The sequence below is a fragment of the Vicia villosa genome, unplaced genomic scaffold, assembly GCF_029867415.1.
Source record: "Vicia villosa cultivar HV-30 ecotype Madison, WI unplaced genomic scaffold, Vvil1.0 ctg.001352F_1_1, whole genome shotgun sequence".
NCBI classification, from domain to species: domain Eukaryota; kingdom Viridiplantae; phylum Streptophyta; class Magnoliopsida; order Fabales; family Fabaceae; genus Vicia; species Vicia villosa.
Genome location: NW_026705587.1, coordinates 368503 through 440591, shown reverse-complemented (window position 1 = coordinate 440591; position 72089 = coordinate 368503). Strand labels below are relative to the sequence as shown.

General features: G+C 36.5%; 1 protein-coding gene across 1 annotated transcript; it reads left to right on the top strand.

The window, feature by feature from the left end:
• Positions 1-55664: 55664 nt before the first annotated feature.
• On the top strand, positions 55665-64847 carry LOC131634791 (chaperone protein dnaJ GFA2, mitochondrial-like). Its single transcript, XM_058905414.1, has 18 exons — positions 55665-55881; positions 55994-56084; positions 56500-56586; positions 56763-56845; positions 57514-57597; positions 57711-57749; positions 58129-58224; positions 58682-58732; positions 59703-59790; positions 59885-59949; positions 60044-60118; positions 61552-61624; positions 62580-62671; positions 62770-62841; positions 63628-63684; positions 63762-63810; positions 63956-64022; positions 64453-64847. The coding sequence occupies exons 1-18, from the start codon at positions 55810-55812 to the stop codon at positions 64541-64543; spliced, it is 1332 nt and encodes a 443-aa protein (XP_058761397.1). The 5' UTR covers positions 55665-55809; the 3' UTR covers positions 64544-64847.
• The last annotated feature ends 7242 nt before the right edge of the window (positions 64848-72089 follow it).

The following is a 72089-nucleotide window of genomic DNA, read 5'->3' as shown; positions in this document are numbered from 1 at the left end:
TATCTGCCTTGTACAATGCCCAAGGTTGAGGCTGACTATTAACAAGGAGTTTTATTGTTTTGGTGCCTTGTATGAAGCCCAAGGTTGAGGCTAACTGTTTTTGTTGGATTTTTGACTCTATTGAAGGATTTATTTATTAAAAGACTGATTCTTTGGAAGCTAACCCTTTCCAGGGATTTTGACTCAGCTGGAGAAATTGTCTGTTAAAAGACTGATTTTTGTCATGTTTTTGGAGGCTGGCCCTTTCCAGAGGTTTTGACTCTTTTTGGGGAAATTATCTCCTAAGAGAATGAATCTTTGGTTTTTTGAAGATGTGATTTTGGAGGCTAACCCTTTCCAGGGGTTTTTATTAAGATGAAAGAAATGATTTTTAACTATTTATTGACTGAATTTGGAGGCTAACCCTTTCCAGGGGTTTTTGTTAAAATGAAAGAATGTGTTGTGGAGGCTAACCCTTTCCAGGGGTTTTTATTAAAATGAAAGAATGATTGGAGGCTAACCCTTTCCAGGGGTTTTTGTTAAGATGATGGCAGAAAGATTATCTAATGAGACTTGTTGTTTAAAGCCCAAGATGAAGGCTGACACTGACTGAGGATAAGCAAACATGGATCCTAGACTCTGCTAAGGAAGATTGATGAGGATAAGGGTGACAGAGACTGTCCATGTCTCTCATTCCAAAAGGTGTACTCAATGTAAAATTGAGACAAACTTAGCTTGTTTAAAGTCTGGTTTAAATTGGAAGAAACTCACCAGGATATGTTAAAAGGTGACTAAAGACCTGTTCCTATGTTTATAAGAAACCTGATGGGTCCTTGTATACAAGCTCAAGAGGAAGCTGGAAATGCTTTTAAGAAGCCTGTGGGTCCTTGTACAAAGCCCAAGAGGAGGCTAATCGAGGGTCATCGAGGGTCCTTGTTATAGCACAAGAGAAAGCTATGTAGTTTTGAACTTATTTTGGCTCTAAGCAAATGGGTAAGAGGTTTCACCGGGAATAATTCCTCTTTGGGTGGATGTGTCCTATTTTTGGATTCTAAGGTTTTTGCCAAGATGTTTCACCGGGAATAATTCATCTTGGGGGTTTGAACTACAGATCTCTAATTAGGAAAGAGCCTTCACCGGGAAGACATTCTCAATCCTAGGTCATATTCCTATAATATATATATATAGTTTAACTGTCCTAGGGTTTATACTCAAACGTCGTTCTAAACTAATATATATGCACAGTTTTATATTTGACAGTAATTTAAATAAAAGACTGTAAATTGAAAACTTGTAAAGCCTAACCTGGATGAAGTGGAGGCCTTTGAAGAAGTATGTACAAAGCCTTACCAGTAATTGATGGATAACAGTTGAATATATAGGATAAACAGTTAATGGTTTTTGAAAACAGAAGAAGTGAAGATGGACAAAGGTCACATAGGTATCTGAAGAGTTTCACCGGGAATAATGCCCTTCAAATACCAGAAGAATGTTTTGAAAACAGAAAGAAGATTTTGAAAATACAGTTTTGAAAACAAGCTAAGAAGAGAAGGTGTTGGGACTTACACTCTATTAGAGGCCCACTTGAAAAATGATTTACTGTTTATGAGAAACAGTTGAAAATGATTGAAATGATATAAGGTTTTGTTGTTTGAAAACCTTAATCATCTGTTTGATCGGAGATTGAAAACAGTTTTGTAAATTGACAAAAGTCAACTTAATTAAGGCAAAGATGAAATCTATACCTAATTAAGACCTAAATAAATAGGGTTTTATCATAAAATTATTCACAAAGTAATTAGGTTAAAATAAAATGAAAATATATATTTTAAAGTGTTTAAGAAAACATTTAAAACATACTATTTTAAACCTAATTAAAATACATGAAATAAATAATATTTCTATGATTTTTTTGGTTATTCATAAAATAGGTATATTAAATAACAAGTGTGTGAAAAATGAAGTGAAAATGAATTAATTTGATAAGTGAATTAATTGTGTGAAGTTTGTGAGAAAAATGAAAGAAAATGGGTGTTAAAAAAATAGTTTGGCCCTTGGAGGATTGGAACCCACGCCCTCTAGGTCACACACTCAAAACAAACACCACTGAGCCAACGCGCGTATGGTGATAGCAAACTGGCTTCAAGGCAATTCATATATTGCTTAAGTGTATAGGAGCAAAAAGAAAATAAAATCAAAAGGTCTGAGGCGAGGGGGATTCGAACCCCAGACCTTGGGCATGAGGAGACTAAGAGCGCATGTGAGGCCACTAGGGCAAACGATGAATTCGTTTGTAAAACACAAACCATTCAAAATAAAATAAACTTGGCCCTCAGATTTGAAATTTGCGCGCCACCACCATTGTCATCTTCTTCCTCAAGCTCCAACAATTTGAATTTCTGAACTCTCTCAATCCTCAACCATTTGCAACGATATAAAGACCAAACTTGCTCTAAATTCACTCACGATTCTAGATATGTAACTATTATGAATTTATATTAACTATATCTACTGAATTATCTAAAATACGTGAAGAACCCTAAAATTTGGAATTCAAATTAAATGACTATACTGAAGCATAAATGACTGATGATAGAGGGTTTTTAATCCTCTTATGATGCTAAATAGAATGGTGTTGAGTTTTAGCCAGAAAGATACACGAATCAAAGAGATGGAGTTGAGAAACTTACCTCTGAAAATGAAGGTCGTGAGGATGTTAGAGAGCACCTGGGCTTGTATGAATGATCCCAAAAGCTTCCTTGTGACTCAGTGATGCTAACTGGATGTTTATTGTAACTTCAATTCTCCTGAATTGCTCTATGGACCTCCCTCGATTTGAGCTTCAAGTGAACATGGAGAGTGATGATTCTTGAGTTACAGACGAGCTGCAGCCATCTAGATAGCTCCACTACCTTCTATGGAACGTGCCTGGATGCTTGGCTTTGTTGGAAACCTTCTGAATTGCTCTATGGACCTCCAACTACAACAGCTCCAAAGTGAGAGCAACAATGGCGTTCCTCCACTTACAGAAGTGATCCAGGTGCTTGGATCACCTTAAATGAACCTCCTTGAGATGTTAGAATGCTTACTTTCCAAAGATAAGCTCTGGTTTGAAGAAAACGATTCTTCTTGCCAAAGAACTTTGAAAAACAATAAGCATGAGAAGAGAAAGAGAAATCAAGGAATATGGTTGCTTTGGTGTGCCTTTCTACTGAGGTATGCTCTTCTATTTATAGGCAAATGATTCAGTACTGATTGAGAGAGTGAGCTTGCTTAGTGAAGTGAATTTGGTTTCTTAGCCATGAAGAAATTTCAAAGAATATCCAAGTGTGATCATTGCATTTTCGAGCCAGCTCCCTATCCATTGATTCTATCTGATCTTAGGGAACATTTCAGATACAAAGTGAGCTCTAATTGGTTGGTGAGAAGATTCCTTGGGTGATTCATCAATTTGCCATAAATTCTCAAATGTAATCATTACATAATCACATGTTCTTGTTTTAGGAATCTTCCTCAATTATCATGGAATGGTGAAAATGAATGCATGGCATGTTTTCAGATGTGTTATGGGTCGTGTAGCATCCATAATTGAGGTCATGTGCACAAAATTGCAAAGTTCAAAAATGATGCATGACCTATAATTTCACTTCATGAGGCCAACTTTGAACAAGCATAACTCCTAGCTCAAAATGAATTTGGAGAAGGTTGAACACAATTTGGAAAGCCCTAAACATCTACTTCAAATCATTAGTTTGGAGTTTCTTCAGAATCCTTTGGCAAATTTGTGAAAAATGAGGCCAAAGTTGGAAGAAAACTAGGTTAAAACACTTAGAAAATTTTCTAAGTGTTTATGACCTAAAACTTCAAAATTTCCAAAACTCTTAAATGATTGATCTTTTGAAAAAAGTTCTATTGTAAGATGTTGTTTTATTTTGCAAGATCTACAACTTTCATGTTGGAAGTTTTTTGAGTTGTGTAGGTGAAATTTTGAGTTCCCACAATGCCCTCAAAAACCCTAATTCCCGACTTTTTGCTCCTTGAAGATTCTTCTTGAATTTCTTTGGTCAAATGACTTTAATATCCATATATTGATGATATTGATCCTTGAAAGTCATGGTTTGACCAAAAATCTTAAAAGTCAAAGGTGATCCCATACAGTTGACTTTTTCCAAATAAGGTGAGATTTGGACTTTTTTGTAGAATCAAGATCTTCTCCTCAAATGAGTGATGTAAATGGGTTATATTGAGGTGGTAAAAGTTCTTGAATCATGTCTTGAGTTTTGGATCCATGCCTCTGATTAAAAGTCAACTATCCTGGTGAATTGGGTCAAAAAACCCTAATTGTCGACCAGATGAAAATGATGACTGTAGACTTTGAATTGAGGTGTAATGTCCAGTGGATCTTGTTATATGAGCTATTTGAAGATGATTGATGTCTTTGAATGATCCCCTGGGGCTTTTTAGGGTTTCCCAAAGGTGATCCCTGATTTTAGTCCTTGATAGGCTCAAAACCCTAGTCTGGTGACCTGAGTAAATTTGTATTCAGAGGGTTGGGTATCTAATGAATCATAGGTGAGAAAATGAAGCTCTTGAGTCCTATGATTATGTTAGAGACTAATCCTTCTACTGATTGATCCTTTGCCTGAGTTTTCTTGTCTTTGAACATCCTTGATTAAATGCCAGATGAAGAAGTGACTACTTTGGGCACTAGTTTTGACCTGAAAATCCTGAAGGTATGTCATCTCAGGGGGGTCAAAAATTAGGGTATGACAGTAATGATGTTTAGTCGGTATTTGTGATGTATTGTGAATGTCGTGTTTGTATGGATGTTGCATTTATTGAGTCACATCCATTGCATAAAGAGACGGTGGCCTTAATGGTAAAAAGCGACGGTGGCCTTAATGGCAAATAGCGACGGTGTGCCCAATGGCAAATCTTGAGACGTGGGAGTTTCACTCCAAATGGTACCACATGCATTTGCATAAGTCGAGTCACATGTGAATTGCATTCGAGTATTACTTGATTATGATGTGGTGACTTGATGATGAGATGTTTGTTGCGATTGCGTGGAATTATACTTGCGAATTGTATTTATTGTCATAGTTGAATTGATGACATTGTTGCCGTTTCTTATTTGATTATGTGATGTGAATCGTTGTATTGAGTATTGTGGTGAGAGGTGGTGACCAATGTATGATCTGTTCTCTTGCTTGGAATGTTATCATACGCTTCTTTATAATGAATGATATCTCACCCCTTATGTTTGAATGTTACCCTCTGTTGGTAACGTGCAGGTAACGACGTGGAGTAGCCGTGTACCTTATAGCTCGAGTCGGTGTGTCAATGCTCTGATACGTAGCACTCGGGGGGAATGTTTGCGATACTTGCTTGTGTCTTATCTTATGTTGATTATCTTTTCTTGAATTTTAATGTTATGCCTTGTGGAGACGCTTTGGATACATTGTGCCATGTTGGCAAGAATATATGTTGATTTAGATTTGTGTTGTTATCTGGATTCCGTTGCAATATTATGGAGTTGTTTGGATTTAAATGTTTGATGAATTATGAGTTTCCTCTGATATAAGTGTTATGTATCCATATACTATGAGCATGAATTGTGGTTGTGTTTAAGTCGAATATGTGACGCCTCAAATTAGTTGCTTGTTTCGATGTTTTATACTCTGATTTCTCTTATTATTTGAGGGGTAGATTTGGGGTGTTACAATAGTGGTATCAGAGCCTGGTTGGTCTGTTCGGCCAAGTGTTGTGTCGTAGTGTGGTCTAACAACGTTGTATTGTTGTTTTGTACTGATTGCTTTTGTGTTGTAGTGAAGAGTTGAGATGGCGGGAAGGAATGATGTTGCAATAGCTGCTGCTTTGGAAGCAATGGCTCAAGCTTTGGAGAACCAACCGCATGGTGGAGAGAGTGATACTTCTCAGAGTTTGGCTACCTTCCAAAGAGAGAACCCTCATGTGTTTAAGGGAACTTATGACCCTGATGGCGCATTGACATGGCTTAAGGAGATTGAGAGGATTTTCCGTGTCATGGATTGCACTCCTGAACAGAAGGTTCGGTATGGGACTCATATGCTGGCAGTTGAAGCGGATGACTAGTGGCTAGAGACTCGTAGGAGATTGGAAGCGAGTTGTGAGGAGATCTCTTGGATTGTGTTTCGCATGGAGTTCTTAAGGAAGTACTTTCCTGAAGATGTCTGTGGCAAGAAGGAAATTGAATTCCTTGAGCTAAGTCAAGGGAACAAGTCTGTTGTGGAGTATGCTGCTAAGTTTGGTGAATTGGCTAAGTTTTACCAATACTATGATGGGCCGAATGGTGAGTTTTCCAAGTACATTAAGTTTGAGAATGGGTTGCGTCCGGAGATTAAGAAAGTAATTAGTTACCAGAAGATTCGCATCTTTGCTGATTTGGTTGATTGTTATCGGATTTATGAAGAGGACAACAATGCTCATTATCGTGTGATAAGTGAGAAGAGGGGAAAAGGTTATCAAGGTCGTGGTAAGCCTTATGACGCTCCGAGTGGAAAGGGTAAGCAGAAAGTCACTGATGGCAAGAGAACTAGTGGGGGAGATGCACCTGCTAGTGTTATGTGCTTCAAGTGTGGCAAGGTTGGCCATAAGAGCACTGTGTGTACTGCTGATGCCATGAGGTGTTACCGTTGTGGAGAGATTGGACATACGTCACCTGCTTGCAAGCATAAGCAGATGGTGTGTTTCAACTGTGGTGAATAAGGACATATTGGAAGCAAGTGTCAGAAGCCAAAGAAGGAGCAATCTAGTGGAAAGGTGTTTGCCTTGTCGGGAACTCAGAACACTAGTGAGGATTCACTCATCAGAGGTACTTGTTTCATTAATAGCATTCCTTTAATTACTATTATTGATACCGGTGCTTCTCATTGCTTTATATCTGCTGATTGTGTTAATCGATTGGGTCTTGTGTTGTCTGCTATGGACGGAGAGATGGTTGTCGATACTCCGGCTAAGGGTTCGGTGACCACTTCTCTTGTGTGTTTGAAGTGTCTTGTGTCGATTTTTGACAGAGACTTCCTTGTTGATTTTTTGTGCTTGCCGTTGAGAGGTTTGGACGTGATCTTGGAGATGGACTGGTTAGAGCATAACCGTGTTCACATCAATTGCTATGATAAGTCTGTGAGGTTTTCTTCTCCTGAGGAGGAAAGCTTAGAGTTGTTATCGACCAGACAGTTTCGTTTGTTGATGAAAGAAGATGTTCAAGTGTTTGCTTTGGTTGCATCAATGTCTGTTGAGAACCAAGCGATCATAGAAGAATTGAAGGTGGTGTGCGATTTTCCTGAAGTTTTCCCCGATGAAATTCCTGATGTACCGCCTGAGAGAGAAGTTGAGTTCTCTATTGAATTGGTACCTGGTACTAGACCTGTGTCTATGGCACCGTACAGGATGTCTGCATCTGAATTGTCCGAATTGAAGAAGCAGTTGGAAGAATTGCTTGAGAAGAGGTTTGTGAGACCTAGTGTGTCGTCGTGGGGAGCTCCAGTGTTGTTAGTTAAGAAGAAAGATGGAAGTATGAGACTTTGTATTGATTATTGTCAGTTGAATAAGGTGACAATCAAGAACAAGTATCCACTTCCAAGAATTGATGACTTGATGGATCAATTGGTTGGTGCTCGTGTGTTTAGCAAGATCGATCTGAGGTCGGGTTACCATCAGATTAAAGTGAAAGATGAGGATATGCAGAAGACGGCTTTCAGAACCCGTTATGGACATTATGAGTATTCCGTGATGCCCTTTGGTGTTACTAATGCACCTGGAGTATTTATGGAGTACATGAATCGTATTTTTCATGAGTATCTGGATCGTTTTATGGTGGTGTTCATTGATGATATTTTGATTTACTCTAAATCAGAATCAGATCATGCTGAGCATTTGAAGTTGATATTGCAAATCTTGAAAGAGAAGAAATTGTATGCTAAGTTATCCAAGTGTGAGTTCTGGCTGAAGGAAGTTAGTTTTCTGGGGCATGTCATTTCTGGTGATGGCATTGTCGTGGATCCGTCTAAAGTTGATGCCGTGTTGAGATGGGAAACTCCTAAGTCGGCTACCGAGATTCGAAGCTTTTTGGGACTAGCTGGCTATTATAGAAGGTTCATTGAAGGTTTCTCTAAGTTAGCACTTCCGTTGACTAAGTTGACTTGTAAGGGTAAGGCTTTCGTGTGGGATGTTTCTTGATGAATATAGTTTTACCGAGTTGAAGAAAAGGTTGACGTCGGCACCGATTTTGATATTGCCTAATCCGGAAGAATCGTTTGTGGTTTATTGTGATGCTTCTAAAATGGGTTTAGGAGGTGTGCTCATGCAAAATGGTAAAGTTGTTGCTTATGCATCAAGACAGTTGAGAGTTCATGAGAAGAACTATCCTACACATGATTTGGAACTTGCTGCTGTAGTGTTCGTGTTGAAGATTTGGAGACATTATCTTTATGGTTCTAGATTTGAAGTCTATAGCAACCATAAGAGCTTAAAGTATTTGTTTGATCAGAAGGAATTGAATATGAGACAACGAAGGTGGTTAGAACTGTTGAAAGATTATGATTTCGGTTTGAATTATCATCCAGGAAGGGCTAATGTTGTTGCCGATGCTTTGAGTCGCAAGACTTTGCATATGTCGGCAATGATGGTTAAGGAGTTAGAATTAATTGAGCAATTTCGAGATATGAGTTTGGTATATGAAGTGACCCCTAAGAGTGTTCGATTGGGTATGTTGAAGATTAACAATGATTTTCTGGATAGTATCAAGGAAGCCCAGAAGTTGGATATGAAATTGGTTGATTCGATGATTGGAGTCGATCAAGCTGAGAATGGTGATTTCAAGTTAGATGCGCACGGTATGTTGAGGTTCCGTGATCGAATTTGTATTCCTGATGATGTGGATTTGAAAAGATCTATTCTTGAGGAAGGTCATAGGAGTAATCTGAGTATTCATCCCGGAGCTACGAAGATGTATCAAGATTTGAAGAATTTGTTTTGGTGGCCTGGAATGAAGCGTGACATAGCTCAGTTTGTGTATGAAGGATAGAAAAACACTTAGAAAGGGGGGGTTTGAATAAGTGTAGCTTTAAAAACTTGACAGATAAAAATAAATTGCACAGTTATTTTTATCCTGGTTCGTTGTTAACTAAACTACTCCAGTCCACCCCCGCAGAGATGATTTACCTCAACTGAGGATTTAATCCACTAATCGCACGGATTACAATGGTTTTCCACTTAGTCAGCAACTAAGTCTTCCAGAGTCTTCTGATCACACACTGATCACTCCAGGAACAACTGCTTAGATACCCTCTAAGACTTTTCTAGAGTATACTGATCCACACGATCACTCTAGTTACAACCTGCTTAGATAACCTCTAAGACTTCCTAGAGTATTCTGATCCACACGATCACTCTAGTTCCTTACAACTTAATGTAATCAATTCTAAGAGTATTACAATTGCTTCTTAAAAGCGATAATCACAAACTGTGATATTTCTCTTAACGTTTAAGCTTAATCTCACTAATATATTACAACAGCAATGTAGTGAGCTTTGATGAAGATGAAGATTCTGAGCTTTGAATTTCAAAAGCGTTTCAGCAAGTTTAATATGAGTTGTTTTGGTGCAGAATTGTTAACCTTGCTTCTCATCAGAACTTCATATTTATAGGCGTTGGAGAAGATGACCGTTGAGTGCATTTAATGCTTTGCGTGTTCCGTACAGCATCGCATTTAATGTTATACGCTTTTGTCAACTACCTCGAGCCTTGTTCACGCTGTGTCTACTGACGTAGCCTTTAGTAGCTTTTAACGTTCCTTTTGTCAGTCAGCGTAGCTTGCCACTTGTACTTTCTTCTGATCTGATGTTTGTGAATACAACGTTTGAATATCATCAGAGTCAAACAGCTTGGTGCATAGCATCTTCTGATCTTCTGACCTTGAAGTGCTTCTGAGCGTGATACCATCAGAACTTCAGTGCTTCTGTTCTCTTGTTCTTCTGATGCTTCCATAGACCCATGTTCTGATTCTGCTTCGACCATCTTCTGATGTCTTGCCAGACCATGTTCTGATGTTGCATGCTGAACCCTTTGAGACAAAGCTTCTGAGCGCTGAATTATGCGTACTCTTTATATATTTCCTGAAAGGGAAATTGCATTGGATTAGAGTACCATATTATCTTAAGCAAAATTCATATTATTGTTATCATCAAAACTAAGATAATTGATCAGAACAATTCTTGTTCTAACAATCTCCCCCTTTTTGATGATGACAAAAACATATATAAATGATATGAATTTGCGATCAGAAAGAACAGACGGCAAAAGACAAATTACACAGCTATAGCATAAGCATATGAATATGTCTCCCCCTGAGATTAACAATCTCCCCCTGAGATAAATAATCTCCCCCTGAAATAAATACTCGAAGAACTTTAATAAAAGACTTCCCTGATTATTTCGGTAGAGACGATCATATAAGCTTCTGTCTTCAGAGAATTCATAGCTTCTGACTTCTGCTTCCATTGGACAGCTTCAGAACTAGAATTTCCTTAGATCCCTAGAACACTCATAGCTTCTGATTCCTGCTTCCATCTAGGACAGCTTCAGAACTTGAATTTCTTTGATTTTCTGAACATTCACAGCTTCTGATTTCTGCTTCCATTCAGGACAGCTTCAGAACTTGAATTTCTTTGATCTTCAGAACATTCACAGCTTCTGATTTCTGCTTCCATCTAGGACAGCTTCAGAACTTGAGTTTTCTGGATCTTTAGAACATTCGCAGCTTCTGATTTCTGCTTCCCTCGGATAGCTTCAGAGCTTTGAATTTCTACCAACATCACTTCATGCTAGATTTGTATCAGAACATTGTTGAATGTACCAGAGCATCATCAGAGCATCTCTACATCCTGAAATGTTACAGAACAAAAACTAAACGACAAAAGTCAGCATGAACGAGTTAGAACATAAAATATATATTCGAACACATGATGTGTATCAGAGCCATATAGGCTAAAATAATGTATCAGAGCAAATAGAATTTTGTCAGATCAAATAGACAAATATGGATCAAATTCTATTATTAGTGCTTCTGATCTCTGAAGCTTGACAGCACTCAGCTTGCTTCAGTTTCCATGGTTTTGCTTCTTGTGTTTGCTTTGAAGATTCTCTTCACTTCTTTATACCTGCAAAACACTTAAACCATATAGAACTTGCAGTTCTTGTTAGTAAATGTGTGGGAGCTTTACCCAGCAACTGATAGATTAATCAAATCATTTATCATTTATCTTCTCCCCCTTTTTGTCATAACATCAACAAGAATATTTCAAAAGATTCAGATGAATAAAACGACAAATAAAAACACTGGAATGTAAAACAAGGAAAGTTTTCATTGATAATTAAAAAGGATTACATGAGAGGAATGCAGGAAAACAGATGCAACAAGGAAAGAAAACTACAAAGACCAAAGGACTAAGATCCTAGCCTACGCAAAATCCGTGCCAGAACATCATGAATCCCGTCAGTGCTTGTAGCTTGCCTTGCCATGAAGGAGCGAAACTCAGCATTGGCTGCTTCTTGCGCGTCCAAACGAGAAGCCAGCATAGCTTGATTCTGATGAAGAGTTTCCAAGGTCTCCATCAGAGCTGAGGTTTCACCAGAAGAAGAGGCACCTGAATTTCTGCCAAAAGGGACAGCAATCTCAGCAGGGTGATCTTCTGGAAGATCTTCAGCTTGTGCATCTTCCATTTCCTCATCTGAGTTTGACTCAGAAGTCGCCTTAGCATATTCTGGTTCAGGCAGCTCAGAAGTTCCAGCTTCCAACGCTTGAAGAATAGCTGCTAGGTTTGTTGGAGGAGTAGGACCAGCAACTTCAGCAGGATAAACCACTACTGGAAAAACCATGTGAGGTGCTTTTTCAGAAGGGTTCATTCTGAACCAGTTAAACAGCCACTGAAAATCTCCAGTTAGCACAGGAAACCATGGTCTCCACACCACGATGTCTCTGCAGAGATTTTCTTCTTCCAACTCATCTTCTGGTATCTTCCCTTCAAGAACACTTCTGTTCCTGATGAGATGGTGATGGCTGCTTTCACCAACTTCCAACCGAAGACCACGAACACCAGGAGCTTCAGACATGATCCTTCTCTGAGTGTCTGTTGCCCTATCCAGAAAATCCTGACGAAAGGTATCCCAAAGGTTGCTTGTGGCATACTCATCCAGATGGTTAAGGTGAGCAGCACCCAGAATCTCCAACCAGCCATTTACATCAGAATGTAAAAGCTCCAGATATGATTGAGTGGTAGGGGTTGGAGGGTTGACAGTGAACCTGGAGTCGGGAAGAACAACACTGTAGGGATTAGGTGTTCTGGTGGGAAAAGGGTGTGAGAGAGATGAAGACATGTCTGATGGATGGGTTGAAGGAGAGGAGATACCAGATGGTGAAGAAGGTGGTTCCGAGAGGGTGAATGAGGAGGAAGAGGTGGTGGAGGTCTTTGAGAAGGGAGTGATCCTTACTCTTTTTGGTTTGGTTTCTGGTTCGACAGTTGCCTTTCTCTTTTGTTTCCGATCATTATCTTGATTCCCAGAGCTTGACGATGGATTCATGATGAAGTTGCAGATATTGGAAACTGCTAGGGTTTATGATATGAAAAGAGAGAGAGACGAAAAAGAAACCGAATGCAGAGAGAGAGAAATATGAGAGGGAAAAGAAACGTTTGAAGAATATAAAAAGAAAACTGAAAGATAGTAAATGATGAAAAGCATTTAATGTTACGTGACGTGAGGAGAGATAATAATGACAAAAGATGTGATTTGCACAGTTACCTAAGTAGACGTCCCCTCAACTGCACGCATGCTTGTCCAGGAATAGTGAACACGTGTTTACCATCTGGATAGCCAGTTACAGCTGTTTTGCTTTTAAAGAGATTCTGAATCAACTTAGACAATGAAACGTTAGTAATAACTGAATCACAATTTCTAATTGATTTCAATCAGAACTTCTTAAGAAAAAGATTTCATTTCAGAAGATACTCATACATAAGAATTTCTCATCTTCTCATTCTGAGCTTGTTTCTGAAGACCCATTTTGTACCTATTATATTGAATCCATCTGGTCTAGGAACAAGATCCCAAACATCATTCCTTGTAAACTGATTTAGTTCTTCTTGCATAGCAATTATCCAGTCTGGATCTTCTAGAGCATGATCAACAGAAGTTGGCTCGATCAAAGATACAAGACCTAATTGACAATCTGCATTGTTCTTAAGGAATGCTCTTGTTCTGATTGGATCATCCTTCTTTCCAAGAATGACATCTTCTGAATGACCAGAGATGAGTCTGGATGATCTTCTGACAGATGGTTCTTCAGAAATGCTTAGATTCTCCAGAGAAGCTGATACTTGATCTTCAGATTCTTTGCTTCTGAGAAGCTCTGCTTCTGATGCGTTGCTTCTTGGCTCAACAACTTCTGATATATCAATATCCCAATCTGCAAAATTATCAAACTGCTTTGGTTTTTCAGAACCAAGCTTATCATCAAACCTGATATTGATTGATTCTTCTACAATCAATGTTTCAGTATTGTATACTCTGTAGCCTTTTGAGCGTTCAGAATATCCAAGAAGGAAACATTTTTGTGCTTTGGAATCAAACTTACCAAGATGATCTTTAGTGTTCAGAATAAAGCATACACATCCAAAAGGATGGAAATATGAAATGTTGGGCTTTCTATTCTTCCACAATTCATAAGGAGTCTTATTTAGAATAGGTCTGATAGAGATTCTATTCTGAATATAGCATGCAGTGTTTATTGCTTCTGCCCAGAAATGCTTAGCCATATTGGTTTCATTGATCATGGTTCTGGCCATTTCTTGCAGAGTCCTATTCTTTCGTTCTACAACTCCATTTTGCTGTGGAGTTCTAGGACAAGAAAAATCATGGGCAATACCATTTTCTTTGAAGAATTCTTCAAAGGATCTGTTCTCAAATTCACCACCATGATCACTTCTAACCTTTATGATTTTACACTCTTTTTCAGATTGAATCTGAATGCAGAAATCAAAGAACACTGAATGAGTCTCATCCTTGTGTTTCAAGAATTTTACCCATGTCCAGCGGCTATAATCATCTACGATGACTAATCCATATTTCTTCCCTCTGACAGATGCTGTTTTGACTGGGCCAAACAGATCAATGTGCAAGAGTTCTAATGGCCTTGAGGTAGAAACAACATTCTTGGACTTGAATGCAGGTTTGGAGAACTTGCCCTTCTGACATGCTTCACAAAGAGCATCTGATTTGAATTTCAGATTAGGGAGTCCTCTGACCAGATTCAGTTTGTTAATCTGAGAAATCTTTCTCAAACTAGCATGACCTAATCTCATGTGCCAGACCCACTGCTCTTCAGAAACAGACATAAGACAAGTCACCTTCTGACTCATAAGATCTTGCAGATCTGTCTTATAAATGTTGTTCTTCCTCTTGCCTGTAAATAGGATTGAGCCATCCTTCTGATTTACAGCCTTGCAAGACTCTTGATTAAAGATTATATCATAACCATTGTCACTCAATTGACTGATAGATAAGAGGTTATGTGTTAATCCTTCTACAAGAAGTACATTAGAAATGGAAGGAGAGTTACCAGACTTTATAGTTCCAGAGCCAATTATCTTGCCCTTCTGATCTCCTCCAAACTTGACTTCTCCTCCAGACTTAAGCACCAGGTCTTGGAACATAGACCTTCTTCCTGTCATGTGTTGAGAGCATCCAGAGTCCAGGTACCATGACATGTTGTGCTTTGTCCTTTTTGCAGTCAAGGATATCTGCAATAGGAATAATCTTATCCTTAGGTACCCACATTTTCTTGGGTCCTTTCTTGTTAGATTTTCTCAAGTTCTGATTGAACTTGGGTTTAACATTGTAAGCAATAGGAGGAACAGCATGATAATTTTTAATGTGAGTTTCATGATATTTCCTAGGTTGTGTCACATGCCTTTTGGTGTGTGTTATGTGAAAACTTTGAGCATGTGAAGTGTGCCTAATATCATGGGAGTGGCCATACTTGAACTGATCATACAATGGCTTGTATGTGAGTTTCATTTCATCAACAGGTTCAAGTTTGTATGGGGTTTCACCCTCAAAACCAATGCCGACTCTTTTGTTTCCAGACACAACATATATCATAGAAGCTAGCTGACTTCTGCCAATACTTCTAGATAAGAACTTCCTGAAACTTAAATCATATTCTTTCAGAATATGGTTTAGACTAGGAGTGGATTTTTCTGAATCAGAAGGAGATCCAACATTATTGGATAATTTTAAAAGTTTTTCTTTTAATTCAGAATTCTCCAACTCAAGCTTCTTTGTTTCAAATTCAAATAGCTTTTTCAGCTTTTTGTATTTGAGACTAATCTGAGACTTGAGTTCCAGAAGTTCAGTTAGACCGGAAACTAACTCTTCTCTAGTGAGTTCAGAAAATACCTCTTCAGAATCTGATTCTGATGTAGATTCTGATCCGTCATCTTCTGTCGCCATCAGCGCACAGTTGGCCTGCTCATCTTCAGAGTCTGAATCATCTTCTGACTCATCCCAGGTTGCCATAAGACCTTTCTTCTTATGAAACTTCTTCTTGGGATTTTCCTTCTGAAGATTTGGACATTCATTCTTGAAGTGTCCAGGCTCATTGCATTCATAGCACATGACCTTCTTCTTGTCAAATCTTCTGTCATTAGAAGATTCTCCACGTTCAAATTTCTTTGAACTTCTGAAGCCTCTGAACTTCCTTTGCTTGGTCTTCCAGAGTTGATTTAGCCTTCTGGAGATCAGGGACAGTTCATCTTCTTCTTCAGATTCTGATTCTTCAGGATCTTCTTCTCTAGCCTGAAAAGCGTTAGTGCATTTCTTGATATTGGATTTTAATGCAATAGACTTACCTTTCTTTTGAGGCTCATTTGCGTCCAGCTCTATTTCATGACTCCTCAAGGCACTGATAAGCTCTTCCAGAGAAACTTCATTCAGATTCTTTGCAATTTTGAATGCAGTCACCATAGGACCCCATCTTCTGGGTAAGCTTCTGATGATCTTCTTTACGTGATCAGCCTTGGTGTATCCCTTGTCAAGAACTCTCAATCCAGCGGTAAGAGTTTGAAATCTTGAAAACATCTTTTCAATGTCTTCATCATCCTCCATCTTGAAGGCTTCATACTTCTGGATTAAAGCTAGAGCTTTAGTCTCCTTGACTTGAGCATTTCCTTCATGAGTCATTTTCAAGGACTCATATATGTCATAGGCCGTTTCCCTGTTAGATATCTTCTCATACTCAGCATGAGAGATAGCATTCAGCAAAACAGTTCTGCATTTATGATGATTCCTGAAAAGCTTCTTCTGATCATCATTCATTTCTTGCCTTGTCAGCTTTACGCCTCTGGCATTTACTGGATATTTGTAACCATCCATCAGAAGATCCCATAGATCACCATCTAGACCAAGAAAGTAACTTTCCAGTTTATCTTTCCAGTATTCAAAGTTTTCACCATCAAATACCGGCGGTCTAGTATAACCATTGTTACCGTTGTATTGCTCAGCAGAGCCAGATGTAGATGCAGGTGTAGATTTTTCACTTTCATCAACCATCTTTTACTGAAGCGTTTTTCTCTTCCTGAATCTTTTCTAAACACGGTTAAGTGCTTGCACCTTAGAACCGGCGCTCTGATACCAATTGAAGGATAGAAAAACACTTAGAAAGGGGGGGGGGGTTTGAATAAGTGTAGCTTTAAAAACTTGACAGATAAAAATAAATTGCACAGTTATTTTTATCCTGGTTCGTTGTTAACTAAACTACTCCAGTCCACCCCCGCAGAGATGATTTACCTCAACTGAGGATTTAATCCACTAATCGCACGGATTACAATGGTTTTCCACTTAGTCAGCAACTAAGTCTTCCAGAGTCTTCTGATCACACACTGATCACTCCAGGAACAACTGCTTAGATACCCTCTAAGACTTTTCTAGAGTATACTGATCCACACGATCACTCTAGTTACAACCTGCTTAGATAACCTCTAAGACTTCCTAGAGTATTCTGATCCACACGATCACTCTAGTTCCTTACAACTTAATGTAATCAATTCTAAGAGTATTACAATTGCTTCTTAAAAGCGATAATCACAAACTGTGATATTTCTCTTAACGTTTAAGCTTAATCTCACTAATATATTACAACAGCAATGTAGTGAGCTTTGATGAAGATGAAGATTCTGAGCTTTGAATTTGAACAGCGTTTCAGCAAGTTTAATATGAGTTGTTTTGGTGCAGAATTGTTAACCTTGCTTCTCATCAGAACTTCATATTTATAGGCGTTGGAGAAGATGACCGTTGAGTGCATTTAATGCTTTGCGTGTTCCGTACAGCATCGCATTTAATGTTATACGCTTTTGTCAACTACCTCGAGCCTTGTTCACGCTGTGTCTACTGACGTAGCCTTTAGTAGCTTTTAACGTTCCTTTTGTCAGTCAGCGTAGCTTGCCACTTGTACTTTCTTCTGATCTGATGTTTGTGAATACAACGTTTGAATATCATCAGAGTCAAACAGCTTGGTGCATAGCATCTTCTGATCTTCTGACCTTGAAGTGCTTCTGAGCGTGATACCATCAGAACTTCAGTGCTTCTGTTCTCTTGTTCTTCTGATGCTTCCATAGACCCATGTTCTGATTCTGCTTCGACCATCTTCTGATGTCTTGCCAGACCATGTTCTGATGTTGCATGCTGAACCCTTTGAGACAAAGCTTCTGAGCGCTGAATTATGCGTACTCTTTATGCGTACCCTTTGAGACAAAGCTTTACCGCCTAATCTTTCGAATTTGCATGATGTGTTTCACGTGTCGCAACTTCGGAAGTATATTTCTGATCCTTCGCATGTGATTCATATGGATGATGTACAAGTGCAGGATAATCTCACGGTGGAGACTATGCCGATAAGAATTGAGGATCGCGAAATGAAGGCGCTTAGAGGAAAAGAGATTGCTTTGGTGAAGGTGGTTTGGTCGGGAACTACCGGTGAAAGTATGACGTGGGAATTGGAGAACAAGCTGCGCGAGTCGTATCCTGAGTTATTCGATTGAGGTAATTTTCGAGGACGAAAATATTCTAAGTGGGGGAGAGTTGTAACGACCGTTTTTCTTTAATTATTTATTTATGTGAGTTATGTGAGTTATGTGAATTAATTGTGAAATATGTGTTAATTATATGCTTAATTGATTTTATGTTGTTTTATTTGGGAATTATTAGTAAATAATATAAGATAGTAAGTGTTGTTGATTATTGGGCCTAAGTTGGTATTAGTAAGTGAGGGGTGTTAGTTAGAGCCCATTAGTAATTTAAGATAGTAAGGGTTTAACTAAAAACAAGGGTTTTAGAGGAAATAGAAATTAGAAGTTCATTTGGGGTTTTTGGTGAAAGAAGAGAAGAGAGGAGAGAAGAGGAGAATCTCAAGGTTGAAGATAGAGTTGGCTTCAATCCAAAACCTAAGGTAAGGGTGGGATTCTTTCATGCTAAATGGATGTATGATGATGTTTTGGGTGGGGTTTTGATTGTATGTTGCTATCCATGATTGTGTGAGAAATTGAATAGAAATTGTTAGGGTTCATGCTATGTTTCTGAGAAATTGTGAATTTAAGTATGATTGATGATGTTTGTATGGAAACCCATGAGTAGAAATAAGTTTAGGAGCCTTTACATGTGTGGTAAATTGCTTTCATTGATGTATAAATCATGTGTGGGTTAATGGGTGTTATATGATGGGATTAGGGAAGAAAAATGGTGATTTCCTGAGTTTTACGCAGCATAGGTCGACCTACACAGAGGTATGAGTCGACCTGAGCAGCTTAAAACAGCAGAAAATCCACTTTTCTTCAGCATGCGTCGACCTGTAGATTCTATGTGTCGACCTATAGCATCCTTTGCGTCGACTCATCGTTCGGCGAGCGCATACCCGAGGGGGACAACAACATATTTGCGTCGACCTGAAGATCCTTTTGCGTCGACCTACTGGTTTCTATTTTTGGCAGATTTTTGTAAAAGCCATATCTTTTGATCCGTAACTCGTTTATGAGTGCCGTTTGAACCTATGTGTAGCTATAATTGAGATCTTTCTAATGAATATGATTTAAGAATCCTTATAAACCTTTTTGAAGTTTTATTTAAATATATTTGTTTGATGTTATGATTTGTGTGGTGAAGTGGTGTGATGTTGTATGATGATGCAACGTAGCGACGTGATTGTGAAGTGGCGAATTACTATAAAAGTAATGATGTTTAGTCGCTATTTGTGATGTATTGTGAATGTCGTGTTTGTATGGATGTTGCATTTATTGAGTCACATCCATTGCATAAAGAGACGGTGGCCTTAATGGTAAAAAGCGACGGTGGCCTTAATGGCAAATAGCGACGGTGTGCCCAATGGCAAATCTTGAGACGTGGGAGTTTCACTCCAAATGGTACCACATGCATTTGCATAAGTCGAGTCACATGTGAATTGCATTCGAGTATTACTTGATTATGATGTGGTGACTTGATGATGAGATGTTTGTTGCGATTGCATGGAATTATACTTGCGAATTGTATTTATTGTCATAGTTGAATTGATGACATTGTTGCTGTTTCTTATTTGATTATGTGATGTGAATCGTTGTATTGAGTATTGTGATGAGAGGTGGTGACCAATGTATGATCTTTTCTCTTGCTTGGAATGTTATCATACGCTTCTTTATAATGAATGATATCTCACCCCTTATGTTTGAATGTTACCCTCTGTTGGTAACGTGCAGGTAACGACGTGGAGTAGCCGTGTACCTTATAGCTCGAGTCGTTGTGTCAATGCTCTGATACGTAGCACTCGGGGGGAATGTTTGCGATACTTGCTTGTGTATTATCTTATGTTGATTATCTTTTCTTGAATTTTAATGTTATGCCTTGTGGAGACGTTTTGGACACATTGTGCCATGTTGGCAAGAATATATGTTGATTTAGATATGTGTTGTTATCTGGATTCCGCTGCAATATTATGGAGTTGTTTGGATTTAAATGTTTGATGAATTATGAGTTTCCTATGATATAAGTGTTATGTATCCATATACTATGAGCATGAATTGTGGTTGTGTTTAAGTCGAATATGTGACGCCTCAAATTAGTTGCTTGTTTCGATGTTTTATACTCTGATTTCTCTTATTATTTGAGGGGTAGATTTGGGGTGTTACACTCAAGATCAAGATGATTAAACTAATTATTATTCCCTCTTATTTTTTGCTTTCATTCCCCTTCCCCGCAGGTGTTTATTGTAATAGCGTAGGACATTTATCTTTCCGCCTTTAATTTTCGTATGATTTTAATTGCGTGGTTAGTAAATTAGGGAGTGCAAGATCATCAATCAAACGTTAGATCACTAACCATACAAGATTAAATATTCGAACTGAACCACGTGATTGCTGCACACACCCACCTTTAGGGTAATCCCTCTGGTTGCCTTGTTGCTTTATACTGTTGCCTTGTTGCCTTGTTGCCTCTAAGTATACTAAATAGTCAAGACCCTCAATTACAAGGATACCTAAAGCAATGTTGCTTGTTACCTTCAAAGTTATTGAAACTCCCTCGAGGTTGCCTTATAAAGAATATTTGTCCCAATTGCTAAGGTATCCTCGCATGATGCCTAAAAAGATAAAATGACTATTATATCCTTCCCTTATACTACCTGCCTCTTTATGGCATGGGACAGTCTTGTGGCGAACGATTATTCTCTATGACCCTTAAACATCCAATTGAAAGGCTTCCTGCCCTCTTATGGTATGGATAGACCCTTTCGCCCTGAAAAGCTAAAAGAACAAATTTCAAAACTTAGGGTAGTTGCTACTAATTGCTTGCTCTAAATTTAAAATCTTTTTCCCACTTCTTCAAAATCAAATTCAAAAAGACTACACTTATTTACAAGCTAAAGTTCTTCTTCAAAGTTTTTCTATTTACACCCTACTTTTCAAACAATTCAAACATTTTGAAAACAAGTGAGCTAAGCAATTAAGAGCCCATGGATAACCATGGTGCAGAGGGTGCCTTACACCTTCCCTTTGTATAACTTACCCCCCGAACTCAGTTTTCTTTTTAAAAGGTTTTTTCTGTTCTTTTAGCCTTTCTTATTGGATAAAATAAAAGTCGGTGGCGACTCTTGCTATCCGCAACATTTCTTAAAAGTCAGTTCACCGTATTACAACTACCGATGACAATACTGTTGAAACTCTATATAAACTCGAGGCTCTCGCTAATCAGTCCGAAGAAAGGGATGAGGAAGACGATGAACTTCCAGAAGAGTTGTCAAGGTTAATGGACAAGGAATCCAAAAGCATGCTCCCTCCTCAGGAGACCATTGAAATCATAAACTTGGGAACAGACAAAGAACCCAAGGAAATCAAGATTGGGGCAACGCTAAACGAGGACGTGAAAGCGACGCTAATCAAGCTCCTACACGAGAATGCGGAAATATTTGCTTGGTCATACCGTGACATGCCGGGGTTGGATACATATATCGTCGTGCATAGGTTACCGCTCAAAGAAGGGTGTGCACCGGTCAGACAAAAGCGCAGAAGGGTTCGACCGGATATGGATAATAAAATCAGAGAAGAGGTGCTCAAACAGTTCGACGCCAGGTTTCTTGCTGTTGTTGACTATCCACCATGGATTGCCAACATAGTGCCAGTTCCTAAGAAAGACGGGAAGGTACGCATGTGTGTGAATTACAGGGATCTAAATAAAGCAATTCCGAAAGACGACTTTCCACTACCACACATAGATGTCTTGGTGGATAATACAGCACAAGCTTCGATTTTCTCCTTCATGGATGGGTTCTCCAGGTATAATCAAATAAAAATGGCTCCCGAGGACATGGAGAAGACAACCTTCATGACATCCTGGGGCACCTTCTGCTACAAGGTAATGCCTTTTGGGTTGCGAAATGTAGGGGCAACATACCAAAGAGCCATAGTCACACTGTTCCATGACATAATTCACAAGGAGGTCGAAGTGCATGTAGACGACATGATTGCCAAGTCTTGCACAGAAGAAGAACATATCACACACCTACAGAAGTTGTTCGAGCGCTTAAAGAAGTTTAAGCTGAGGTTAAACCCGAACAAGTGTACATTTGGTGTGAGGTCAGGAAAGCTGTTGGGATTCATTGTGAGCCAACGAGGCATAGAGGTAGATCCCGACAAGGTGAAGGATATACAAGCAATGCCTGTTCCAAGGACATAAAAAAAGGTTCGGGGATTCTTGGGTCGATTGAATTACATCTCAAGGTTTATTTCACACCTAACAGCCACGTGTGAACCTATATTCAAGCTGCTCAGGAAAGATCAACCTATCAAGTGGAATGACGATTGTCAAGTAGCATTCGAAACTATAAAGAGTTACTTGCAAGAACCACCGATACTCCTACCTCCCGTACCAGGGAGACCACTGATCATGTACCTCACAGTTCTCGAAAGGTCTATGGGGTGTGTACTGGGGCAACAGGATGAAACAGGCAAAAAAGTACACGCTATTTACTATCTTAGCAAGAAATTTACGGATTGCGAATCTCGGTATTCACCATTGGAAAAGACATGTTGTGCCCTAGCATGAGCCTCCAAACGTCTAAGGCAATATATGCTGAACCATTCCACATGGCTGATATCGAGGATGGATCCTTTGAAATACGTGTTCGAAAAACAGGCTTTCACGGGTAGAATCGCAAGATGGCAGATGTTACTGTCAGAATATGACATACAATACGTCACTCAAAAGGCGATAAAAGGGAGTGTACTGGCAGAACATCTTGCTCACCAACCCCTCGAAGAATACCAGTCCATGAAGTTCGACTTTCCTGATGAAGACATTATGGTGATAAGGGATTACGAAATACCAGGACCCGACGAAGGACCTGAACCAGGGGCAATATGGACACTTATGTTCGACGGTGCTTCAAATGCACTAGGACATGGTATAGGGGCAGTCTTGACGTCTCCCGAAAATCGGCACTTACCCTTCACTACAAGGCTATGCTTTGACTGCACCAACAATATTGCAGAATACGAAGCATGCATATTGGGGTTAGAAGCTGCAATCGATCTAAGAATTAAACTACTAGAGGTGTATGGGGATTCAGCACTGGTAATCCACCAAGTTAATAAAGAATGGGATACTCGAGATGCAAAGCTAATCCCATATCGAGACCTGATACTGGAGTTAATGGCTGAGTTTGAGACAATCACTTTTACTCATATCCCAAGGGAAGAAAATAAAATGGCTGATGCGTTGGCAACACTTTCCTCTATGTTCAAGGTGACCTGGCCAAACCATGAACCACGGATAACGGTTAGACACTTTGATGAGCCTGCCTGTTGTCTTACAATTGAGGAGCAGTCTGATGACAAACCATGGTATCACGATATCAAAAGGTACCTGGAAAAACAAGAATACTCGGAGAACGCATCTGCGATTGACAAAAAGACGTTAAGGAGATTGGCAGCTAAGTTCTTCCTGAGCGGAAATATCCTATACAAACGAAATTACGACTCGGTGTTACTAAGGTGTGTGGATAAAAACGAGGCCAAGGAGATTATCAGAGAAGTACACGAAGGAACCTTCGGAACTCATGCAAATGGACACTCAATGGCGAGAAAAATACTACGAGCAGGGTATTACTGGTTAACAATGGAAGCGGACTGTTTCCAATATGCAAGAACATGTCACAAATGCCAAATATACGCTGACAAAGTACATGTACCGCCAAATCCGCTGAACGTTCTGAGTTCACCGTGGCCATTTGCAATGTGGGGGATTGACATGATAGGGATGATCGAGCCGAGAGCTTCTAATGGACACCGATTCATATTGGTGGCCATAGATTATTTCACCAAATGGGTTGAAGCTGCTTCCTACACTAACGTGACGAGACAAGTGGTCACCTGGTTCATCAAGCATAACATCATATGTCAGTATGGGGTTCCAAATAGGATTATCACTGACAATGGGTCGAATCTAAACAACAATATGATGAGGGAGCTATGCGAGGAGTTCAAAATCGAACACCACAATTCTTCACCATACAGGCCTAAGATGAATGGCGCTGTCAAGGCTGCAAATAAGAATATCAAAAAGATAATACAAAAGATGGTGAAAACATACAAGGATTGACACGAAATGCTTCCCTTCGCCCTACACGGTTACAGAACCTCGGTGCGTACATCTACAGGAGCAACACCATTCTCCTTGGTTTACGGTATGGAAGCAGTGCTCCCTATCGAAGTGGAGATTCCTTCATTAAGGGTCCTGGCTGACACAAAGTTAGAAGAATCAGAATGGGTAAAAACTCGTTTTGATCAGCTTAATCTCGTTGAAGAAAAGCGACTGTCGGCTTTGTGCCACGGGCAACTCTATCAGAAAAGGATGAAAAAGGCGTTCGATAAAAAGGTCCGTCCTCGAACTTACAAAGAAGGTGATATTATCCTCAAGAAAATTCTACTACCTCGACTTGACGCCTGCGGAAAATGGACACCTAACTACGAAGGTCCATATATTGTAAAAATTGTGTTCTCATGAGGAGCATTAGTCCTCACTATAATGGATGGGGATGAGCTACCGCACCCAATCAACTCTGATGCGGTCAAGAAGTATTACGCCTAGCAAAGGCAGGATTACCAGCTATAAGCCAAAGCCAAACTACGAAGGATAAGGATTCGTGCAACCATCTACTTCTAAGGTCAAAGGATTACTGGGACCCTCGATAACAAATGAGCAACGACAGTATTAATATCATTTCTATTTGTCATTTTCTTTTCTCGCATTTTTGTACACTCGCCAATTCAAGGCAATATCAATAAAAGTTTCTTTTCTTGCTGTAATACGGTGAACTGACTTTTTAATAATCGAAATGTCGCGGTAAGCAAGAGTCGCCACCGACTTTTATTTTATCCAAACAAATTCGGAAAGGCAAAAAGAAACAGAAAAAAACCTTTTTAAAGAAATCTAAGTTCGGGGGGTAATTTATGCAAAGGGAAGGTGTAAGGCACCCTTTGCATCCATGGTTTTCCATGGGCTCTTAATTGCTTTGCTTGCTCGTTTGTTTAGAAAATGTAGATGAAAGAGATAGGGACTTTAGCTTGTGAATAAGCGTTGCCCTTTTGAAAAATTATGAGAAAGAATATAATAAAAAGGTTTGAGCATTGCAAGGCAATTAGGGGCAATTACCTTAAACTCAGATGATAGGTCTCTTTTTAGCCTTTCAGAATGAAAGGGTCTATCCTTGCCATAAGAGGGCAGGAAGCCTTTCGTTTGGAGGTTGAAGGGTCGTCGAAGCATCCTTTACCATAAGACTGTCCCATGCCATAGAAGGGCAGGTAGTCTAAGGCAAGGATCAGAATAAGCCATTTCGTAGGCAGCCAGAAGATACCTCAGCCTTTTTCCGTAGGCAACATCCGAGGGTCGAGGTCATGTTAGTGTATCGAAGGCAGCATCATTTTTAGGGTCTCATAACCTTTATTCGAGGCAACATGGCTGAGGTATCTTCGAATTCGAGGGACACGGCTTATTCTGCAAAAATACAAAGGCAACAGGCAACAAGGCAACAAGGCAACAGAGAGGTTACCCAAAAGCGTGCGTGTGTGCACCAATCATGTGATTCAATTCAGTTATTTATCTTGTATTTAGTTATTCTAGGTCAGTTTAAGGCTTGCACTCCCTAAGATTACTAACCACACAATAATATAAAGCAATAAAGGGGGCGGGAAATTGTAACCAGCGGATCCCTTATCAGGGTTTGACACAAGTAATAATAATAACAGGCATAAAATAAAATGAGGTTTAGGTTACCAACAACGTAGCTTTGGCAATTGATAAACCCTGAAAAGGAAAGAGACAAGACAGAAAACATATAGTGAGTGCATTATCAGATTCGAAGGCGAATTCTATTAACCATAAAACAAAAATAAAGAAGTTAAAAGTAAATGAGTGAAGAATACTTAGCTTGGCATTTGCCCTGACAGGGTTGGTGGGCAAAAGGTTTGCCTGAAGCATTAACTCTGACCATTGAGAACTGAAAGAAGAAACATCAAGGCGTGAGTGTATAGGCAGTTCATTGTCATTAAAAATAAATCCTAATTAAATAAAAGGCAGGAAAATATTTAAATAATTAAAGACTAAAACTTAGCTTTTGAATTTGACGTGGCGCGTTATCGGGAGAAACCCTGTTGGTAACCCTGAAAAAGGCATGAAAGGCACAAAGAAATATCTTCAGTGTATGCATGATCTTCGTAAACCCTGATTAGGGTATGAATTAAATAGGATTGAAAATCGGATCAATTAATTATTGGTCTTCGACCTAATTAATTAAATCGGCAAAAAACAAAATTTTGATTAAATTACTTAAACCTGATATCAATTAATAAAACCGTTTATAATTAAATAAATGATTAAACAATTAAGTTAATTTAAATTTCGAATCAAATAAAATTATTACTAATAATTAAAACAAATTAATTAATAAATTATAAAATAAAAGTTATGAATGTTTTCTTATGTAAACAATAAGATTAAAAGAAATTTAGTTGAAAGAATTTTATTAAACAGATAAAAAGAATAAAAGAAAACAAATTAAAAAATCAATTTATGTAATAAAATATAAAATAAATTGGAACTTAGCATGAATATTCAGGTGTGGACGATTCGTAAAGGCGCATGGTGGTCTTGCACCTTTTGGTCCCTTGGATTAATCTTGAAAGGAAATCTGGTGGCTGAGAATGAGGCTATATCGTAGTCTCGTATGCATCGCGCGCATGGAATCTGGAACAGGCTAATTTAATCAAAAATAAGTGGAGACAGGTATCGAACCTGCCCCTTCATGCACAGAGATCACGCGTTCCCTTCCACCACTAAACCATCTTCAGTTTGCTGTTTATATAATCAAACCAACAAATAATATATAAAAATAATTAATGTTAAAAAAAAATTAATTGCAGAATTCGCGCCCAGGTCCCGTCATCTTCTCCAACGGGATTCTGGAAACACAGCTACCTATAGCAACGGTTTAGCATCGTGGCCGTAGACCTTGCTCCTCAAAACCTGCAAACGAGCATCACAAAACACCAAATAACAGCATAGATCAAAGGCATACAACCTTGCGAACCCACGGGAATCATTAATTTGGTCCGAAGCTCGCTAGAATCGGGATCCCCAAAATCGTGGCTATGAACCCTAAACATGGCAGAGCGTTCATACCTCAACCAAAATCAAATTAAACGTCCAGATATCATGCAATCACCGATACAAACACAAATATAGATGCAAAATTCGTTTAAGACGTATGTATGGATATAATTGAATTCAAAGACACACGAACAAACCGTAAGGGTATGGTGATGGTGGCTCTGAGCGTTTTGGTAGGTTAGTTCTGAGTTGATGATTTGCATATTGTCGGAGGAATCAATTGCTGAAGCGTTGAGTGACGATGCCGCTTGCGGATGCGCGGTTCAACCGGAGTGAGCGACGGCGAACATGTCTTCTCGATCTGTTCCTTTCCTTTTCCAATCGTTTTTTTTCTGCAAGAAACCTTATACCAATCATACTGAATTATGAGTCAATTAGTAAAAGCATATTTGGAAAAACTGATTTATATTCAGAATTAAAGGGTGACCGTTGTGTAAAAAGAATGGCCCCTGTAGCGTTTTTGTACGTGTATGTGGGAGGAGTTGATTCTGTTACGCAGAGCTGATGGTAATGTTGAAAGTTAACAAAGAATATCAACGTGAATGGGTTTTAAGCCTTTTTTACGGTGAGGGTGATTGAGAATGAGAATAAGGATTAGCATGTACGTGGAAATCAGGATCCCCCTCCCTACAGGGTTTTGTTCCTATTTATAATATACCAAATTAGGTTAACCCTAATGGACCATAATTTATTAAAACTAACCAAAAGCCCAAACAAAAGAAATTATCTTAATTGAGTTTTTTATGATTATACTTAAAAAAAAAAAAACTAACCTACAATATAAAAAAGGTGTAGAATTTAAAATCTTTTTATTTTTTATGAAAGAGTGAAAAAACTATGAAAATTAATTATAAATTATAAAAAACAGATTTTTTGTGATTTTAAGAAAAAGTAATTTAAAACGGCAATTAAATTAGTAACAAATAAAAACGTCAGTAGTGGGGATTTGAACACAGGACCTCGCGCTTTTGTACATTTCACGCTCAAATTCTTACCACTTGTGCCAACTCATTTTAGTTGAAATAAAATGGCGTTTGTAAAAATATGTGAGGGCAAATTTTGGGGTATGACAGCTGCCCCTGTTCAATTATCTTAAACCTGAAGATGTAGAGTGGTTTGTGCACCAGTCGGTATCTGAAGGTGGAAGATGATTGAACACTAGAATACTCAGAAATTTGCCCTAGCTGAAGTAGGGACTTTTGTCGGAGATGGGCTTAAAGATGCCATCGAAGTTGTTGGAGTATTGATTGTTGCGAAGCTTCTGTTTTTAGTTTTTGAATGTTGAGGAACCGTCTGAGGTATCGACTCAAGCCTGAATTGGATTATTTAAGGAACCGTCAAAGGTATCGACTTAAATTCGAAGCATGTCATTAAGGAACCATCAAAGGTATCGACTTAATTCTGAAAGGTCGTTAAGGAACCGTCAAAGGTGTCGACTTAACTTTGAAATGGATTATTAAGGAACCGTCTGAGGTATCGACTTAATTCTGAAAGGTTGTTAAGGAACCGTCAAAGGTGTCGACTTAACTCTGGAGATAGATCATTAAGGAACCGTCAAAGGTATCGACTTAATTCTGAAAGGTTGTTAAGGAACCGTCAAAGGTGTCGACTTAACTCTGGAGATAGATCATTAAGGAACCGTCAAAGGTATCGACTTAATTCTGAAAGGTTGTTAAGGAACCGTCAAAGGTGTCGACTTAACTCTGAAGTGGGTTGTTAAGGAACCGTCAAAGGTGTCGACTTAACTCTGGATATAGAGGTAGTAGTATCCTGAAAAGTAGAGGTTAGTTTTCTTATGTCATGATGCATGTGTTTATGTAATGAGTATCTCAAAATAAATGAGAAACTTTGTATGTTATGGATTTGTTATGCAGTGATGTATGCGATGTATGTTTGTGTCATGTGGTATGCGAGTATGATTTATGTTATCTTCGTCGAGAAAATAGATCTCCAGGTCTTTGTGTTTCTGATGTTTGATTTCGTCTTGAAGATGCTCAGCTGGGGATTTATAATTTCTGCTTGGGGATGATCAGTAACTTGATATTCCCTGATTGAGGACAAAAAGTATTAGTAATCCATATTGGAGAAGAGGAATGTGTCGGGGAACCGGCAATGTTGAAGAGGTAAACTCTGTTGAGGAGCTATGTCTTTTGTTGGACGAGTATGTTTGAAGATATCTTCTTAATGATTACTCTGTGGGGATATGATCTTGTGAAGCCAGAGTTGTGGGAAGGCATGGATGCCTTGAACATTGCCCCCAGTATTATAGTAACTACCATTCCTGGATTTGTATTGATTAGGACACACCACTGAGTATTGATCAAGATGTCAAACTGGACTTGCATAGATTTGCCCCAGTTAGCAGGAACTTTGGAAAGATTCGCCTCGCGAGGACTTTATGAGATGTTCAATATGGGCGATATGCCCCCAGTAATCATAGGCTCGTGACAATGTCTCACGTTGATTGGGGAGTAGCTTTTAGATATACTTGGATGCATGCCCCTGATTGTTCGAGCATCCATGAGAGATTCTCGGAATCTTGACTTGATTGCCCCAGATTGATCGTGGGAATAATTTGAAACCCACTTGGGATATATGCCTTTGACTATTTGTTATTTGAGAGATTCTTGGAATCTTGACTTGATTGCCCCAGATTGATTGGGCAAAACGTGCCATGTCCCTTGTATACGTAGGAGACATTGCTTCTTTGGTGTAATCTTTGTTTGTCGGGATAACTTTCAGTCATTAGCCATACCCTGTGCAAATTTATTCTGATGCTAACATTTGAAATTATGTAGCATAATATGTTTAATAATGAATTCATGGGATGCAATGTATACGTCTGTCTTGAGTTTTTGAAAAACATTAAAACTGGAGATGTAAAATCATGATATTTATAAAACATGATGTTTGTAAAAAACAGGATATCAACTTAACATTTGTAGTAAACCTTAAGGAGTCGGGATACCTTTTTGGTGACAGTATGCTTTCGAACTAACCATGCTTCAATTAGGACTTTCAAGGGTTGTAACGTGGCTTGGTTCACGGTTTTAAGAAACAAAGGATAATGGCTCAAAATTTGATTGTACCCACCCCTCTTCGTGATGATCTTCAGTCCTAAGCTCAGTCAATTCAACTTATGCATTCAGGTTCCAAGAGACTTTTGGATTTGCGCTTTTGATAACGATGATGGTTCGTAAGCAGAGAGAATTTTTGAGATGGCAGTCACTTCTTCCTTTTAGTAGTCATAACATCGTGTTGTTCAGGAATTTATTGACTTCTTTTTTCATTTTTTATTTTGATATCCCTAACTTTTGCCTGAACTGTCTATTTTGAGATTACAGTCAGCGGGATGCCTTGATTTTTGCATAAGTCATCTTTTTGATTTTTGACTTAGCAGGCTTTTCATTGTATATATGTTTTTTCATTTTTTTTTTTGAAAGATATTGACTGCCTTGCTTAATGATTGATGAACCATCATTGGCTTTTGATTGACATCTCCAACACTTCTTTGATGTGTGCGGATGACGATGTGATTGAAACCCTTGTTGAAAGGTGTACTGAACGATTCTCTTAAAATAGAATGCACAGCCAAATTAACTGAGAACTACCCTGCCCCAGGTTATGATCAAGGGTTTTAATTAGTACAAGAAAGAAACTTCTACTTCTTAGGCTCAAAGGGGTTGACGAGGGATTAACATCCTTATATCTCCACTGTTTAGGAATTGAAACAATGCTTGTACATCGTCAGCATAGTCCGTTCAAAAGCATACTGTATGAGGTTGCGGTATCGTTCTCGTCATCCTCCCTCCGAAGGCTTACAGCTTAGCAGGAGTTGAATATCACAAAAACATATGCGGAATAAAGACATAATTAAAAATGAGTGATAACGAAATAATTTATTCAAGACAAACATATGCAATGCACTGATGATGATTATTAAAACAGATAATGTCTATCATGAGTCAAATGTTTAAACAAACAGAATAGAAATTGCACATGAAAGTAGATCTAATGATCCAATAGTTCGTCCGTCTAGATCTCAATCAGTCTTGTCATGACTAGGCATAAGAGCGGCGATCACCACAGGAGTCTCAAGAGGGGTGAATTAGATTTCTCCATCATTGATCAGATCTTGAATCTTATTCTTCAATGTCCAGCAATTGTTTTTGTAATGTCCGGGACTGTTGGAATGGTACGCGCACCTCGCGTTGAGTTTATAGTCAGGAGTGGAGGTGTTAGCATTTTTAGGAGGGTCCCTCAGAGTAATCAATTCGATCTTCAATAGATGTTGTAATGCTTGAACCAATGACATATTGATCTCGGTGAATTGATGCTTGGGTACGTCTGGCTTTCTTCGTTGTTGTGGAACTGGTGTAGAGATTCAGAGTATCCGGGATTCGAGCTTCCGGAATGTATCTGACATAGGACATCAGAACGAGTTATTCATTAAACCATATCTGAAGAGGAATGCCAGAACGGGTCATACATTAGACCATATCTGGAAGTGGGAAATCAGAACGAGTTATTCATTAAACCATATCTGAAGGAGAACAATCAGAACGAGCCATGCATTAGACCATATCTGAAGAGGAATGTCAGAACGAGTCATTCAGTAGACCATATCTGTTAGAATGTCAGAACGAGTCCTACATTGGACTATATCTGTTGAGGAATGGCAGAACGAGTCATATATTAGACCATATCTGTTGGAATGTCAGAACGAGTCATACATTAGACCATATCTGACTGAAGATACCGGAACGGATCATATATTAGACCATATCTGATAGAGAATGCTTGCTTGTTAGAGTCGATGAGTTATTTTGACGAAGTTTTGGAATGTAAAAAGGGCTTGTCAGAATGAATCTCCAGCTCGATTATATCTGAGAGGAATGATTGTCGAGGCGGAACCTGAAAACAAGGTTAGGAATATGCGATGTCATGAATACAAATGCAATACTTTCAAGGATCTTTAGGAATTTAGTTAGCAACTTTAGAAAATGATTTGGTTGCATCTTTGTTTGAAGAATTCTGAATTTCGTTTTTGAACATCCTTCTTTGAGAGTCGAGCTCACCATATCGAGTGGGTCATCGCCTCTGATTCGGGACACTTTTGAATTTGAAGATACATAGCAAGAGGGAAGTAAATCCTCTTGCCCTTTGATAGGTGCGGTGTCTTTGAATTGGAAGGTACGTGGCCAGAGGAAAATAAATCCTCTTGCCCCTAGATAGGAATTCAGTCCTTGATAAAGGCACCTGAAATTGTGCTTCCTAAATTCCTAAGATCCTTGAAAGGGTTAGTTAATGATGTCATGATGTCATGATGTTATGCGAATGCAGTTCATTAGACATAGTGTGAGATAGTAAGGGTAAACCCGTCCTTTAACAAAACCTGCAAGGAAGCAACAGTTAGTATGTTATGTGAATGCGCCTCATTAGGCACAACATAGAATAGTGAGGGCAAACAAGTCTTTTAACAAAACCTGCAAGAAAACAAAGGTTAGTAGCAAACACAGACGAGTCACACAAGTGTCCTTAGGTTTAAAGGCTCGCGTGAAGTCCGTAGGTAAGTACCCTCCCCACTGAAGTCTAGTTGGTTCAACCTGTCTTAAAAGTAACCAGGTTCTATGGTGCTCATATCCTTGATCTTTCTCGTGGGCATTGTCTCAACATAGCGCACAATCGGCCAGCCAAAAACATCCCTTGAGTCTAATCTCAATGAGTGTAGCATCGAGTATCAACCGGCTTTAGTCAGGAATCCAAAGCCAGCCATCTCGCTACTTCTTATAAGCCAAAGTCAAGTTCGACTAAGGTTCTAAGGGCGAATTAGTGCTCATGACACCACGCGGTAGCCAAATGTCTCCTCGATCAAATTCAAGGGCCATCAGGACAAACCAAAGTGTCACACTAACGGTGGCCACCAGTTCAACCATAACGATACATGTCGTACAGTCTCCCTGATCTCATGCCACATACCTAAGGTACTCAGATCCGGGTTAGGATCTTTCACACAACAGAATACCCAAAACAGCCCTGCAAAAGTAAAGCAAGCAAAACAAACAATAGAAAACATTTAAGTGAATCCTAAACTTTTAAGGTAACCCCTCTTAATCGAAAAATCCCCAGCAGAGTCGCCAGTTCTGTAATACGGTGAACTGACTTTTTAATAATCGAAATGTCGCGGTAAGCAAGAGTCGCCACCGACTTTTATTTTATCCAAACAAATTCGGAAAGGCAAAAAGAAACAGAAAAAAACCTTTTTAAAGAAATCTAAGTTCGGGGGGTAATTTATGCAAAGGGAAGGTGTAAGGCACCCTTTGCATCCATGGTTTTCCATGGGCTCTTAATTGCCTTGCAATGCTCAAACCTTTTTATTATATTCTTTCTCATAATTTTTCAAAAGGGCAACGCTTATTCACAAGCTAAAGTCCCTATCTCTTTCATCTACATTTTCTAAACAAACGAGCAAGCAAAGCAATTAAGAGCCCATGGAAAACCATGGATGCAAAGGGTGCCTTACACCTTCCCTTTGCATAAATTACCCCCCGAACTTAGATTTCTTTAAAAAGGTTTTTTTCTGTTTCTTTTTGCCTTTCCGAATTTGTTTGGATAAAATAAAAGTCGGTGGCGACTCTTGCTTACCGCGACATTTCGATTATTAAAAAGTCAGTTCACCGTATTACAGAACTAGTTCTGTAATACGGTGAACTGACTTTTTAATAATCGAAATGTCGCGGTAAGCAAGAGTCGCCACCGACTTTTATTTTATCCAAACAAATTCGGAAAGGCAAAAAGAAACAGAAAAAAAACCTTTTTAAAGAAATCTAAGTTCGGGGGGTAATTTATGCAAAGGGAAGGTGTAAGGCACCCTTTGCATCCATGGTTTTCCATGGGCTCTTAATTGCTTTGCTTGCTCGTTTGTTTAGAAAATGTAGATGAAAGAGATAGGGACTTTAGCTTGTGAATAAGCGTTGCCCTTTTGAAAAATTATGAGAAAGAATATAATAAAAAGGTTTGAGCATTGCAAGGCAATTAGGGGCAATTACCTTAAACTCAGATGATAGGTCTCTTTTTAGCCTTTCAGAATGAAAGGGTCTATCCTTGCCATAAGAGGGCAGGAAGCCTTTCGTTTGGAGGTTGAAGGGTCGTCGAAGCATCCTTTACCATAAGACTGTCCCATGCCATAGAAGGGCAGGTAGTCTAAGGCAAGGATCAGAATAAGCCATTTCGTAGGCAGCCAGAAGATACCTCAGCCTTTTTCCGTAGGCAACATCCGAGGGTCGAGGTCATGTTAGTGTATCGAAGGCAGCATCATTTTTAGGGTCTCATAACCTTTATTCGAGGCAACATGGCTGAGGTATCTTCGAATTCGAGGGACACGGCTTATTCTGCAAAAATACAAAGGCAACAGGCAACAAGGCAACAAGGCAACAGAGAGGTTACCCAAAAGCGTGCGTGTGTGCACCAATCATGTGATTCAATTCAGTTATTTATCTTGTATTTAGTTATTCTAGGTCAGTTTAAGGCTTGCACTCCCTAAGATTACTAACCACACAATAATATAAAGCAATAAAGGGGGCGGGAAATTGTAACCAGCGGATCCCTTATCAGGGTTTGACACAAGTAATAATAATAACAGGCATAAAATAAAATGAGGTTTAGGTTACCAACAACGTAGCTTTGGCAATTGATAAACCCTGAAAAGGAAAGAGACAAGACAGAAAACATATAGTGAGTGCATTATCAGATTCGAAGGCGAATTCTATTAACCATAAAACAAAAATAAAGAAGTTAAAAGTAAATGAGTGAAGAATACTTAGCTTGGCATTTGCCCTGACAGGGTTGGTGGGCAAAAGGTTTGCCTGAAGCATTAACTCTGACCATTGAGAACTGAAAGAAGAAACATCAAGGCGTGAGTGTATAGGCAGTTCATTGTCATTAAAAATAAATCCTAATTAAATAAAAGGCAGGAAAATATTTAAATAATTAAAGACTAAAACTTAGCTTTTGAATTTGACGTGGCGCGTTATCGGGAGAAACCCTGTTGGTAACCCTGAAAAAGGCATGAAAGGCACAAAGAAATATCTTCAGTGTATGCATGATCTTCGTAAACCCTGATTAGGGTATGAATTAAATAGGATTGAAAATCGGATCAATTAATTATTGGTCTTCGACCTAATTAATTAAATCGGCAAAAAACAAAATTTTGATTAAATTACTTAAACCTGATATCAATTAATAAAACCGTTTATAATTAAATAAATGATTAAACAATTAAGTTAATTTAAATTTCGAATCAAATAAAATTATTACTAATAATTAAAACAAATTAATTAATAAATTATAAAATAAAAGTTATGAATGTTTTCTTATGTAAACAATAAGATTAAAAGAAATTTAGTTGAAAGAATTTTATTAAACAGATAAAAAGAATAAAAGAAAACAAATTAAAAAATCAATTTATGTAATAAAATATAAAATAAATTGGAACTTAGCGTGAATATTCAGGTGTGGACGATTCGTAAAGGCGCATGGTGGTCTTGCACCTTTTGGTCCCTTGGATTAATCTTGAAAGGAAATCTGGTGGCTGAGAATGAGGCTATATCGTAGTCTCGTATGCATCGCGCGCATGGAATCTGGAACAGGCTAATTTAATCAAAAATAAGTGGAGACAGGTATCGAACCTGCCCCTTCATGCACAGAGATCACGCGTTCCCTTCCACCACTAAACCATCTTCAGTTTGCTGTTTATATAATCAAACCAACAAATAATATATAAAAATAATTAATGTTAAAAAAAAATTAATTGCAGAATTCGCGCCCAGGTCCCGTCATCTTCTCCAACGGGATTCTGGAAACACAGCTACCTATAGCAACGGTTTAGCATCGTGGCCGTAGACCTTGCTCCTCAAAACCTGCAAACGAGCATCACAAAACACCAAATAACAGCATAGATCAAAGGCATACAACCTTGCGAACCCACGGGAATCATTAATTTGGTCCGAAGCTCGCTAGAATCGGGATCCCCAAAATCGTGGCTATGAACCCTAAACATGGCAGAGCGTTCATACCTCAACCAAAATCAAATTAAACGTCCAGATATCATGCAATCACCGATACAAACACAAATATAGATGCAAAATTCGTTTAAGACGTATGTATGGATATAATTGAATTCAAAGACACACGAACAAACCGTAAGGGTATGGTGATGGTGGCTCTGAGCGTTTTGGTAGGTTAGTTCTGAGTTGATGATTTGCATATTGTCAGAGGAATCAATTGCTGAAGCGTTGAGTGACGATGCCGCTTGCGGATGCGCGGTTCAACCGGAGTGAGCGACGGCGAACATGTCTTCTCGATCTGTTCCTTTCCTTTTCCAATCGTTTTTTTCTGCAAGAAACCTTATACCAATCATACTGAATTATGAGTCAATTAGTAAAAGCATATTTGGAAAAACTGATTTATATTCAGAATTAAAGGGTGACCGTTGTGTAAAAAGAATGGCCCCTGTAGCGTTTTTGTACGTGTATGTGGGAGGAGTTGATTCTGTTACGCAGAGCTGATGGTAATGTTGAAAGTTAACAAAGAATATCAACGTGAATGGGTTTTAAGCCTTTTTTACGGTGAGGGTGATTGAGAATGAGAATAAGGATTAGCATGTACGTGGAAATCAGGATCCCCCTCCCTACAGGGTTTTGTTCCTATTTATAATATACCAAATTAGGTTAACCCTAATGGACCATAATTTATTAAAACTAACCAAAAGCCCAAACAAAAGAAATTATCTTAATTGAGTTTTTTATGATTATACTTAAAAAAAAAAACTAACCTACAATATAAAAAAGGTGTAGAATTTAAAATCTTTTTATTTTTTATGAAAGAGTGAAAAAACTATGAAAATTAATTATAAATTATAAAAAACAGATTTTTTGTGATTTTAAGAAAAAGTAATTTAAAACGGAAATTAAATTAGTAACAAATAAAAACGTCAGTAGTGGGGATTTGAACACAGGACCTCGCGCTTTTGTACATTTCACGCTCAAATTCTTACCACTTGTGCCAACTCATTTTAGTTGAAATAAAATGGCGTTTGTAAAAATATGTGAGGGCAAATTTTGGGGTATGACACTTGCATACTACGCTTTCTCTCTCATTTCAATACCATTTGCAAAGGATAAATTTTTTTTTTCATAAGCTTTAACTTGGATTTAATATGAGAAACTTACAAACTTTCAATACAAAAGCAATAGGATAAAACTACAAAATCTCCGGAGGGCTACATACGCCCTACGCTGCGATCATTCTGATCTACCATAACTCTTTCCTAAAAGATAATATCAATGGATCGTTCAAATACAATCCGAACTAGGATTCAAGAACATTTCAAAAGGGGTAAACAAAGGCAATGGGTGACGAGGAGATAAGGCGTTGGGGTTATCATACATACTCATTTGCATACACGCAACATTTACGTGTGTAAACATTCATACATATACATTATACAAACAACAGGGGCATATGCATGCGCATAATGCATACGCATGATGCATAAGCATTTACAAAACAAACTTCTACGCAGGTGAACTTGCCCGAACCAGGGTAAGCGATCCTAATGGTGCAGGTGAAATTTGTCCGAACTAGGACAAATGATCCAAATGGTGTAGGTGAAATTTTTCCGAACCAGGGCAAATGATCCAAATGGTGTAGGTGAAATTTGTCCGAATGAGGGCAAATGATCCAAATGGTGTAGGTGAAATTTGTCCGAATGAGGGCAAATGATCCAAATGGTGCTGGTGAAATTTGTCTGAACCAGGGCAAATGATCCAAATGGTGTGGGTGAAATTTGTCCGAACCAGGGCAAATGATCCAAATGGTGTGGGTGAAATTTGTCCGAACCAGGGCAAATGATCCAAATGGTGTAGGTGAAATTTGTCCGAACCAGGGCAAATGATCCAAATGGTGTAGGTGAAATTTGCCCGAACAAGGGCAGACGATCCAAATGGTGCAGGTGAGCTTGTCAGAGCTATGACAAGTAATCCTATTGGTGCAGGTGAGCTTGCTAGAGCTATAGCAAGTGATCCTATTGGGGTTCACAAACTTCGGAAACTTACTAGGACTATAGTAAGTGGGGTTCACAAACTGCGGAAACTTACTAGAACTATGGTAAGTGGGGTTCACAAACTGCGAAAGCTTATTAGCAATACAGCAAGCTGATCACAATTAAACGGCGAGTCCTCGCTATGTAAGACTCAGACTTTAGCAGGACAATTCTTTTCTCTTACACTCAAGCACAAGGTAAATTTAGGGGTCTTCCATTATTTAATAACTCTTCGATCCGAAAAGCGTGAGACCTGCGTATTCTCACGCCATTCAATCCAAGGTAATTAAATAGGGGCAGCTGTCATACCCCAAAATTTACCCGATATAATTTGCATCTGTCAATTTATTAAGGGCGTTAAAAATTAGGAGCCATAGGGTTTAATATACCTATTATTAAACTCGCTCTCTTATAAAACTCTCGTATAAATTGGTTTAAAATAAGTGGAGGTGTGAACAGCAAATATTTGAGGTCCAATTTATTTTGGGCCCATTTGTTTCATTTTAATCATTTTTGTTACCCTTTTTTTATTTATTTTTATCAAATATTATTATTTACTAATCATAAGGTTATTAGTATTAATTTTAAACGTTTAACTAAGATTAGTATTAGTATTATTAGTATATTAGTATTGATTTAATTAATTTAATTATTATTAGTATTTTATATAATATTAGTATTATTTTAAATATTATTATTAATTAAGATTATTAGCTTTAATAATTTAATATACAATTGTCATAAAGTTATTAAGAGGTTAGTTAATTAATAAAATAGGGATTATTGGTTTTTATTGGTGTTTTTTGTTTGTTTTGTTTTGGGCCAGAACGAGCTAACACAGTATGGGCCAAAGATGCAGTATGGGCCGGTTTTTGTCACACGTGGACCAGGGTATTGGACCGGGTCAAACCGACCCGGGTCATGTTCATCATCTCCCAGCTTCCTCCTCCACGCAAACCCTAAGCGCCGCTGCAATCATCAACCAAACCCTAGCTGCGAATTCAGATGCCCAGGCCCGTGGATCAGATCTTAACACAATCGAATCCAATCAAACATTAACATTGAATCAAATCTTAACAAAAAGAAAATCAAAACGTGAATCAAATAAAAGATTTCTATTCAATCAAAAAAAGATATTACAATCGAAAAGATCCCATATTGAATCTGAAAAAATCAATCAAAATAATAACCTAATTGAATCTAAGATTTCCTAATTAATCTAACCTAGCCTATAAAACTGAAAAGAGAAATCATAAGAAGGGATCGGGAAAAATTTGCAGAAACCCTAAGATCTTTGCCGCGAACAGAACTTGCATCTTCATCTTCGAACCTGCGAAAGAGAGAACAGAGGGATTAGCGAGGGGGAACTTACACAATCCAGAAACTCAAGAAATTAAGGTAACAATCGTAAAAATTTAGCTTAGGATCTCTGCGTTTGCGTGTTTGTATGTTATTTTTTTGTCTGAATTATTGACTGCATGTGAGATTTGACGAATCTAGGTTGCGATTGGGGTAGAATTCATAGATTTTCTGGGTTAGGGTTCTTGGTTCTAAGGGTTTCTGGGTCTAAGATGATGAATGTTTGAAGTTTTCGGTTGAATATCAACCGGAAACCTGGGTTTGACGGTGGTTTTTCTGGGGATTTGTGGTGGCCGACGGTGATTTTGTTTGGTTTCTGGGTGTGTGTTCATAAGAGAGTGTGAGGGAGTTCAGAGAGAGAGAGACGAAAAGAGAGAACGAGAATGGGGAAATGAGGAAAAATGGGGTTTTCTTGGTTAATCTTCCTTGGGTCGTCAGATCTTCGCCATTTGTCCTCCCATGGACACTTGGCAGCATCACTGGACATGATCCAGTGTGCTATCTATACCATGCGCCTCACCATCAACACATGCAGGCCGTGTGATCATCTTAGGTCCAAATCAAAGGGTTCTCAACGCTGTTGCGCACCATAAGCCCTACATCTTCGCCACACCTAATCACACGGACTAGAAACTGCATTGGGCCTAAGATTTTGATAATAACACCCACAGATTTGCTTTTCCTTTAACAAATGCACCCCCTATACAAAACCTAAAAAATAAACCTTAAATAATTAATTTTGTGAAATTTCATCTGTTTAATTGTTTGTTTTCTCTTGATGATTTCTAATTTTCTCCCCGAACCGACTATACCTATTAGTCGCATTAGGCGAGAAATAATTTTGATCAATCTAATTTATTTGATAATAATAATTTAATTAATTCTAGTTTAATTCTCTCCTATACCCGACTAAATCTATTAGTCGCAATGACGAGAGATAAAATGATAACACGATAAAACGCATAATTTAAAATACATTTAATTTGCTGTCCGCGACGATCGAATCTATCGGTCAGAGTAACCAGCAATGCCCCATTAATCCGTTAGCTATAATGATCAAATCTATTGATCATCGCATCTAACGGTGACATATCAAATCAGGGTTGTATGCCAAACTTCAAAACTTTTTTCATCTTCAAACCAAATTCAAAACTGCGATAGGCCATTCAAAAAGCCTTTAAAACAACTTCCAACCATCTCAAATCAAATTCTAATCCAAAGGCGTACAACCCTGTGCCTGAACTACGTAAACTCTGATCCTCCCTAAGGAGGTACGTAGGCACTTGGATAATCAAGGCGAGTCCCCTTCCCCAAAATCTCACTTTTTCCCCTATTCACTTCTTTAGCTATTAAACCTTAATAAATTTAGCCATAAAATTGTTACCTTAGATTCAAAGCCTTAGGAAAGGGTTGAGGGTGCCTAACACCTTCCCTCGACCCGATTATAATAACTTACCCAGATTTCTTAACTTCGTAGGGTTTCTTATTCGCCCTGGTAGAATAGGTGGCGACTCTAAAATCTTTATTTTTAGGGCAGGTTGCTACACATTCATTCTTTGCACTTGTTGTTTTACGTATGGATGACTATTTCTATTTGATCTAACCATTCAATCAAGTTTGTCGCTTGTATTAGAAGAGCTTTGACCTATCACACGCAAGGTTTGGAGCTGGAATCGTTAAGCACCATGGTTAGAGCATAATGCATCAATGGCGTCGGGTTCATACTTACGATGGTTTTCAGGATGAACTAACCCCACCATTGCATTCCTAGCATGCCAATTAGTGGATCCGGGCACGATTTATAATTGTTCAATGCGTGTTGTTTGTGTTTTATTAATTGCATAAAAACGGAGGTTATTCCGCAGGTAAAAGCGAAGCAAAGGTCGTAAATAATTCCGCAGGAAATATGAGCAGAGAAGACGACATGCATGGCGTAAAACAATTGGCCAGTCAACCACCCAAACCTCTCACCAGACGCGTGTAGTGGTGCTATTCGCTGGTCAATTCTTCCAGCTTCTCCCTCCGCGCGCCATTGGTCCGGTCAGACATCAGGGACCCCACGTTTGACCTTGTCTTTTCTGAATTTCATTAATTAACATGTTTTTAATATTTAATATTTGTTTTGTGTTTCTTATCAACTAACAATCATAGCATGGTTAATCAGCGCATGGGATGGAAAGTGTACAAACCTGGGTTCGAACCCAGGTTTTTGCAAATATTTTCTTGTGTTTTCTTGTCTACAGATCCAATGTCATCACTTCACGCGTGACTACGGTAGACCTCCAGCCACCAGCCTTCAGATCTTCCTGATACTAGATCCAACGTCTAACGATTCGCAGCTCATCATGCACCCTAAAGACTCACCTCACCTGATCAGAGCTGAGTCCCTTTTAATTTTTTTATTTTTATTTTTAATTGCATAAATCACTCTTTTTATTCTTTTTTTTCTTCTCTTGTTTTTTTTATTAAACTATTTCATTTAAACCTTATATTTTTATTTAATATTTGTATAGCCATTTAATCGAAGGTTCGATTTTCTCTTAACATAAAAAATATTTTTTTTATATATATAATAATTAAATAGGGTTAACAATTAGTTTTCTTTTAAAATTTTTAGGTTATAATTAATTAGGTTAATTAATTTTAATTTTTGGATTGTTAATTTTAAACCATTAATTGTATTTTTAGGTTTGTTCATTAACCCTCAAGATTTAGAATTTATCACCATAAAAGGATGAGGAGCTATGTAGAGGTTGTTGGTATGCGAGTATGGTGCAAGCTCCTGACGTGTCTGAAGGTAACTATAAGTAACGAGAATAAATTCTAGAAGATGGAATTTAGAAAGTGCGATGTTCCAGTGCTGCTGATGGACTATGAAGTTGTTGGTTGAGCAACCTTGCATAAGATGTCGATGTTGGATCAGTGATTAAAATAAGTGTTGTTGTAAGATTGATGCAAGTGATTGAGACAGTAGTAGAAGCCGTTGAAGTTGTTGAAACTTTTTGATGCGCGAGTAAGAATTGGTAATGCGAAGAGATGAGCATGATTTCAATAATAAGAAGTGCGGGTAATGGTTTACATGAATTTTGTTCTGATGTATCGTCAGAGGTGCTTAACGAAGTAGCTGCAAGACGCCGGTGTTAGTTTTCCGGATGATTTTGAAAGATTAGTGAATTATGGAATCATATTGCTTCTGGTGATATGAGTACAAGTCGGAAAAGAACATTATTAATGTTGGTAGTGATGGTTTATAATCCATTATGGTTGTCGGCTATCTATTGACAAATTGAGGACTTGATCACCCTTAATCTCTTGTTGATAATAGACGAAATCGTGATTGAATGGTATAGACGTGTCTTGCTAGCTTGATAGTGCATAAAGGGATGAATGTTACGTCGTGAAGATAGTTGTTCTCTATTTGGTGGGAATTAACAGAAAAGTATCTATGAATAGTTGAGAAGTAATGAACAGGTCAGAGAAGCTGGTTTATAGGCGAGATAGCATCACAGAGTGAAGGATTGAGAATGTCGAGTGAGCATCGATTTTGTGATGGATGTTTAAGGAAGTCTAAACTAGATTAAGAGTTATGAACCATACAATTGATGGAAAGATTTAACGTGGACGGTGACTTAAGATGGATTATCAGAGTTGCGCAGCGGATGTGTAATGTGGCGCAGTTGTCATGCATGTGTGTTTGTTAGAGATGGAAAATCAAGTATCTGAAGCCTAGGAGAATGGTATGTCTTGATCTGCATGTTTGAGTTGGTGGATGTTGAGGTAAGGACGATGTGCCAGAATATGGTATTTTCTCGTGAATACTTGCCGAGTTTATAAGGATGATATAAGGGATGTTAGTTGATGGTGGAGTTGAGTGTATTCGTCGAGTAATCTTGTTAAGTTGACACTATAGTAATTTGGTTTCTGTTTTCGTTATATTGTTGTTGGACTCTGTAAGTAAGAAGTGATATTTTGTACTATGACTGAGTTGATTATGCTGGCTATGTTGATGTAACTTATAAGAGTGATATGACGAGGCGGAGATAGAGCTGTTGGCGTTGGTTAAAGATTGGCATGTGTAATTAAGGGAATGGAAGTAAGTATGTGTTCTGGTGTTGAGAATGTTGTTAAAACGATAATAGTGTGGAGTTGAACACCCAAGTATATGAGGATTATGATTGTTACTACCTTAAGGATCGATAGTCAATGTGTTGTTGAACAGTGATGACTCTGTTTCTAAGTTAATGAAGTGAGATTGTATCTCCGAGTATAAGCGTGTTAAAGTTGTTGTTACCATAAGTATTGATAAGCCAGGAGGTTCCCGAGGTGGTTGGTAAGTTGTTAACGAGTATGTCGTTGAAGATGTCGAATAATTGACACTGGATTTAAGTCAGATTAAGTTATTTTGGTAGTCGAAGTGTTGTCAAATGCAATTGAGAACTGGAGAGTTGGAAGCGAAGTTGAGGACGGTTATGTCGGATGGATTTTCGAGGACGAAAATATTCTAAGTGGGGGAGAGTTGTAACGCCCCGAATTTAATTAAATATTTAATTAAATTAAATCAAGGATTTATTCATTGGAATTAGTTGAAGTCGGGGTTTATCGGTATTATTCTACAAACGTAATGGATTAATATGTTGATTTGAGCAGTTAAGTTATGGTCAGATTAATTAGTCGGATTAGTCGGAGAAATACAATTCTTGAGTCGGTATATTTAAGTTATGGATCGATGGTAAATGTGGAATATTATTGGAAATAATATTCGGTTATGTTGTGTGGTTAATTATTTATGTATGTTATTTGGATTAATTGAGGCATTAAAGAGATATTATGAATTTGGCCTAAGTGGAAGAAATATGACACAAAAGATTGGATGGGTTATGGGTTAAGCCCATTAGGGAGAAAAGATAGTAAGAGTTAGGGTTTTAGAGATTAAACCTCATAACTCATTTTGGGGAAAAAGAAGAGAAAGAAGAGAAAGAAGAGAAAGAAGAGAGGAAGAGAAGAAAGTTATGGCATGAAGAGAGGGATGACTCCATTGAAGTGAAGCTTTTGCTAAGGTAAGGGTGGGGTTCTTACTCTCTAAGGGTTGGCATGATGATGGGTATGGTAGAGATTAGGTTTCATAATTGAAATCCATGATTGTGTTGCAATGTTGATGAATGTGGAATTGATAATGTTGTGTATGCTTTCTATTCTTCAATTTCATGAATTTAGAAAAGTTAGGGTTTATGAACAAATGCTTGATTTATGATTTGAAATGTGTTTAATTGATGCCTAATGATGTTGTGATGTTAGAAGATCCATAATATATGTTGTATTTGTGTTTATAACATGTATTCTGTGGATGTTCGTGATGATTGGTGTTTTCCAGCTTGATTGGGTTGAGTTTAAGGGTTTTGGGATGAAATTTGTATGCTGTTTTCGTGTTTTGGGGGTTTCTGAAATTTCCAGTTCGCGCCGCGAACCTCTGTTGGCGCCGCGAACTGCTTGGCAGAAAGTTAGGAATTTTTGAATTCGCTCAGTTCGCGCCGCGAACCCTGTTGGCGCCGCGAACCCTGTTTTACAGAACTTTTTCTAAACTTTGAAACGATGTAACTTTTGATCCGTAACTCCGTTTTATGTGTCGTTCGAAGCGTTAGAAAGCTAACGCAATGAACTATACTATGATGCAATAAAATGATCCATATGATATAGTTTACTATTATGTTTATTAGGATTAAGTGATGAACTATGTTGTGTTAACAAATGAAGTATGCTCTTTGCGATGAATTGACATAATTGTGTTGTAGTATAACTTGACTATGTTTTCTTATGATGATAAAATGTTATTGAGATGATGATAAGTACCTTCCTTATGATGAATGAGATAATGATGTATGTGATGATATGCATGATTAACAATGATGTTGTATGCTATATGCGATTAATTGTGCGTATTTGATATGTATGAGTCGACGAAGATGCCATGCGATGACTTAACAATTTATATGAGATTGAATATAACGTATTATGATGATTACTTGAATTAAGGAATATGATGAATGCGTTGTTGTTGTTGTGCAATATAACGAATTGTTATTGTTATAACATGATGAATTGTTGTTATTGTTGTAACATGTTGGTGTTTGTTGTTGTCGTGCAATATGTTGAATTGTTATTGTTGCTATGACATGATGAATTTGTCATTGTTGTTGTAGACCCTATGGTCACTATTGATAAGTTGTATTACGTTGATAAGAATTAAGTTGAATATATGTTGTATGTCGATATGATGTGATGATGTGATTGAGATGTGGTAAATTACTATGATACGGTTATTGCCATAGAACCTTGGCATTGAGTTGATGTTGTTTAGTTGATGTGGTTATGTTGTTTAAGTTGATTATATCGTTCAAGTTGATTATGTCGTTTAAGTTGATTAAGTGGTTTAAGTTGTGTTTGTGGATGTGCATCATTTGAGTCGCATCCATTGCATTGTTTGAGACGGCCCTTGTGGCAATTGTTTGAGACGGCCCTTGTGGCAAATGTTTGAGACAGCCCTTGTGGCAAATGTTTGAGACGGCCCAATGGCAAATTGTTTGAGACGGGAGTTTTACTCCAATGGTACCACATGCATATGCATAAGTTTGAGTCACATTCGAGTCGCATTTGAATTGCATTTGAATTGTGTTTGGATTGTTGAGATGACGAGGTGTTTGTTGTGACGAGATCATGATATGTTTGTTGTGTCGTATTTGATATCATACTTGTATATTTAAATATGTGATTAATGACCTCGTTGCCATTTTGAGAGTTGTATTATATTGATAAGTTGTTTTGCGGTGAAACTTGTTGTAAGATGTTATGTGATGCGAATGGTGAAATTATGTATGATCTATATCTCCTATATTATTTATCATGCATTCCTTTATATTGTAAGATATCTCACCCCTTTGCTGATATTTCCCCTACCATGGGAAATGGGCAAGTACTCAAGATTAGTCGTGGATGTCCGAGGTTATCTAGGTGAAGTCTTTATGTTGCTTTATGGCAAGTCGAGTTGGTGTCCATTGCTCTGATACGTAGCACTCGAGGGATTAGTCTCTATTATTTGATTATTATATTCTATGATGACATTTGTGTTAAATTGAATTGAAAGGTGGTTATAAGTTTAAGTTGTAAGTGGTGAAAGAAGTGTTGTTCCGAATGCTATGTATCTTTATTAAATGAAATATAAGTATGTTTGTTTGGTTAAGTCGAATTGTGACATCCCACCGTTTGATGAATAATTTTAAATGCACTCTGATTTTCGCTTATAATTGCGGGGTAGATTTGGGGGTGTTACAATAGTGGTATCAGAGCAGGTCGGTCTGTCCGGCCAATGTTTTCTAATGTTGTTTATTCCCGTGTACGCGACGAGTGTGTGAAACACTGTCGGTACTTGTTGTTCTTCTGATCATTTGTCCGCAGGAGTTGGGTTGAAGCTAAGTGGGGGAGAAGCTATGCTTCTCGGTTAGGTTTCAGTTGTAGGATGTAGTATGCTGCTGAGGGCTACAATGCAAGTGTTGTTGGAGTTTGTTGTTTTGTGAATCAAAGATGATTTGGATTTAAGATTTTGTTGCTAATTAAGTGGAGCATCTCGAGGAAGAGGATGAGCAGGAATTTTTGATGTTCACTTCTCGAAGGATGAGGAGCTATGTAGAGGTTGTTGGTATGCGAGTATGGTGCAAGCTCCTGACGTGTCTGAAGGTAACTATAAGTAACGAGAATAAATTCTAGAAGATGGAATTTAGAAAGTGCGATGTTCTAGTGCTGCTGATGGACTATGAAGTTGTTGGTTGAGCAACCTTGCATAAGATGTCGATGTTGGATCAGTGATTAAAATAAGTGTTGTTGTAAGATTGATGCAAGTGATTGAGATAGTAGTAGAAGCCGTTGAAGTTGTTGAAACTTTCTGATGCGCGAGTAAGAATTGGTAATGCGAAGAGATGAGCATGATTTCAATAATAAGAAGTGCGGGTAATGGTTTACATGAATTTTGTTCTGATGTATCGTCAGAGGTGCTTAACGAAGTAGCTGCAAGACGCCGGTGTTAGTTTTCCGGATGATTTTGAAAGATTAGTGAATTATGGAATCATATTGCTTCTGGTGATATGAGTACAAGTCGGAAAAGAACATTATTAATGTTGGTAGTGATGGTTTATAATCCATTATGGTTGTCGGCTATCTATTGACAAATTGAGGACTTGATCACCCTTAATCTCTTGTTGATAATAGACGAAATCGTGATTGAATGGTATAGACGTGTCTTTCTAGCTTGATAGTGCATAAAGGGATGAATGTTACGTCGTGAAGATAGTTGTTCTCTAGTTGGTGGGAATTAACAGAAAAGTATCCATGAATAGTTGAGAAGTAATGAACAGGTCAGAGAAGCTGGTTTATAGGCGAGATAGCATCGCAGAGTGAAGGATTGAGAATGTCGAGTGAGCATCGATTTTGTGATGGATGTTTAAGGAAGTCTGAACTAGATTAAGAGTTATGAACCATACAATTGATGGAAAGATTTAACGTGGACGGTGACTTAAGATGGATTATCAGAGTTGCGCAGCGGATGTGTAATTTGGCGCAGTTGTCATGCATGTGTGTTTGTTAGAGATGGAAAATCAAGTATCAGAAGCCTAGGAGAATGGTATGTCTTGATCTGCATGTTTGAGTTGGTGGATGTTGAGGTAAGGACGATGTGCCAGAATATGGTATTTTCTCGTGAATACTTGCCGAGTTTATAAGGATGATATAAGGGATGTTAGTTGATGGTGGAGTTGAGTGTATTCGTCGAGTAATCTTGTTAAGTTGACACTATAGTAATTTGGTTTCTGTTTTCGTTATATTGTTGTTGGACTCTGTAAGTAAGAAGTGATATTTTGTACTATGACTGAGTTGATTATGCTGGCTATGTTGATGTAACTTATAAGAGTGATATGACGAGGCGGAGATAGAGCTGTTGGTGTTGGTTAAAGATTGGCATGTGTAATTAAGGGAATGGAAGTAAGTATGTGCTCTGGTGTTGAGAATGTTGTTAAAACGATAATAGTGTGGAGTTGAACACCCAAGTATATGAGGATTATGATTGTTACTACCTTAAGGATCGATAGTCAAGGTGTTGTTGAACAGTGATGACTCTGTTTCTAAGTTAATGAAGTGAGATTGTATCTCCGAGTATAAGCGTGTTAAAGTTGTTGTTACCATAAGTATTGATAAGCCAGGAGGTTCCCGAGGTGGTTGGTAAGTTGTTAACGAGTATGTCGTTGAAGATGTCGAATAATTGACACTGGATTTAAGTCAGATTGAGTTATTTTGGTAGTCGAAGTGTTGTCAAACGCAATTGAGAACTGGAGAGTTGGAAGCGAAGTTGAGGACGGTTATGTCGGATGGATTTTCGAGGACGAAAATATTCTAAGTGGGGGAGAGTTGTAACGCCCCGAATTTAATTAATTATTTAATTAAATTAAATCAAGGATTTATTCATTGGAATTAGTTGAAGTCGAGGTTTATCGGTATTATTCTACAAACGTAATGGATTAATATGTTGATTTGAGCAGTTAAGTTATGGTCAGATTAATTAGTCGGATTAGTCGGAGAAATACAATTCTTGAGTCGGTATATTTAAGTTATGGATCGATGGTAAATGTGGAATATTATTGGAAATAATATTCGGTTATGTTGTGTGGTTAATTATTTATGTATGTTAATTGGATTAATTGAGGCATTAAAGAGATATTATGAATTTGGCCTAAGTGGAAGAAATATGACACAAAAGATTGGATGGGTTATGGGTTAAGCCCATTAGGGAGAAAAGATAGTAAGAGTTAGGGTTTTAGAGATTAAACCTCATAACTCATTTTGGGGAAAAAGAAGAGAAAGAAGAGAAAGAAGAGAAAGAAGAGAGGAAGAGAAGAAAGTTATGGCATGAAGAGAGGGATGACTCCATTGAAGTGAAGCTTTTGCTAAGGTAAGGGTGGGGTTCTTACTCTCTAAGGGTTGGCATGATGATGGGTATGGTAGAGATTAGGTTTCATAATTGAAATCCATGATTGTGTTGCAATGTTGATGAATGTGGAATTGATAATGTTGTGTATGCTTTCTATTCTTCAATTTCATGAATTTAGAAAAGTTAGGGTTTATGAACAAATGCTTGATTTATGATTTGAAATGTGTTTAATTGATGCCTAATGATGTTGTGATGTTAGAAGATCCATAATATATGTTGTATTTGTGTTTATAACATGTATTCTGTGGATGTTCGTGATGATTGGTGTTTTCCAGCTTGATTGGGTTGAGTTTAAGGGTTTTGGGATGAAATTCGTATGCTGTTTTCGTGTTTTGGGGGTTTCTGAAATTTCCAGTTCGCGCCGCAAACCTCTGTTGGCGCCGCGAACTGCTTGGCAGAAAGTTAGGAATTTTTGAATTCGCTCAGTTCGCGCCGCGAACCCTGTTGGCGCCGCGAACCCTGTTTTACAGAACTTTTTCTAAACTTTGAAACGATGTAACTTTTGATCCGTAACTCCGTTTTATGTGCCGTTCGAAGCGTTAGAAAGCTAACGCAATGAACTATACTATGATGCAATAAAATGATCCATATGATATAGTTTACTATTATGTTTATTAGGATTAAGTGATGAACTATGTTGTGTTAACAAATGAAGTATGCTCTTTGCGATGAATTGACATAATTGTGTTGTAGTATAACTTGACTATGTTTTCTTATGATGATAAAATGTTATTGAGATGATGATAAGTACCTTCCTTATGATGAATGAGATAATGATGTATGTGATGATATGCATGATTAACAATGATGTTGTATGCTATATGCGATTAATTGTGCGTATTTGATATGTATGAGTCGACGAAGATGCCATGCGATGACTTAACAATTTATATGAGATTGAATATAACGTATTATGATGATTACTTGAATTAAGGAATATGATGAATGTGTTGTTGTTGTTGTGCAATATAACGAATTGTTATTGTTATAACATGATGAATTGTTGTTATTGTTGTAACATGTTGGTGTTTGTTGTTGTTGTGCAATATGTTGAATTGTTATTTTTGCTATGACATGATGAATTTGTCATTGTTGTTGTAGACCCTATGGTCACTATTGATAAGTTGTATTACGTTGATAAGAATTAAGTTGAATATATGTTGTATGTCGATATGATGTGATGATGTGATTGAGATGTGGTAAATTACTATGATACGGTTATTGCCATAGAACCTTGGCATTGAGTTGATGTTGTTTAGTTGATGTGGTTATGTTGTTTAAGTTGATTATATCGTTCAAGTTGATTATGTCGTTTAAGTTGATTAAGTGGTTTAAGTTGTGTTTGTGGATGTGCATCATTTGAGTCGCATCCATTGCATTGTTTGAGACGGCCCTTGTGGCAATTGTTTGAGACGGCCCTTGTGGCAAATGTTTGAGACGGCCCTTGTGGCAAATGTTTGAGACGGCCCAATGGCAAATTGTTTGAGACGGGAGTTTTACTCCAATGGTACCACATGCATATGCATAAGTTTGAGTCACATTCGAGTCGCATTTGAATTGCATTTGAATTGTGTTTGGATTGTTGAGATGACGAGGTGTTTGTTGTGACGAGATCATGATATGTTTGTTGTGTCGTATTTGATATCATACTTGTATATTTAAATATGTGATTAATGACCTCGTTGCCATTTTGAGAGTTGTATTATATTGATAAGTTGTTTTGCGGTGAAACTTGTTGTAAGATGTTATGTGATGCGAATGGTGAAATTATGTATGATCTATATCTCCTATATTATTTATCATGCATTCCTTTATATTGTAAGATATCTCACCCCTTTGCTGATATTTCCCCTACCATGGGAAATGGGCAAGTACTCAAGATTAGTCGTGGATGTCCGAGGTTATCTAGGTGAAGTCTTTATGTTGCTTTATGGCAAGTCGAGTTGGTGTCCATTGCTCTGATACGTAGCACTCGAGGGATTAGTCTCTATTATTTGATTATTATATTCTATGATGACATTTGTGTTAAATTGAATTGAAAGGTGGTTATAAGTTTAAGTTGTAAGTGGTGAAAGAAGTGTTGTTCCGAATGCTATGTATCTTTATTAAATGAAATATAAGTATGTTTGTTTGGTTAAGTCGAATTGTGACATCCCACCGTTTGATGAATAATTTTAAATGCACTCTGATTTTCGCTTATAATTGCGGGGTAGATTTGGGGGTGTTACAATCCCCGCAGGTGTTTATTGTAATAGCGTAGGATTTTAACTGTTTTTATTTTCTGCCATGGTTAGTAATCCTAGGGAGTGCAAGACTATTAACTGAATCTAGATTACTAACTTATAAGATAAATATCATCGAAGTTAACCACATGATTGTGACACACACACACACCTTTAGGGTAATCCCTCTGGTTGCCTTGTTGCCTTAATTGTTGCTTGTTGCCTCTAATTGTACTAAATAGTCAAAGTCCCTCAATTCCGAGGATACCTAAAGCAAGGTTGCCTAAAGAGATTGAAAATCATCTAGTCCCTCGAAGTTGCCTCGACAAAAGATGATTGTCCCAGTTGCTAAGGTATCCTCGCATGATGCCTAAAAATATTAAATGACTATTATATCCTTCCCTTAGACTACCTGCCCTCTTTATGGCGGGGACAGTCTTATGGCGAACAATGATTCTCGATGACCCTTAACATCTAATTGAAAGACTTCCTGCCCTCTCATGGTATGGATAGACCCTTTCGCTGAAAAAGCTAAAAGAACGATCTTTCAAAACTTAGGGTAGGTAGCTTTTAATTGCTTGCTCAATTCAAATTCAAATTACTTTTCACACCTCTTTTCAAAATCAATTCAAAAAGACTACACTTATTTACAAGCTAAAGTTCTTCTTCAAACTTTTTCTCAATCCTTTCAAACAATTCAAACGAACAAGTGAGCTAAGCAATTAAGAGCCCATGGAAAACCATGGATACAAAGGGTGCTTACACCTTCCCTTTGTATAACTTACCCCCCGAACTCAAAGTCTTTTAAAAGGTCTTTTTCTATTCTTTTAGCCTTTCCTAAAATTGGATAAAATAAAAATCGGTAGCGACTCTTGCTTACCGCAACATTTCGATAAAGTCAGTTCACCGTATTACAGTTGTCACAGTGCATAATGTGTAGAAAGAGAATAATAGGAAGAGTGATAAATCCAAGGCTTCATCAAGTAACAAATTGAAACTTCATAAGAAGTCCTTTAAAAAAGAAAATGCAAAGAAAGGTAACACATAATTGTGTTTGTTTTCTATTAAAACATAATTGTGAGGTTCTGCATTTTTTTTTGAATAAAAATTTTGCCTGTTGAAATATAATATACAGTTTTATATTCTATTCTTTGCTCACTATGGATGTTGACCTGTAACTTGAGAAAAATGTTTTTGTTGTCTTTTAAGCCGGTGAAAAAGTGAAACCAAGATTCTGAAAAATCTGTGATGCCTTTGGTGCCAATCGATACCCGTTTGCTGAGGAACTTGGAAAACAAGCTCAAATAATTACAGAGGTATGCATATTGATTGTTATTTCTATTGAGGAAAAGATATTGGTTGAAAATACTAATAATCAATATAGTTGCTTGCTGGTAGAATTATCTTTTCATTTTATAGTTAGTTTTACTTATTCAAAGGGGAATAAGAAAATTATTCAAATTGATTCAATATAGAATGTTTTTGTTGGTTGGTTTCAGGACTTGAGATATTGGATTTTCCATACAATCAGTTTTTGACCCAAGAGCCTGGGAGTAGCCTGGATGCAGAACAATTTACCCGTACAAGATTCAAAGCCGAGTATCCATTTTTTGGAAAGGTAATGTGTTGTTTATTTGTGTAGGGATCTCGATACTTTGTTTGGTTGTTCTAAATACTATGCCTTTATGTTAATTTTGTTAAATTTGGTATGTCGTTTATCGAATACCATTTAGGATCCTTTTAAATGTATAACCATTGGATTCATATGAGCATTCGTTTTTTGTTGCTTACAGGATTTGAGATATTGGCTTTTCCTTGCAATCAGTTTTTGAACCAAGTTGCAACCATTCTTGTTGTGGAGATTGATGACGAAGGTTCTATTTTGAGTAGCTTAACCACTTTGTCTCCATATGGAACCAGGGATCTTAAAGAGTTTGTTAGAGAAATTATATATGACTTTGAGACTACTTCTAATCATGGAAAAAGAAGTTATGTTTCTTCTCGAGGCTTGCAAGCCTACTTATCGGTCAAGGGTTGTTGCTTTTAAAGATATCATGAGTTATGCATGTTATGGAACATGACTTTTTGTATATGATATTAGTAGGAGAGGGTTTATTGCTTACAATTGTCATCAATAGGCTCATCAAGTAGGATAGGATTTAATGTCTTGCTATATAGTTTATGTAGATATCTAATATAGGATCTTGCAGATGCTAGCACCTTATGGGCCAACTTTGCATCCTCCATCTGGGCCACCGATACATTTTGCTTCTAGGACAATGAAGTTGGCAAAAACATCCTGTGGAGAAAAGCTCATTGAAATTCTAATCAGGCTATACTTGTGTCTCTAGGTATGTTTCAGTGAGTTATGGAAATGGGAAAAAGAGGAAGATTAAAAGACAATCATGCCTTGAAATTAACCTCCTATTAAGATTTAGATTTTTTAGGATTTTCAATTTCACCATTTATGTTTTCAATTTGGGACTATAATAGTTTGCTTTCATATTATGGTGATGTGTTTTGCTACTTGCTAGGCGTTGGCGGATGGTTTTCTGGGTAATTGTGGAGCTGTTCTGATATTTCGATTTAGTGCAGGCGTATGTTGAATTGGATCAAGGAATCGTTGTTGCAGCAGATCTATATTTGATCCTAAACTACACAATTTGAAAAATCAGTCTTCGGACACAGCAGCCTGGACACAATAGATCTTTGACACTTTTGTTGATTCATCATAGTATTTCTATTCTATCAGAGGAATAATTGTGATTGATTGTGTATTTTGTGTGTATATTTCCATTCTATCAGAGTAATTGTGATTGATAGTGTATAATGTGTGTATAAATATTATCAACTTTGTCTCTTGATTGGAATGCTTTGAATTTATTGCTATATAATTATGGAAAGCATATATCCTGAATATTTGTTTCATCAAATAAAGTTCAATAGCTCATGTCTAATATTCTCTATATAGTTCAACAACTAAGAAGTTGTTTTGAATTTATTTTGCCAATGCTATCATAAAATGGAACGACCTTTTTGTTGTTTTTGTATGAATATCAAAGGATCGAGATTTTTTTAAATAATTTCAAATTTTATATTTGAAATCAAATATTTCTTTTACTAATGTTCTTTTAATGTTTTTTTTTTAAATTCACATCAATTGATTTTTTTGGATAAGTTACTTTATTTGTTAAAATTTAACTGGTATAAACATTTTAAATAAAATATTATAAATATTATAATTCTTAATTAGTTAAAAATTGATATTATAAATTGACTACGATTATATTCTACAAAATAATATGACATTAAAATATATGTCATTTGAAATTTTTATATATAGATAATTTTAAATACTGTTGCAAAATTTATTAAAATTCTACTTTATAATTACAAATATTTTTGTGTTTAAAATAGTTAAAATTTTTTAATATGACTTGACGGAATACATTGCAGTGTAAATTATACAATGCATATCCTTTTCTCAACCTTTAATCAATATAACTTTTTAATTTTTATTCTAATTTTAATTCTTGCAACAAAGATATAACTAATAATAGTGTTCTATCATTAGAACTCTTGCAAAATCAAATAAATTTGATTTGAAACAATACATTTTAATTTATCATTTCTTAATTCCCATGCTTAAGAAAAAAGATTAAATATTTTTTTTGACAAAAACGAACCCTTTGTTTCTCTATCATCACCGTAGAATCTCTCATCACTAGAAACTTCCATTCATTGTTCAAAAAATTAGGGTTTTGCCAAAGGGGTTTAGAGGCTTTGCTCGCTCGCAACCATAAACCCCTAATCATCTTCTCCAAATGGTTCGCTCCAATGGCGTCAAGCTTCTTCGATCTCTCTCCCCTAAACTCCTCCGCAACGGAGAGAAATCCGTACACAATCTCTTCTCTCACGCTTATTGATTTATCTATCATTCTTTTCCCGTGTACTGCAATTGATTAATTAGGTGTTTATGATTTTTTGTTTTGTTTTGGTGAATTTCAGTTATATGAAGGAGTTTTCCAAAGGAGTTACAGAACGTTGAATTCAGGATTTTGTAATTCTTCCAAAGTTATTGGAAATTGTTATCCCAATGGTATGTATGTGTTATAGAAAGGCATGAAAGTCTGTTGACGATATGTCAGTTTTTTTTTTCTCTTGCTGCTTAGATGACTTAACTGTTATTGAAGCTTTTAAAAACCGGACGCGTAAAAGCTTGATTTCGGTCAGTACAAGTGTTGCAGCACTGATTGCAGCCATGTGAATTAATCACAATTTTGTTCTTTATCTTAAAAAAGTGAATAACGGTATCCGTCGGCACCTGCCAATACTGTTTTGTCATAGCCGTTTTTGCGGCTGCGGATTTTAGAACTTTTATTGGTGTGATTCTAGTTTGCATTTGAATGTTGAATTGTTACTTTTCTTTCATTTTATCAAAAATAAATTGGATTTATGTTGGACTTTTCTGCTACTGCTTTTGCTAATCTTTTAACACCTTATACAAATTGCAGTTGGAAATGGTGTTAATTTGAAGAACTGGGTGCTCTTGGGAGCAGCTAATACTTATTTTGGGGCATCTAGATCTATTCATGGCTCAGGTATAAATAAAATTTGATAATAAATTATGTGTTCTATTTCATTCACAATTTTGTTATGTAGGACTCGCGTTCATTTTTTCATTGTCTTTATCATCTATGAATATATGAATCAGTTTACGCTTATTTGTCCATAACATGTCACTGACTTTTTTTTATATCACCTTTACTTTTTTCAGCACCATTGGCAAGAGATTTTTACGATGTTCTTGGAGTTAATAAGAATGCAAGTGCTTCTGAAATAAAGAAAGCATACTATGGGGTAAGTTTTACTTGAGTAATGTAAATATAGACTTTTACGATGTTATTGGAGTTAATAGGAATGCAAGTTCTTCTAAAATAAAGAAAGCATACTATGGGGTAGGTTTTACTTAAATATTGTCAATATACATACAACTATTTTACTATGGGGTAGGTTTCACTTAACTAGTGTCAATAAACATCTATTTTCATGTAAAACGTTTTGTAGGGGCACCCAACATACTTAATTCCTGGTAAAACTTTGCTATTTCTTATACATTTCCTTGTAAAAACTTTGCAGTTTTTTTAATTTTTAGTTTGTCTTACTTTTGTTATTTCCCAAGTGGCTGATTACAAATAATAGGTTGAATTGCACGAGGAAGAGTTTTTATATCATGTTGCTTTCATATTATTGAAGAAAGCTTTTAATTTGCATTCGAATTCTGCACTTGATAACAATTTCTACGTTTCTGTTAGCCAGAATATGTGTGCTCTTGTTTTATTTTTGAGGTTGCATTTTGCACATGTTCTATGCTATGCCTAAATAGTTGTGAATATATCGCAGTTACATTACATTCTTTATTCTTTCTTTCTTCACATATGGTCTTCAATCACCAAACATATTTTTGACAAGCATGAGTTATTTGCACGAAATGATTCTAATTATCAGTCTCTCTTTATGTTCTTCAGCTTGCAAAAAAGCTCCATCCTGACACAAACAAAGATGATCCTGAAGCTGAAAAGAAATTTCAAGAAGTTTCGTTGGCATATGAGGTGCACCCTTGTTCTGGATGCTATCTAATTGTTTACTTAAAATCACTGTATGATTTGTGAACTGAGTTTTGGTCTATTAACCTTCCCCATTTTGTTGTGTAATTGCATTGTAGGTTTTGAAGGACGATGTAAAGCGTCAACAGTATGACCAGGTTTCATTTCGTTCCAGAATTTTTCTCTTTGGCTCCTTTCTTGAATGTCCTATCTTGTTTCTATATTGAGATAAATAGTAGGATAGGTAATTGATTTTATGCACAAGAGACTGTAATTTGTAGATTAATAGTAACGGATCAGAACATAGTTATTAGTTACATAAAATAAAAATGAAATATAAGGACATAAGTTGAGGACATTTGATTCATGTAGATGGGGAATTGAGAAAAAAAATTAGCAGAGATATTTCAGAGGAAAAGTAGCGAAGGGGTTGGGGAAGAATGGTACATTTATTGACTCTTGTTGTTTTTATTATCTTATACCATATTTATTTATGTTAATTTGTCTCATTTGATTTAGTTTGACATGGATATGTAGGTTGGGCATGATGCTTTTGTAAACCAAGAAAGCAATGGTTTTGGTGACGGTGGTGCTGGTGGCTTTAATCCATTTGAGCAGATATTCCGTGATCATGTAATGACATGCCGTTCTCTTCATTTTATCAATTATTAATCATGTCTTTTAGTAGATGTTTATTTCCTTTTTATTAGGCCAGTTAGCATTACAGTATATATTTCATCAAGATTTGTTTCATAGCAATATTAAGTAGTCATTCTATTTTAATGTTTTATTGTTAAATGATTTACAAACTTTAACCATCCAACTGCATCAGTTACTAGTTCATTCTTAAGGCGGAAGACAGAATGATCTATTGAGTTATAAAAAAAGTTGTGTAAATATGCATGCTTTTAAGACTCAACTGTAGTACAAACATATATTTTTCTGGCAAAAAGCATGTCACTTTGTACTATGGGTTTTGTTATGCATTTTTTCTTTTCATCATAGTAGAAATTTTGTAAATTATTCATCTCAGTAGTTTTTCTTGAGTTATTTATTTTACTTATCTGTTTATTCTCTCGATGGCGATCAGGATTTTGTCAAGAACTTCTTTCACCAGAACATTGGCGGACAGGATGTTAAGGTTCTTTTCTTTGCTGGAAACTGTTAAACAATGGAGAAAATATCAATGTGTTATTGAATTGATATGGGAATAAGGGTCTGTTAGAGCAAAGGAAACCAGAATCAAAGATCAAAGCTCCTACCGGAGGGGATTTCCCCCTTTTCAAATTAGAAACAACTTGAATGACCCCTCACATACCACCCACCCTCCTAATCATGAGCTCATCCCAATCGAGTGAACTCTGTTTCTTTATGGTGGCAACCCCATTGTCTCCTTGAACACTGTAGAGTATTGTTTCAACAATTTTTGCAAGGAAAACTAAGTATTATTTCATTCCAATCGAATGTCCCTTTCCAAAACTTCTTCATCCATGTCATGTTATACTACTACTCAGAACTCGAGTCCTCTGTGTAACTATGAGGAACACACTCATGGCTTAGATGATTCTTCCGAATGGCTAACTCCGTCATCAACAATTTACGGAACTCCACCAAGCATTGTTTCAGCGACTCCTCGAAAGCATCCACTTTATCTGTCATTTTATGTGGCATTAACAGTTCAGGAAAACACTCTTTCAATCTGACATGTCAGACCAATGATGGAAACAGTAAAACAATGGAGAGTATATGAATGTATTATTGAAATGAGAATAAGGGTAATGTTACAGCAAAGGAAACCAGAGCCAAAGCTCCTAAGAGGATTTCCCTCACGTACAACTCGTGACCCCTACTAGTCACGAGTTCATCCCACTCACTAATAGAGAATAACAGTGGAATCTTTTGCCTCATCACTAACTAACTTCATTCCCTCGTTCTGTCCCGATTTTATTTAACCTGATAAACCTTCTAAGCCACTAGCCTTTTTTGATTCTGGCCCAAGTCAACCTGGTCCACAGGCCCATGTTCCCTATCATTCTCTTTTATCTGTATTTGGACATCTTTAACTTTGTTAAGGATTAATTTGAGGCTATAAATGTAAATCTATTTTTCAGACTTTCGTTGAACTTTCCTTTATGGAAGCTGTCCGAGGATGCACCAAAACCATTACATTTCAAACAGATATGCTTTGTAACACTTGTGGTATGCTCATATCTTAATTAACATCTATGTGCTATTAATTTAGGTGTCACTTCTATATTTAGTTCAGTTTGTCTCTTTTGCTGAAATATTACAGGTGGAAGTGGGGTTCCTCCTGGTACACGACCTGAAACCTGTAAACGCTGTAAAGGGTCAGGAGTGGTGAGTATTGTCTCTCTCAATTAAAATTTACAATGTTTATATTTGTTTGTTTTCATTTATTGATTTCTGTTAATTTGATGGCTATGTTTTCTAGACATCTGTACAAGCTGGCATATTTAAGATGGAGACTACATGCGGTACATGCAAGGGAACCGGAAAAATTGTATCGGTATGGTGCACAAGTCGATTGTTTTCAGATAAATTCTATCATTTAGTTAATTGTATTCTGATATCTGAATTTTTCTATTATTCATGTAACATGCATATTGTTGATCATTTTTTCTTCTTAATTGGAAGTGATACATCATTAGAGCTTTTTTCCCCTAAAGATGTGCCAGTGTCAAGTCTGTTTTAGTTTATGAAGATAGGGATACCAAACATATCAAAGACATGGTATTGTAGTACAAATTTTTTGTTGATAATTGGAGAGTCCGAATATGAGTTGGAATAAATTTTTTAGGTATGGCGAGAAGTTGTAATTACACTGTTTCTTCAATCAATATAGAAAAACACATTGTTTCAATCAATATGGAAGTAGAATAGAGTTTATATAATTCAACTTATAGCAAGAACATACAAATTCTTAGTAAGGTGAACATTGGAGAACATACAATACAAGAAATCACATGTTTCTTTTGTTTGCCTAATCTAGGTGCTATTTTACTCACCAAAAAAGTATCTTAGATTCCAAATGCTGAATGACAGCTATAGAGGTTTTTCAACTATAGGATTCAAGGAGGGTTGATGCTTTGGATGAATGTTTTAATTGTAATATGCGACTGGAAAAATGGAAAATATCACTCACACATTTAAGAAATTTATATTGCAGAATTGTAAGATTTGCAATGTTTTATGGAACTGAATGTTGGACGGTAAAATGACAATTAGTGGACTTACTATCACAAGGATGAGAATCTAATGAATCATGATAATGATTGATGAGTGGTTATGCAAAACAGAATAGGATTGTAAATATAACCATTAAAGAAAAAAATGGGTTAGCAATCGTAGTTGATAAGATAAGATGCATGAATCTCCTCTTAGGTGGTTTAGAGATGAATAGTTAGGAACTATAGTAGCACTGATAACATTACACTAGATGTAAGATAGTCCAATAGTTTGAGGTAGAGGGAGGCCGAGAAAAACTATATAACAAATCTATCTATTTTTGCTGATTCTAAGGTGCCTCCTTGTTCAAGGGGGTATGCCAGTCTTTCTCTTACAGTAATAAAAAATTGGCAGTATAAATCTGCGCAGTTCATTGTTTTGAATAATAAATCAAGGATCAATGAAAGAAGGGATCGCTGATGTATCTTTTTGAATGCAACACACCTTAGACGGAACCACCTATTTTTAGACTTTAAATGTGACATGAATGTCTGACTCGATCGATCTGTGTAACTTACTTCACATAGACTTGGTGGTGGTTGTAGCTTTTTTTCCTCTCTTGCATTAATTTCTGTAAATATTAATAAATCATAATCATAATAATAGATAATGCTAGGCTCAACTTGAAGCATATTGATATAGCTATGTCTGTTTTTTCATACCAATAGCTAATACTGCATACTAATAGTATTAAATGTTCTTTTTTGTAAACAGAGTTTCTGCAAGTCATGCAGGGGTGCAAAGGTTAACAAAGGAACAAAGTCAGTCAAATTGGATATTATGGCCGGTAACCATTTTTTTAGAATTTTCTGGCGCGTTGTTATTATGTGAATCATGTTCATATGGCTTATAAACGAGAAATTATCTCATAGACCAATTTCCTTGGCGATTGTGCTCACTGGTCTCACAGTCTCTATATACTGAAGTTGATAATAATTTACTACCTCCATTTTTTTATTATACGTCACCTTGGAAAAAAGTTTTGTACCAAATTGCAAGTTGTTTTGCAATAGCAATGAATACATGCTACTTTTTCTACTCTACCCTTAAATATTTGTTAGTCTCTTTCAATTCTTTTAGTTTATCTTTCTCATACTATTAATGAAGGATACTTTTGTAAAATCCTGTTTCATACAACAATAATGACATTTTTTAATATCTTTGAAAGTGTCAAATTGACTTATAATAAAAAAACTGGAGGGAGTAACATTTTGGTACTTACCTACTACTGCGAGGCAATGTGCCTTCTCTTTTACTTTATATAAATACTTCAAAAAGTTGTATGTACCTGATAGTCATTTTTTTTTGTTCAAACAAGAAAGGAAGATTATAATATATACTCCACTAGGCACTAACCATAAGATCCTGCTTTTCAGTCTGAGATTTGTTTGGTATAAACAAGGAAGAGTCCAGACACTCTCAGTTTCTCCATTGTATATTAATATTAATATCAGGACTAATTAGAAAGCCGAAAGGAGCTAGCAAATAGGCAATTCCTATTATATTGTGCTTGGCAATTCAGAATTCTCATTTTTGAATAATTTAAATTAACAGTAACTCTCTTTCTGATGATGATAGTTTTGACTATCAATTATGGTGCTAAAAAAGACACTTGTTAATATTTGTCTTTTCATATTGGGCATGCATTGTGTTCAATTAGGAGTCATGACTTTTGGCCAAAAATTCACTCATGTTCACACTTACATTTAAATTTACATTTACACTTATTTATACATTTGAAGGGATTGACAACAATGAAACCATTAAGGTTTATAGAAGTGGTGGTGCAGATCCTGATGGAGATCACCCTGGTGATCTTTATGTTACTATAAAGGTAAAAATATTAATCTCTTTAAGCTTCGAGGTCATTTTCCCTTTTCTTTTGTATCTCCTCACAAGCCCAATTATTTCTCGTCCTTTGCTTTCTTGCAGGTCAGGGAAGATCCTGTCTTCCGTAGAGAAGGATCTGATATTCATGTAGATACTGTTTTAAGTATCACGCAGGTAATGTTCCATAATGAAGAATTTTTTTGATTCTTTAGCTTGTGCCTAGTTTTTTTCTCTTTTGGGGTACTTGAACCCAACACCCGAGTTCTTATGCTTAACCGTTGGGGTGTTTCCCTGGGCTATGTATGGAGACTTCAGTAATAACGGAATATCATTGAAATTGAAAGGGATAGTGGGGGCAAAAAAATGACGACGGGATGAGAATTGGTCTCTGTTTTATTGCTAGCAACTGGATAAAGGAAAAAAACACTTTAAAGCAATCATACAAGTTTATTCATTTTCGGGGTTGGTTTACTTAAGTCCTTGTTATATATCCCAAGTCAAAGAAATAAAGGAATTGAATGATGTTATGAGGCCTACCTTCACTACTTTTCCCTTTAACAATTCAACAACATATGATTGACTTGGGTGCTCTATTGGACTTCAGGATTTAAATCTTGTGACGATAGAACTGGTGAAATCAAAGTAGCCTTGTCAGTTATAAATCTTCACATAAACTCGGTGAATTTGAGAGTTCGGTAGTTTGAATTTTTTTGATTGGATTGGCTTGGAGTCTTTGGATGTATAATAGGATTTGGGGACAATTATCAATTTGCCTGCTTGTGGTATATTTATTTGTGTTTATTAATTTTGGACTGGCAGTGTTTGATACTGGATGCTCTATCTTCATACATATTCTGGATCTCAAACATGTCTTCACTTGTCTGTGTTGCTTTGTGGTAGTACTGAACACCACTTGAAAATAATCTATAAACCCGATTTTTTTTCTTCTTTTTTTTTCAGGCAATTTTGGGTGGAACCATTCAGGTCCCAACTCTTACCGGTGATGTTGTTCTTAAGGTTTGTATTGTTATTGCAGCATTAATTTTATGACATTTTGGTTTTAGTAACTGATGAAAGGTGGCTCTGTTTGGCAGGTGCGTCCTGGAACACAACATGGTCAGAAGGTTGTTCTGAAAAAGAAAGGTGAGCAAGTTTATAATGTTTAAAGAAAGCATTGTGTGAAAACACACCTGAAAAATTCCATGAATCTGGTTCATGGATTTATAATAGAGCTTAGTTTGAGACCATCTTTTTATTATCATTAACTTGTTTGTCTTCCTCTTAATAGGGATCAAGACCAAAAATTCTTATTCATTAGGGGATCAATACGTTCACTTTAACGTCAACATCCCAATGTGAGTATTAAATTTGATGCCATTATCCAAGGTGTTTTATGAACTAAACTAACACAACTAGAAAAACAGTATTTTCTGAACGGTAAAAGCCCTTTCTAACGGAAAAGAACTAGTTGAAAACCATTTCTGGCAGATGAATGCCTATGAAATTAGTTCCAATTGAAATGACCAACATAAAGCTTTCGGATTGCTTTGCCTAGGAAATTGTTGTGCATTCTGATGGATACGCCCTTTGGAAACAATAGAAAATGGATTTATTTAATTTCATTCACATGCATTGAAGGAAATGCCTGTCAAAACGCGTAAAATATGATGGGGTTAGAACCATCGGAATGCGAATGAAATAGTTGTTTTTCTTGTATTGCTAATATCTATGATACTTTTTCTGTATGATGGATATTTAAATGGCTGTTTCTGAAATGTTCTGCAGAAACCTGACAGAAAGGCAGCGTGAATTGATCGAAGAGTTTCAGAAGGAAGAAGATGAATCTTCTGATAAAGGGAAAGCTGCATCTGGTTGAAAACATTTGCTATCAAATTTTGCTTAACAAGGCACAAAGATGTCTGCAATTGAAGTTTTGTAGAAATATTAATTATTATTTTTTATTTCCCTTTTGCCCTTCTCTTATTATATTACATGTAATATATCATCTCATAAGAGATGACCACAAATTCTCAATTCATTTTCAAGGTTAGTTGACAGACAGTCCCTTCATTCACCTCTAGACATCTATGTATATATACACTCCTTAGCATAAAGCGGGGCGAATTATGAATTGTCATTCTTTTTTTCCTTCTATCATAAATAGAGTAACCTTGACATTATTGAGGCATAGACCTAATTGATAATTTTTACATCATACAAAATCATATATATTTTGTGGAGTAATAATGAATATTTTGATAGAAGTGAACCTTGGTTTGATTGTCATCAGATAAAGAAATTTGGCATTTGAAATCATGTCTGCAACTGAATTTTCTTTGTGAAAAATGTTTCCATTTTTGTTAATTTGTATATTTGAATTATTTATTTTTATATACATTGAATATTTTTATGTCAATATCAATCTAGTTTTATTGAGAATAGTGCTTTACAATTTTGTTATATTTAAATTAACTTTGAAAACATTTCAAATTTTACAATATTAAATAAATTACTAAGAATGGATTGAAATTTCCCTAAAATATATTTATATTATATATAAGAGGTGTATAAATTTAAAATTCATTTAATTAATAGTGTTTGTAAATTCAGCACATTCATTCTTTAATATGTGAATAATAAGTTAAGATTTTTGATATTTAAAAACAGTAGAAATTTTCTAACCTTTTATCTTCTTTTAATGTATTGTAGGATATCAATTTTTAAGAATAAAGAAAATACTTTTTATAAAAGTTAATATTTTAATTTTTAATGCACTTTTAATGTATTGCATATACACATTTTTTAAAAAAATTTATCACTTTAATCACTTAAAGAGTGTCTAAAAAATATTGGTTAGCATATATTTTAATCGTTTAAAGATGGTAGATCTTTTATCTTCATATTATTTTCTTCTGCACTGTATTTTTTTAGATAGCATCTTAGTAATGAGTAGAAGATGAAAAAATAATACAAATAAAACATGCTAAAAAGACAATTTTTTTCATAAACTCTCATTCTTTGTTGAAGAAAATGTTTAATAGATTTGATGAGAAGCTGAATCGATATTAAAAAATAAGAGTGATTTATGTGTGTTTTGGGAAAAAGGAGAAACACAAGTATGGTAGTCTTTAAGTTAAAGATAATGAACTTTTGAAAAATAAGAGAAATTTGTGTTGAAACAAAGGAGAAGATTTCTCAATCCACCCCATGAATATCTCATACACCGTGCGAAATTCTAAAAATATCTCTGGTTTCTGTAGATGTATTTTAGGAAGTACTAATTTTTTTAAAAAAATTAGTTTTTTCCGTAGATGCTTCTATCCCAAATTAATTAAGTTCATGAAATCTTGCTACATCTACGGAAGGTTGATTTTCTCAATTATTTAAGAAAATTTTACGTTTTAACGCTTTCGTAAATGCATCTACAAAAAAACATTTTTGAAAAAAAAGTGCTTTTAAAAGTGTATCTACGAAAGCACGATGACATTTTAGTCAATTCGGTGGTGCATAAGAAGTTTATGGGATGGATTGAGAAATTGTCAAAGAGAAAGGAAGTATGATATTCTCAATTTTTGTGTGTGAGAAAATATAATGTAGAATACTTGTGCTTCATAGTATAAAATTAAACAAGTAGTAGTATGAAAGGCTAGAAAAAAATAGATTGAAGTGTGAAAGATGAGAAATTTTGTGAGTCTCAATCTAGTAGATATAGGGATTGAACTTGCTAACTTTCAATTTTCTCTCATGATTTGTTTTCTATCACATCTTTTTTAAAATAACTAATAAGAAACATGTGCGTTCGCATGAGTTTTGGTACGAAATGCGCATTTGTTTAAGATGTATATTTTTTAATAGAAAAATATTTTGGTACCCATAAAAAAATAATAATTGTATGTATAGAAAAATGTTTGGTACCTATGAAAAAATAATAATTGAATGTATAGAAAAATGTCTGATATCTGTGAAAAAAATAATAATTGAATGTATAGAAAAATGTCTGGTACTCGTAAAAAAATAATAATTGAATGTATAGAAAATGTGATGCTCTTAAATCTTATTAAAAATTAATTTATTTAAAAAAAACTTACGGTAATAGATTCAATGGTATAGCAATTCCATTGTCTATTTATACAAGACAGAAGTTTAGTTTTTGATGAAATCGCACGTGCTCTGGTAGGGGTGTAAGCGGATCAAAAAAATCCAATTAAACCGACAATCCAAACCCAACCAAACCGAAATTAAACCGATTATTATTGGTTTGGTTCAAAAACCGAACCAAACCAATAAAAACCGATGTGGTTTGGTTCGGTTCTCGGATTTAGTTTTTAGGAACCGCCAATCCGATGAACCGAACCAATGGAAATAATGACGCTCTAAATATTTTATTCTACCCATCATTAAACTCAAATTTTTTATCGGTCCAACCATTATCCATTTTTGTTTACACTTCCTTCCTTTAAGCAAAACACGCATCTAGAATCAAACTCTAAAGCATAGACAATAGAAATCATAAGTCACAAAAGTTATGCTTTCACAGAACTGCTGCTCTTGCTGCCCACAACTATTGTTCCTTTCACTACCATCATTATGATATGTTATGGTCGTCTTCTTCGTATTCAAGTTCTCTTTGTTAATTTTCATATATTTTGTACCTTTTTTTTCTTCTTTTTCTTCATCAAAACTCATTTAGATCTTGTTACAAAATAATTTTGATGTGTGTTTGAGGTGTGAAACATGTTAATGAATGTGTGTTTTGTTATATTCTATATGTTAAGCTTTGAAATCCCTTTCCAACTTTCTGATACTAAGTGTTAACTTTTATATTTGATAGGAAACTTATTTCATGATGCAAAGGAAATCATATCACTATTTCGTATGGAATAAGAGTAACTTGTAATTTGTTTGAACAAATATAGCATGAAACATATTATTTTAAAAAATAATAGTATAAAATACACCAAAAAATACGATAATGGAGAATATACAGATGAATATAATGTTTAAAAAATAATAGTATAAAATACACCAAAAAACACGATAATGGAGAATATACGGATGAATATAATATTTTAAAAAATAAACATTGTAAACCGATCAACCAAACCAAACCAAACCAAACCAAACCGGTTAGTTTGGTTCGGTTCCATTTTTGAAAAATGTTGAAAACCGAACCAAACCAAACCGATGGAAATATCATTGGTTCGGACCTTTTTTCAACCAAAAACCGGTCCAAACCGATCCGATTACACCCCTATGCTCTGGTCTGTTACGGGCATTTGTTTACATAATATATTTATTTTAAATAGAAGGTTAATAAAAAATATTTAGATGAATAGTAAATTTTATTTTTGTATATAAAATATTCAGATCAATAATATATTTTTTCCCGTATACCATTTTTGGATAAAAAATATTTGAACATAAATCCTATTTTTCATATATAAAAATATATAGATCAATAATAATTTTTTTTCCGTATAAAGATATTATTTTTGTTTATGTATCATTTCTCTTATTTTTACCATAATCTAATTTCATATTTTTAAGAAATGTCGATAATTTTCCAATTTTTAATATTTAAATTTGTAGTTTTATTTTCTCCGTTTCATATATTTTTTACAATAGGAGAAAATAAATTTTTTAAAAATTTTATTACCTTTACCTCACTACAACAATCAAACTTTAATTTTTTTATAAATAAAATAATTATGAGATTAATTATTATGCATTGTCAATGTAAAATTCTTTACTCAATCAATCAGTGCATCACAAATTTTCACAAATATTACTTTATAAATAATTAAAATTAAAATTAAATTTCTATAAGTATTTAACAGTCACGATTCACTGACAGAGTGACAGTGTAAATCTGCTTTACACTGTTAGTGCATACCAATTAAATTCAACAATTATATTATAATAAATCATTTTATATAATTTGCAAGAAAAAATATAATATATTATAATTTATTGTACTACTTGAATTTTATTATAATATCTAATAAAAAGTAAAAATTGCAGTTAAAATTAATTTACAAGAAATCTTTAATGAAGGGACAGCAATAAATACCTTGAGAAAAAAACTTCGGTTGTCAATAATGGTAAGGTTGGGATGTTGTGCGTATTTAGCTATGGTATAAACAATACCATTAATAGTAACTTAAATTTAAATTTGAATACTGATTATGATTAAGTTTCCTTTAAAAAACAATTATTATTTGTTAAATTGTAATTCCTTGTGTCGAAACAGGTTGTTGCTCGAACACAAGGTGTGTCAAATAAATCTATCAAAGTGTGAAAATAGTTTGCTACACACAAATCTGATTAGATTTGATTTAGATCTAAAATAGGTTTTTTGGCTTTTATGTTTTGGGCTTTGACTTAGAGTGAAAGCTAACCTAAAACTATAAATAGAGGGAGTAACCCCTATTTTGATATAACTTGTATTTACAGAAGTTGCAGTTGCAAGTGAATAACAGAATTTCCACAGTTTGTGGGCAGAGAAAAACTCTGCAGAAAATACTTTCTTCTTCTCTTTTAATTTCCACAAACCCTAATCCTACTTTTGTTCTTATATTCTTCATTGTCATCTTTAACAATAAGGAATTACTCAAAGGTTTGAGAGTCTAATTCCAACATCTGGTATCTAGAGCTCCGGTTAATCGATTCAAGGCAAGAAGAATGGCGATGGCTATGAATCATCTGAATGAGCATTTTCCAGCAACACTACTAATTCTGAAAGGAGATAACTATGAGAATTGATGCAAGCAAATGAAAGTTGTATTCCGTTGTCAAGATCTTTGGGATCTTGTAAAAGAAGGGATATAACCACTTGCAGAAGGTGCGAAGGAGGAACAAAATGATGCACATAAAGAATTGAAGAAGAAAGATTATAAAGCTCTCTTTATAATTCATCAATGTCTGAGTCCAGATAATTTTGAAAAGGTTAGTGATATAGAATCTTCAAAAGAAGCTTGGGAGATTCTTGAAAAATCTTTTGGAGGTGCAGAAAAGGTGAAAGAGGCGAGGTTACAAACTCACAAGAGAACATATGAATTGATTCAGATGGAAGATAGAGAAAGCATAAATGATTTCTTCACTAGGGTTACGAAACTAGTGAATCAAATCAAGATATGTGGAGAAGTATTAACAACAAGAGCTGTTGTCTCAAAGATCTTGAGGTCGTTGTCCCCTAAGTTCGACCACATAGTGGAAGCCATAGAGGAATCAAAAGATTTGTCGAAATTGACAAAAGAAAGAGCTTCAAAGGACGCTTGAATCTCATGAACAAAGAATGGTTGAAAGAGCTGCAGGCAAGTCGAAGAGCGATGTGGCTTTGCAGACTCAGTCAGCAAAAGAAAAGAAAGGCAAAGGAAGCTGGAATGGAAATAAAGGTAGAGGTGGCTACAACAATTCGACTAGTCGAAATCAGCAAGGAAGCTGGTCGAATTAGAGAAAACCCTCATACCAAGGCAACCAGAGAGGTGGTGCTACAGGTAGAGGAAGAGGTGGTGGTCGAAAGCCTGAAAAGAGTCACATTCAGTGTTTTAAGTGTCAGAAGTACGGTCATTATTCGACAGCTTGTCCAGAAAAGAATGAGAGTCAAGAAAGTGATGCAAAATTTGCAAAAGATGAAGAAGAAGAGATGTTGTTGATGGTCACAATAAGAGATGAAGATAAATTCAAGGACCAGTGGTACTTGGATTCAGGATGCTCATCACACATGTCCGGAAGGAAAGATTGGTTTGTCAACATAAAGCCCTCAACAAAGAACATGGTGAAATTTGCAAATGACAATACCCTAGCAGCTGAAAGTATTGGTGATGTTATGATTACGAGGAGAGGTGGAAAAGGTCAGTAATTTCCAATGTGTTGTACATACCGGGCATGAAGAGCAACTTGCTCAGCATTGGGCAGTTGGTCGAAAAGAATTACAAAGTGTTGATCAAAGACAAGATGATGAGAGTCATAGACGCAAGTGGAAGGTTAATCTTGAAGGCTCCCATGTCTCAAAATAGAACCTTCAAGATCGAACTCGGACATCTTAACCTTCAAGATCGAACTCGGACATCTCAACCTTCAAGATCAAACTCGGACATCTCAACCTTCAAGATTTAATGGATGTGGCACTATCGACTAGGTCATCTCAACTTCAAAGACATCAGAGACTTGAAAAGAAAGAATATGGTTTCAGGACTTCCAGAAATCGTCATTCCAAACGAGGTATGTGAGGAATGTGTACAAGCGAAGCAACACAAGAATAGCTTCAGCAAGGATGCAGGAAGCAAGTCGAAGGCAATCCTTGATGTCATATACTCTGATGTATGTGGACCAATCTAGGTGGATTCGAATGGAGATAACAAATACTTTGTTACATTCATAGATGATTTTAGTCGAAAACTATGGACTTATCTAATAAAGAAGAAAAATGAAGTGATCGAGGTATTTGCCAAGTTCAAATCTATGGTCTAAAGACAAAGTGGTCGAAAGCTCAAGGTTTTGAGAACTGATGGTGGTGGAGAATATGTGTCGAAAGACTTCGACATGTTATGTGAGAAAGAAGGGATTGTGCATGAGGTGGTGCCACCCTACACTCCACAGCAGAATAGAAATGCAGAAAGAAAGAATCGAACCATCATGAATATGGTTAGAAGTGTGTTGAAAGGCAAGAATTTACCTAAAGAGTTTTGGCGTGAAACCGTGTCGACCGCAACATATATTCTGAACAGATGTCAGACGAAGAATCTAGAAGGAATCCCTCTAGAAGAATGTTGGTCTGGTGTGAAGCCTAGCTTGAGTCATTTGAAGGTATTTGAATCTATAGCACATAAACATGTTCCATATCAGTTAAGAAGAAAACTTGATGACAAGTCGAGTCAAATGATCCTTATAGGATATCATTCGGATGGAGGATACAAGTTGTTCGACCCAGTGAACAAGCAAGTAGTGATAAACAGGGACATGATCATAGATGAGCTTAAAGAATGGGGTTGGACTGAAAATGTCAAGAAGGATTCAGTGAGAATCTTTTGTGACGAACCAGCTACTGAAGTCGAAAGAGAAGAAGTACGACAAGAAGAAGTCAGAGGTAATGCAGGCCCAAGCAGACCTCAGAGAACAAGACACATGCCTGCAAGGTTGCAAGAATGTGTGATTACATCAGATGATGTAGTCAATGATGAAGGTGAGTTGGTACATTACGCTTTCTACGCAGATGTCGAACCTGTCAATGCAACTGAGGCATTGAAGGATTCGAAGTGGGTGAAAGCTATGAATGAATAATTGAAGTCCATCAAAGACAATAATACTTGGTCACTTGTCGAATTGCCTCAAGGCAAGATGGCAATTGATGTGAAGTCGGTATACAAGGTGAAGTGTAATCCCAAAGGTGAAGTGACTCGACACAAGGCAAGGCTTGTGGC

What these genes read in the sequence shown, in the direction of transcription:
- LOC131634791 (XM_058905414.1), top strand. Translation starts at nt 55,810, where the DNA reads ATGGTTCGCTCCAATGGCGTCAAGCTTCTTCGATCTCTCTCCCCTAAA. An exon ending in TGGAAATTGTTATCCCAATG is followed by an intron (nt 56,085 to 56,499) that starts GTATGTATGTGT and finishes TACAAATTGCAG; the next exon opens with TTGGAAATGGTGTTAATTTG. An exon ending in TTTAACGTCAACATCCCAAT is followed by an intron (nt 64,023 to 64,452) that starts GTGAGTATTAAA and finishes AATGTTCTGCAG; the next exon opens with AAACCTGACAGAAAGGCAGC.